The 70,602-nt window shown below is 42.9% G+C and overlaps 1 protein-coding gene, 1 long non-coding RNA gene and 1 other non-coding gene across 4 annotated transcripts in view; all 3 read left to right on the forward strand.

Annotated features, from left to right (window-relative positions):
* Positions 1 to 11,367, forward strand: part of SLC35F2 (solute carrier family 35 member F2) — a 22,623-nt gene extending 11,256 nt beyond the window's left edge. Inside the window, exons 4-8 of the mRNA XM_068933435.1 lie at positions 1,204 to 1,363; positions 3,063 to 3,219; positions 3,999 to 4,051; positions 4,325 to 4,479; positions 10,047 to 11,367. Of these exons, the coding sequence (XP_068789536.1) occupies positions 1,204 to 1,363; positions 3,063 to 3,219; positions 3,999 to 4,051; positions 4,325 to 4,479; positions 10,047 to 10,265 (744 nt within the window). The 3' untranslated portion in view covers positions 10,266 to 11,367. The remainder of the gene's footprint in view (positions 1 to 1,203; positions 1,364 to 3,062; positions 3,220 to 3,998; positions 4,052 to 4,324; positions 4,480 to 10,046) is intronic.
* A 39,511-nt stretch (positions 11,368 to 50,878) lies between these two features.
* Positions 50,879 to 55,355, forward strand: LOC138065610 (uncharacterized). The gene is made up of 3 exons (XR_011138711.1): positions 50,879 to 51,015; positions 53,286 to 54,211; positions 55,306 to 55,355. It is a non-coding gene; the product is annotated as an uncharacterized lncRNA (long non-coding RNA).
* Positions 55,356 to 57,652: 2,297 nt separating this feature from the next.
* Positions 57,653 to 60,454, forward strand: LOC104149907 (uncharacterized). 2 transcript variants are annotated; one of them, XR_011138710.1, is made up of 3 exons: positions 57,653 to 57,852; positions 58,463 to 58,596; positions 59,783 to 60,454. It is a non-coding gene; the product is annotated as an uncharacterized protein (transcript). The 2 variants fall into 2 exon arrangements; XR_011138709.1 differs by having other exon boundaries at positions 57,742 to 57,856.
* The last annotated feature ends 10,148 nt before the right edge of the window (positions 60,455 to 70,602 follow it).

The following is a 70,602-nucleotide window of genomic DNA, read 5'->3' on the forward strand; positions in this document are numbered from 1 at the left end:
AGAAAAATTCAGTTTTATTGAATTAAGTATTAAAACCAGTTATGATTAGCTCAGTGTTCTTTGTGTTATTTGATTATTCTAGAACCTTGTGTCCATTTTTTTACTGCACCCTATTTTTCTTTTATGTATACAGCTGAGACTTGATTTGCTGTAATAAAGGAGAATAGGTAGAACATTTGTGGGTTTAAACAGAAAGGCAAAGATAGTATGGAGATTACATACATAACAGTTTAGCAACGTGCGGAGGTGGGTGATGGAGAAACGGAAGAGAAGCTGATGTCACCTTAGCCGATAAGTCTACTCAGGGCAGTGCCCATAAACATGTCTGAAGTGCTTCTGGATTCAGGCTGTCTTGTGTGTCCTTGCTGCTGTGGCATGGACAAATTACAGGGTAAATTACCCACTTCTGACTAATTTGGAGTCAGCTGTAATAGAGTAGTGGACTGAAAGTGCACTGATGCATTGTGCATGATTTTGTGGGAAGCTGGAACATTGGGAAGGTGACCTTAGGAAAGCTGTTCTCTCCCTCCTGTCTTCCTGCCATCTACTTTGCATGTTTCTTCCATGTACTGGGTTTTTTTTTCAGTAGGACCCATGTGGGGGGAAAGAAAGCCACATACAAAACTTCAGGGTCAGATTATTGTCTCAGTCACTTTATGATGGAGAGTTAGATTAGCTGTATTCTTTAATAGTTCCAGATTTGCACATTGTGTAAACTCAGCCCTAAATTCTAATTACAGTTTTAAAGAGGAGCGAAAGGATGAGCTAGCAGAGAAGCACAGCTGAAATCTGTTAAGAAAGGAAAGACAAAACCTGATGGAAAAAATGAAGTGTCAGTGAACCACCTCCTTGTATTAGTGTCGTGGGGAGCAAGGTGGGCTCCGTGCAACATCCTAGCGCTAGTTCGTGAAGCTGCGCAAATTGATTAGATCCCTCATGAGAAGAGTTTCTAGATCAGTGAGTTTCTAACAGGAGAGAGTGAAGCCCCCCCAACCCGCCCTTCAGTTGCAAAAAGCTTTTCATGGTAAAATGTGGGTCTGACCCTTCTTCTGTTTAAACTAGTCTGTTGGGGTTGTTTTGTGCCTTTCAATAGGCTAACGTCTGACAGCAGTGGAAGGTAAGGTCCCGTATGTTTGCTTTCGGGATAGTGATATGCAGGTTTGGGGTGGTTTTCTAATTAAAATCATTTCTCTGTACACACAGCTGCTGGATTGTTTTGGGATTCCTGTTCTGATGGCTTTATCATGGTTCATTCTCCGGGCAAGATACAAACTGATCCATTTTATTGCCGTTGCTATCTGTTTGCTGGGTGTAGGAACCATGGTGGGCGCAGACATTCTGGCAGGGAGGCAGGACAGTGAAGGTAAGGAAACCTTTCTCACATGGGGGAAATGCAGAGACGTGGTTCCCATGCTGGTCTAACTTTCAAAGGACAAAGAGGAGCAAACGTGAGGGAATGGATATAGTTTTAATTTAAACAGGGAGAGGAGACGATACACTGCTATTTATATCTCCTGGCCAAGAAGATAGTGGCTGAGGAGATGTCGATTTTATAGGGCGCTGTGAAATTGGTTTGCTTATAGATTTGGATTATTTCTTTCATCTTGAAAGAGAAGCACCTGTGTTAAGCTTGAAGTTTGCTGCTGCTTATTAGCCCTGATGAAAGGCCTCAGACCTGATGATAGACCTTTTTCTTGAAAGCTTGCTCGCTTTTACTAATCACATGACGTGGTCTAACAAAAGATGCTACCTCTCCGTGCAAACCGTGTCTTGCTTACACTCTCGGCCTCCTGGCAGCCAGACTTTTTTGATCTGCAATTCCCTGAAGATTTTCCCTGAGCATGAATAGCAAATCAGAAGTTACTTGGTAACAGGCTAACTTCTTTAAGTTATCTTTTGCAGACCCATAAGAAATAGTCTGTGTATCCCCAAGGTCGGTGGGCCACAGCCAGGAAAGCACTGCCCTGGGATGGTAGAGCTGGATGAAGACGTGGGCAGAACGCAGGGACATGCTGGGGCCTCCCAGAGGGAGCCTGGGTGCCTGCACCCAACGGCGCATAGGTTAGGGCTGGCCTCATCTTCTCTTCTCTATGCCAGAAGCCCAAATCAGGCCACATCACGGTGATGTTATTTCGAACCCGAGTGGCTATACGGCGAGGTACACTTCAGCAGGAAGAGGAACGTAGCATTGGCTTCATTGGACAGCATAGGGATAAGCTCGTTTAGCTTTACTGTGGGACGCGTACTGCAGCATGACAAACTGAGGTTTAGCACCAATGCTGAGAGATACAAGTATGTCAGAGTCCTGAGGGAGAAAAATCTTCCCCTGAGATTTTAGGACAGTTGTGGTTTATTCACTGACGTGAGTATCCTTAATATGGCTTTCCCTCGCATTCCAGGCATATCTCCTTCGTGGCTGCCAGCTCACTTAGACAAGGAAATTTTAAATCAATTCAAGGACTTAAACAGCTTGCCTTGCTATTGAGCGGGTGCGTAACAGCATTTTCCTGATGAGTGACTGTGTTACAGGGAGTCCCATTAGCACGATATAAATATATTGCACGATACCTGATACCACACATCTGCAGCACCTGCTTAAGAACTGTTGTAAACGTGAAGCTCAGTCCAGCTCCCACAGAAATCAATACATTGACTTTGGCAAGACTTGAATTAGGCCTTAGTGCCAAAGCAAGAGCGGTGGTCTGAAAGCAGGCTGCACCGCTAACCTGGAATTCCTCTCGAGTTCCCGAAACGCCTGACGGCAGGAGCAGCAGCGAGACCTGGAGCAAACCCAAAAGGAGCGTCTTGGTCAGGATGTGATTTAAATGTGAAGTTTTGCCCATCCCGCGATCTGCAGGGGTGATGCAAGCCGTTAGCAGCGTTAGTGTTCAGGCAGCAAGCAACTGGTCTGCTGTTACTCATACAAGAGATGTTTCCTTTCCCCTTACCCTGAGAGGTGCTAGAAAGATAGAGATGTTTGGGATGAATTTGCTTGTCTTTTTAAGGAAAGTTGAAAAGTGTTTGCAGCATCACCCTTATTGTGGATTAATATTTCTGTACAGGAAGTGACGTGGTGATTGGAGATGTCTTAGTTCTTCTTGGTGCTTCTTTGTATGCCATTTCTAATGTGAGTGAGGAATACATTGTGAAAAATCTGAGCAGAGTGGAGTTTCTAGGAATGGTGGGCTTGTTTGGGACTATTATCAGCGGTCTACAGCTGTAAGGATCTAATATTTATTTTAAAATTAATTAAGAATATTCTGTGGATGATTACTTGTGTACCATGAAATGACATTGTTATTATTAAATTAATTCTTTGCTAACTCTGCATTTGGCTTGTATGGGAGTCCTTTCATTTGAATTCTATTTTTGTTGCTGCGCAGCATCCATTTTATACCTTTTTTATTTGTTCTGCCTTATAACAGCAATTCTAAAGCTCAAATCCAGCAAATTGAATACTTGCCTGTGTTTTTGATTTTATTGACCCTCACAAGGGCACTTAGTAGGCTGAAGATTGTTCGCAGGAATGTGTTTCTTAACGGGCTTTTCTCTGTGGAAAGGTTTTGGACATAATCATTAGCAAGATAACTTCCATATTAAACTTAAGCTTAAAATGAAGCATGTATACTCTTACAAATAACCATGTTAGAGGCCACATGCACTTAAGTCTATCTAAAGAATTTTATGTTTCTCATTTCTCATCATTATAGTTAATCATTTCCTCAAATGATAGTTCAAATAGAACTGAATCTCTGAACAATGAAAAAGCCTGGAAAGAAGGCATAAGAATTAAATAAAAGTGCTCTTGACTTTCCAGCACTTGAATTCTCAAGTCTTTTTTTCATGCTTGTTAGACATTGGAGTTATTATTTAATAAAAATTCAAACAAAAATTTCAGGGATTATAAATCAAAATCTTTCTTATATATTCTAGTAATTACATTATCTGTCTGAATACTTTTTTTTTTTTACTATATGATATCTTTTCTTTAACTCTAGAGCCATTGTGGAACATAAGGACATAATGAAAATTCAATGGAACTGGAAGATTGGTATGTTTATGACAAAATGAGATGTGTTTTTGCCAAACACTGGAAAAACTGATAATCATTTAGACCTAGAATGGTGTTTTTTTTCCACTTTCTTCTGTATATTAAATAACAACGTTCATGTTACATTGTCACAAATGAATGTATTTTCTGCAAACTCTGCAACTTAGTAAAGAGATAAGATGTGCAGGATGCCTGGTTTAGAACATCTGAGGAATATCAATCTTTAAAACCATTGTTTAGTGCCTTTACACTAAAATATCATCTTTTTTACAGCATTACTGTTCGCAGTATTTGCCCTGTGTATGTTTGGACTGTATAGCTTCATGCCAGTAGTGATTAAAGTTACTAGTGCAACCTCAGTCAACTTGGGCATTCTGACTGCAGATCTCTACAGTCTTTTCTTTGGACTTTTCCTGTTTTTCTATAAGGTAAGTAACTTCATTCATTCATTATAGTTTTGGTTAAATTCTAACTCCAAAACTATTAAAACATCATAATGTTCTTATTAGCCCCTCAAAACTGTTTTCAGTTTTAAATTTGTACAGCTTGTATCATTCATCACTGTCAGATGTCAATTAGAAGGACATACTTAATTAATTACATAGCATTGCATCATTAGGTAGTTAGTGATTGTAAAACAAGTCCATCTTTCCTGGAATAAGTTAGAGTTAACATTAGAGACAGTAAATAATTTACTGGGGATTGAAATGATAGATTCTTCTTTTAATCCCTATTTGGAACTCCATAGAGTTTGTATATGTTAGATTTGGTTCATCTCTCCCTTACAAACAGGGGGTTTGAATCCAGCTGTCCTGAAATGATTTTGCTGTCTGAGGGAGTAGTGGCTTGATTTGATTTTCAGAAATTAATATTTTATTTTACAGATTTAATTTGTTTATCACAAATGTCTTGGGAGAAGAATCAAGCTCTCAGTACTGCTTCTGGGAGAAACGAAAGGAACTGAAAAAAATGCAGATAAATATATTATTCTGTATGGTCTGCAAGAGGCAGTTATTTTGATTACTCTCTAAAGTCTTTTCTGAGGTATCTATTGAAGCTAAATGACAGTGCTAAAAAGAGTTCATTCAGACCTACCCTTTTCATCCAGAATCATTTGTGGGAACCGAGCTCATTGTAGCAATTGGAGTAATTGAGTTGTGTAATGACTGGAAGGGCTTAGTGAGAAGCTCGTGAACTTTGCTTAAGATGCTTAATTTGTATTATTCCATGTGATTGCTTTCTCTTCAGCATTATGGAAAGCCAGAAGCTTTTATGTCAGCTTTGTTTCTGAAAGTGAAGGCCAATTTATTTTAGGATCCAATTTTGGGCTGGATTTTCCTTTGCTAGATAGTCCTAGCTATTAACTTTCCTCTCCGTTTTTGGTTCTAAAATTTACTCCAAGCTACCACTCCAAACTACAAAGCGTCTATTAAGAAATGAATATAGGAAACCATAGTTACATTATAAAAATTAAAAAAGTCATTTCTCAGTCCCTTCCAGTAACTCATTTTAGCACCAGCTAGCTCAAATTTTAACTCAAGAAGTGATTAGACAGCTGTATCTGTAACAGTTAATATGAAGAAATAGGCAAGAGCTTTGGAAGGGTTATAGACAAACTTATAATCTGTAGGATTTAAACTTATTTTGGGGAGAGATTTTCCTGGGAGCAGATCATTCCATAATTACTGACTGCAAGGTGTTTTGGTAGCAAAAAGGAAAAATAAGTTAGGGAAGATTTTGGGCCTGCATTATGAAAGAATTTCAGCTTTATATTAAAATATGAGTGACTAAAAAGACCCAGTGAGAAGTGAGAGAAATGGCTAAATGACTTTGATGCAAGTTAATTTAATTCTTTTATTTGAATCTTCACATGACAAGATGGAATGAGGGGTATTTGAAAGTATTGTATGTTTTTCATGGGAGACAGAGGGGATAATGAACTACCACACTAAATATTCAAGAGAAGGCTCTCTGGAGGAGGACAGCTCTCCTAGCATGAACTTGCACCTGCAGTTAGAAACAATCAAGTAACAAAAAAGGGAGCAATAATAATGCAACATCTGTAGTAATCAGGATCTGAGATAACTTAGGAACCAAGAACTCAAGAGAGCCTGAGTCTTGCAGGGCTTCTAGTACTACACTTAGCAGTAAAAAATATTGCCAAGTTACCATATAGTTTCTTTCCTTCTTGGGCAAAAACACCAGGCAGGGCATTTCCTGGATTAGAAAGTGTGCTGGATGCAGGAATCTGCAAACAAAAATGCAAGGATTCGCTCTCTACTCTTCTTCAGTGAGGAAAGATTTACCCATTACCAACTGGTATTTCACAGTAAGCCACTCAAGGCTTGGCTAGGCTGCAGAGTGGAAGGAGCTGAGCTGCGGAGAGCTCTGAGTTGCTATTTGAGCCTGCTCTGAAACAAAAGCAGCACAAACACGTCGTGGTGCTGCAGAGGTTGGGCCCGGGCACGCACGAGCTCTTAGCTTGAGTGCAGTATCTTGTTAATGCATTCAGCTTCACAGTCCCAAATGAGTCTGCTTAAGGTGAAATGTGAATTTGGCATAACTGCCTCAATGAACTTCTTTTCTTCTTTTACTCTGTAGCTGATCTTTGCTATGCTCGCTCCTGGGGAGCTCATATTTAGATGACTGGTGTGAAGAAATATTACATTCCTGTTTTGACAAGGTGCTGCAAGTCCTTAGTTGCCACTGGAGTTGGTAAAATCTTGGGTTCCTAGCCCTTTAGGATGCTTCAGAACGCAAGTTCAACTCATAACTTCATTTGTCCTTATGTGCTGGTTCAGCTATACAAAAACTGTGGGACGTGATGGCACGTGTGCAAGAATAACTAAGAGGAAGAACCCCTCAAGGCATCTTAAAAAAAGGGTCTTCAAGTGTTTCTGTTGCATAAACTCCTAGGGAAAGAATATACTGCAAATACAGACACTAGATGCAGTTACAGTCAGCCTGTCATATTTAAAGTGGTCTTTAGACTTGTTATTGAGTAAAGGGATGTAAGCTGCACAGGTATGACTAAAATCAATGTCTGAAGCAATCAAGTTGCTGCAACATTTGAAACTGAATAAAACTGAGGCAAAGACCACGGCGGCTCCCATGCCTCCTCCTTCCAAAGGACGTAGGCCTGTTTGAGCAGCATGGTTGAGGTATACATGCGTCAATAGCCACTAGCACATAAGCAAGCCTTGTACTGAAGCTACATCGCAACATTTTTGTTGCCTTATCTTGATGACTGTGTCTCTAGTCACAGATGAATTAATTCTGAGAAACCTCTGCCTAACTCCAGAACAAGACAGATTTGTCTCTCTGGACTGATAAGAAAACAGTTTAGTACTACTCTGACTCTGAAATAATGGTGAAGGGAAGCACTCTGGTATTTGAAAGGAAGACATTTTAATGTGATATCATCTGCATGTGTATTGTGATTTCCATAAGCGTATATATAAATATGCTTATAATGCATATGCTCACACACCACTGATATTCTTAATGCATAAATGGATGTCTTAAAACTGATCAACTAAATGTTTAGGGGTAGGAGGATCTCCCCATTCTCCTTCAAAATAAGGCTAAACAATCTAAAAAATGCATGTTCCCAAACTTTTGTCCACATACAGGACAGGAAGAATTAATCAGCCAGTCTGGTCCTTGTTCAAAATCCTGTTTTATTCAATGACTTCAGGTTATGTCTTAACCATGAGGCTTCAGCAGTTGTGCTCTCTAATCTGCCCTTTCTCGTACACCAGGTAGTTTTTCTGCCTAGAAGCGTGACTGGAACAGGGCAGGCCAACTAGTGTAACCTCTAGGTCAGACACTTGTCTTGGTAGCAGACGTAGACAGTGTAAACTTCTAAACTTGGGGGGGGGCCTCGGTCTTGTGACTATATCTTACAGTAGTGAACTGAGCAGGGCTACGGACCATTCTCATCCTTATGGCTAAACCCTCTTGCCCTCTAAAGCAAAGGGCTGCATCCAAGCTCTGTGTTGTCCTTGGCTTATGCTAACTTCCAAATGGTGTCTGGAATTGTCTGGGGAAGTGCAGGTCAGAAGTGTGCCAGAGATGCAGCTAGCAGCTGAACTGGCCTGGCCTAGTGCCTGTGGCCTGGCGCTGCGCACGGTACTAGTAGGGACATTGCCTGCGTCTCCTGCTTCCTGGCTTGGTGATTTAAGTGTGACGATATTCTGTAAAAGATGGGTGTGATAAACGGCTCTTCTTCCAGTGCCTAAGTTTTAAAAGAAAACAGGGAGTCTTCCTGGGTTATGTGAAAGAAAAAAGGCATTTTCCCTTGAGAAGATTGATACTCTTGGTTGGAGGCTTCAACAAAGCATCCGTGATGCTGGAATCAGAGCTCCAGGGGAGCAGGATATCAGAGACATGACTCTGCTTAACATCTCCCTATAGATCCACTCAGCTCTAGACTTTGAGATCAGCATCAGGGAGTCCTATGACCTTGTGCGCACTGTTAGAGCGTATCTAGGGGTTATTCTAACTGTTCAGACTTGCCTACCAGCCACATTTACTTGCATACAAACACATGCTCAGTCATGTCCTTATTTTGCGCTCTGGAGAACTTGTGCAGGTGCCTTGGTACAAACACAAGCTCTGGCCATTTGACGAGACTGGATCTGTCATGGGTAAGACCACTGACGCTGCTGCCACCTCCATCAGGAGGTTTTCAGAGCTTGGCCCTTCCCGAACACAGAGTGAATGCCTTTGAGTCCAAGCCATCTCTAAGGTAGCAGCCAGCAAGGGGAAGAGAGACAGCTGGTGCGTTTCAGCCTGCTCTTCATCTTGCGTGGTGCCTTCCAAGGGGTCGATGTGCTTGCTAAGCCAAGTGACTACCTGCTGGGAATTGCAATGCCTTAACTGCAGATGCCTCAGTCTTTTTTGGATCAGAGTCCTGTGGCTTTCCAGCTCCTGCCTTTCATTTCATCTAGCTCTGCTGCTTAGTAAGCTAGAACAGATTTTTCAAGCAAGTCTAACGAAGCTCAGGGGGTTTTGGGTATATTTTGGAATTTCTCAGGCTCTGTTGAAAATCTTGACCATGACCCAGCCTTCCTGGGAAAAAATACTACTTCCACTGAAGTCCAGAACTTTATACCATCCTGACAAGAGGATGTAAGATATGCTATGTCCATCATCCTGCTGTTTAAGTCAGTGTGGTTTGGCAAAGACAATAAAGAAGATTTTAGCAAACCTCCTGAAAAACTGTTCCTGTCTGTGTATGACTGAAGTACTTTGTATTACTAAATCTGGTGTTAAGAAGTAAACATTTATTTTTCTATTAAAATAGCTGACTATTGCCAGTTGTTAGAATTTCAATAGTTAAGGGCATGATAGTGAATCAAATGCCTGATGTACCTCAGCAGTTCATATTCTTACCTCATACCTCTCTAACTGTTCGCTTTCAGTAAGGAGCACAAATGCCTATCTTGTACAAGGCTCCCTGGTCTCCCTCTCTTCAGGAACTTGCTATGTCTGGAGAGCAAACAGGTTTTTGCCCAGTAATAGCATTTATCTAGCCTTGCAAATAGTTAAAAGTTGTTCAGAGAGCCAGCCACTCTGGTGACTTGCGGTAGGATGGAGAGATTCTTCTCTTACCAGGACCTGAAATATATGGCTGTGTTAAAACAAAGTTCTCTTAGGGATACAGTGTTTCAGCATACATTTCAGTTATATAAATGGCTATCCTTTACCATCAGCACATTTGTTTTATCCCTTAAGATTCTTGTGTGTAGACCTAAGAAAATAGCCTGTACAAGAGTGTTGAGGATGAGATACAGATAAACAGTAAGCAGCTTTATCAGTGCATGGAGCTCTTGGATTTTGGTTTTCAGGCCTGAATATAGATCATGGTGATAATCCTTATTAAAATATTTTTTTAAAAGGAAGCGTAGCTTTCAAATTCTTATACAAGGCAACATTTGTATGTTTTTTCCGTCAGACAAGACTTAACACATTTTATTCTTTCCTCTGACAGTTTTCAGGTCTTTATATCCTGTCCTTCATTGTCATCATGGTGGGCTTCATCTTATATTGCTCCACTCCAACTCGGACTGCAGAACCCACCGCTTTGCCACAGCCTGTCAGCGCTGGCTTGGACAACGCTGCGCTAAAGATTGAGGAAAATGACAGTGAAACTCCTGCTGGAACGGTGCAGTTCACAAGAGGAGAAACTGTAGTGGTCAGCACCAATTAAAAAAAAATGGCAGCATTTCAAAATAGAGCTTCTTTACTGCCAAAAGTTCCCTCAAATATTAATCTGGAGAATTGTTCTGTTGCCAGCGTGGTGCACTGATTTTAATGCACTGGATAGACTTTTAATGCCAGATTCTCAATCAGTGAAACTATTGATTTACCCTGGCAGAAAATCTGGCCGTTAGAAGAAGACAGAGGAGTATTTGTGTTGGGTCTCTGGGAAGCGAGAGACTGTTATTTTTAAATGTTTGATTAACTTAACAGCAAATGCTTCAGGGAAAACTAAGCCAAAGCATGCTCTCAGGTCACTAGCTGGAGCAAATACCTTTTACGTTGCATTAGGGACCTAAATCTGCAAGATGCTGTCTGAGTGCTTCGTTGTTGTTGCCACGCGTCAGTGCTGGGAAGCCACTCAGCTTCTCACCAGATCTGGTTCTGCAAGCCATGTCACATACATACACCTTTCAAGTGCCGATGGACTTTATTCCTCCATTGGAGGCATTTGCTTCTTACATTCCACCCCGATGGCCATCTGTTCCGATCGCTGCAGTCTTTGTTGCAGCTGGGGCTGCTACAGAGAACAAGTAGTTTATTTTCACTTTTGTTAGTAGTGGAAGTTCGAGTATGTATTTTCGTAATCTCTGCTTCATCTCAGTAGCCTGTTGTTTGGTGCATTCCCACTAGGTGGAGGAGACAAAGTCAAGCCCCTCGTCTGTCCATTAAGAATTGGATATATTTTTTTTCTGGATGAGACAGCAGAAGGGTTTCAACTGCTATTCACTGCTCAGTGAAATTGTCCTTGAAATGGGACATGTTTCTGCAGAAAGATTTTAATAAAATTGGCATTTCTTAAAAAAAATAGAAAAGTCTTAGCTAATCCTCATAACAACAATAATGACAGTCTCCAAAATGTTAAGTGCTTTCACTAGATTAATTGGCAGTTTTCCTTCCCCCCACTTTCATACTTAAAGTAAATGATTAAGATTGATGTGGCTGCAGTTTTAACATCAGTAAAACCATTCCTGGATCTTTTTTTTTTCTGGTACAAGTCTTCATGTTTCAGTTGTATGAAGTGACACTGAATAAAATTTTCAATAGCTGAAGAGTTGGCTCTTTCTTTGTTTATTGTTTAAGCTAGAATTTCTTTTATTACTCAATGTTAGTTTATGGATTTTACTGAACAAATGATTCTTTTAGTCACTGAATTTTGCTGTAAGGAGTAAACCTGAAATTTTCTGAAGATACTGGTGATCATATGGCAACAACTAGTTTTGTGCACTTCTGTTGCTAAGTTATGCAGCCAAAACAATTAGGCAAAAATCTTGCCTGATTTTAGTGAGAGATAGCAGAATAAATATGCAGCAGGTACTAAAGCAGTTTACATTGTCTTTTCACTGAGCAGTTCATGCCCAGAAGAGTAAAGAGGTGCTGATGTTTTGTAAAAAGCACTTGGGCCCAATTACCTTCTGCTTTACTACTTGAATTAGATTCAGGACACAAATTAAAACACCTAAATTGAGACTTTTATACAGCTAGAGCTGAAGAGGCAGCTGGAGACCAGGGAGAGTAGGGAAGGTCATCTCTGATGGCACTAGGTGCCTACAAGAGAGCATCCGGATTCTCCATTGACCTTACAGAGAGCTTAGACAGCCAGATCATCATAGCAGCACCTGCATTTAGTTACCTAATTTTAAATGCTACAACCTGGAGTTAAATCCCACCCACCATTACCCGTGTCATTACTTACTGCAGCGTGTAACAGTGCAGTAAGAAAGCAAACAGCAGCCAAAATGAGCCAAATGAGCCAATGAGGGTCTGTGTGAATGGTCCTGAACACTGAACCTATTGATGCAGTGTGAGATTCAGCTCCTAAATACTTCTGTTTTGTGTATGAAACTTGTTGAGGTCCTGCCTAAAGTGCATCTCTCTGTGGGGCATGGTTCAGTTGCCTAAACATAGCTGTTTAGTATGAACTGAAATAACCCTGATGAGTCTGTGGCATCCATAGGGCAGATATGACCCAGGATCTACGGGAGATCTATGAACTGGAGCAGTAAGTGGAGGCCAGATGAGACACCCTGGAACATCTGAAACAGCTCTATGTGCTTACGGTTGAGCCACTGAGTCACTTCCCTAATGACTGTGGGGGGCCATATGTGATTACTTTAGATCCTTAATCTTTATACAGCTACAGCTGGATGAAATGAATCCCACGTGAAACTTGTGGCCCAGCCTAAAGCATTTACTTTGTGTGATCGCTGGGTGGCATTTCAGTATCTCTATGACGTTTGCTAAAACAGCTGTGCATATCCAATGGAGAGGGATGTGCTTCAGTGTGCCTGTGCGTCCTGCGTGCCGCGCAGCAGGAAGGGACGTTTAGACAACCAGCGCCGGGCTGTTTGAGAAGGATACTCATGGCCACATGGCAGGAAGGATGTTAGGGATGATTTTGCAGCTACCTATAGAGAGCTTTCAAGAGCTCTTAACTAACTCAGGAGCATTTTTTAGTGAGATTTCCATATGAGAAGTAGAAATCACGTTTCCCTGTTTGGGATGTTTTTGACTCAACTTACCAGTCTTTTTTGCATTGCTCACCAAATGGAGGGTGAGGTTACTCTCGCTAATGTAAAATGACTGATTATTAAAATGGCGGAGTGCATGCTGGAAAGCATAAGGAGAATTTATGAGCTTTCTTACTCCAAAAAATAAAAGTACACCTGGTTGAAATGTTAATCTGCTGTATTGCTTTTACTGGACAATAATTTTATTAAACTAGATAACCATTAGCTGTTGCATAGTTATTTGGAGCAGAATCTGCTACAGCCGTCCACACTTGGGGAATGGCAGCTATCCTACCTGATGAACCTGAATTAAAGTGAGGATTAAATCTTGATTACGTATTAAGAAATAGTGTATTCTTGACAAAAGTGTCTTCTGAGAATTTCTAGGTATATTAATTAGGAGTTAATTTTTAAGGGATCTTTAAAGGAAATGGAATACCCCACTCAAATCTCTTTGTTGCAGGGGATCATTGCAGAAATGCTTCACCAAAGGCCTTGTGTTGTTTAAACATATCAGCAGCTTGTGCTCAGGCTACGTTTATAGCACGTTAACTCTTCATCACAGCAGAATCAGGGGGAAATGCATACATTTGATTACTGGAATTTGGATTACTTTAAATTCATACTGCAAGCACAAAAATGGTTTAATTAGATGGTTATCTCATACTGTCTCTACTATACGACAAAGATAATGGTTGTGGGATAGTAGCATGTGCTGTTTTTAAACTTGGTATTATTTCCAGATTTGTATTCATTTTAATTTTGATTTTGATACTCTATGCCCTCCCATGTATAATACTCCATTTGGGAGTTGGTGTTTTATTTTCTCTAGATTACTGGTATGATCAGTAGTAACTAAATGTAAGTTTTGTCTGAAAGTGCATAGACGCGTGTATTGACTCAGACTTTGGCTAGTCTTCAAAATGCAGTACCAGCTTGTGGAGTGGTGGGAAGGTATAAGAAGTAACTAGCCTTATACTATACAGAGACCAATTAAATTGTATAAATTACATTTGTGTAAATACATGAGATTACAAGCACAGTTCATCAACTATGGATTTGTTGTTCCAAGGATTTTAAAATATGAATATAATAGCAGATCATAATCTGATTCAAATGAGAGTGATGTAGAATCAGCGTGCTGGTGTGGGGGCCGTGAAGCAGCAGTAGATGTATGGTTATGGCAATTCTCCGTCACTTCCTCTGGGTCTCGGTAGTTCCTTGGCTGGTTATATTCTGAACTGAAATCTTCCAAACTCTGTCAATCATGTCTTCAGTGTTTGCTGTCTCTTTGAACTGCTACCTTGTTTCCAGTTCATTAAAAAATCAAGCATTTGCCAATCATACTGATCACATACAAGTGATTAACTAGCATCTTGCTGCCTTTTTTCTGCTTTGTTCCTGCATTTGTTTGAGGTGTGTTCAAAAATTTCCCTTGCTGTGGGATGGGAGTGGTACCTGCTCTTTCACGTGCTCACTCCTCCTTTCTCTCAGGACACAGTAAAATGATCCTCATGTAGAAAATGTGAAATAAAAGCCCTGTTCCCCTTAATAATTAGGGTTAACCTTTAGGTGACCCTTAACCCTGGGTTCACTATCCAGCTGTTTCATAGGTACGGGCTGAGAGTTCATTTCGTACAGCTCATGGTCAAGGAATTTTCTTGCCATGCTGCTAGTAGCTGACACTGGCATATGAATTAATGCCATGAGGAATGTCTGGAAAGTCTTTAATGCTTTCAGCAAGGAAAAGATTGATTATTTTGTTAATCATTTTGCCAGCGACCCCAGGTCACTGATGTCCCTATCCTCCAAGGCTCTCATCTTACTCCTCGCAAGCCTGCTTGGGTGCTGGGGGCTCCCTGGGAGCGCAAGCCCTTCACGCAGGAGAGTGGCCAGCCCCAACTCCACAGGTCTCCCCTCCTGACTTCTTCCCCTTCTTCACCCTGCTTTCTCTCTCCTGTCCCTGAGTAGGAGCTGCATGGGTGAAGAAGAGCTAAAGCAGAGGGGCTCTGCTTCACAAACAGGTGCCACAGCACAGTTCGAGTGGATCAGGATGAGAAAGTGTGCTACAGACGGGGAAGGCAGATCCCACTCTGTAGCCCTTGTGACGGTGTCCCTCAAGGATAGCCTCGCACATGAGAGGGAAATGGAGATTTCCGAAGACAAAGAAAGTAATTAAACTTGCTCCATTTCCCATGGGAAGCCTATAACAGAGAGCAGGCGCTTGAACCTGCCCTTGTAATGCCTGAAGCACCAGCTGCTCTTCCCTTTTAGCCTGCTCCCAGCGAGATGAAGGGGGTAAATATACCACACACATTCATTGCCTGTCCCACAGATCAAGAGCAACTAGGTCTAGATTCTTTTAAGAAATATACATTGCTTCAGAGCACAAGTGGCACGCATGCATTTATTGCTCCTGGTGAAACAAACGTTCGGTTAATGAATCGCATATGCCAGATCATCTGGTACCTCTGAGAGAAGGTGCATGGAAGATTCTTTAACATGTCTCTTTTTCACATTGGAGTTTTAAGTCAAAAAATAATCCAGCTGTCACATGCATTAAACCCGAGTGTCTAAATAAAAATATGTGACATCCCACCTCCCTCCAAGGTTTGGTTAGAAGGACATCAGAAAATTATCAGGCATCAGAATGTCATGATGTGATTGAAAAAGAAAAAATTAGTGCAGCAGTAATCGAGTGGTGACATTATCTGCTTTAAGTTTGTCAAAGAAGTTACACGATTGGACATCTGCTATTTTAAGATTTTTGACCTTTATTCATAAGTCCCACATACTTAGGCCTATATGATGTGATGCCTGCTACAAGCTTATCAGTTCTTGTCAGCACCATTCACTCACGTATTATGTATTGTAGGATATTTCATGGAGCTGAAAATGACTATCTTGTAAATATTTAAATCAATTTAGGAAGTTTGATAGAGAAAAGCTGCACCAAGCTGCATGATCAATCATGAATAATTTGGAGCAAACAGACACTGACCCCTAAAAGTGTAAAATGAAGAATCCTGGGACTGTCTTGTTCTTTCCCTCAAATGCTGCCTGTATAACCCCTTGGCAACTTAAGCATTTGAGCTAATGAGAAGCTGATGAGCTGTGATGTTGTAACCTTTTATGTTTAACTAACTTTATTATTTTTTCTTGTATCAAGACGGTACCTAAAACTACATTCAAGCAGCAAACCACATCTGAGGTGTCGGGGTCTCACTCTCCTGGCCTTCCTCTACAGTCCTTGGAGGGAGATGGGCACCTGGAGAAGCAATTCAGCTCTTCCTTGGAGAGGCCAGTTTTTCTTTATTGAGAGTTCTTGTTTTGGGAGCTTTAGCTTTACGTGGAATCAACGCAGGTCTGGTGGGTCCAGCCAAGCTCACTGGCCCGTTCTTATAGGCACTGGTGTCTGTAGTAAGGGACTTTCCAAGTATGAAGATTTACAGCTTAGGAGAGAGGTAAAAGATGCACAGAGAGATCTGCTCAGCAGCTAAAGGAAGCCCCTGGCAAGCTCAACAGGATTTGGGTTCAGTGATATCCAAAGTGTGCATCCATCACTCTTCTCTAGACGGAATTTAATTTTTTACTCCTACAAGAGCATTAAAGACTATAAGTTATAGATTTTCGAGAAAAGAGCCAGAAGGAAAAGTCTGATTTCTTGTATATCATGTATCCAAGTATTGTACCCAGTTGCTCTGAATCAAATCTATAGATTTTGGTTAAACTGCAGCATCTTTTTAAAAGTTTGACAGTAAATTCCTAAAGTGATATCAAATTCATCTATTCTGGAAGTAGGAGAACCAATTTTTTTCATGAGCTGACTCCTGCTCATATAAAGAACTAAGACCGAAAGTTGAAATTCTCAGAGCTCTCTCAGATTAAACAGCCTCCAAGAGCAGGTTCCCATGCCCTTCCAGACAAATATATTTTTCTTATGTTACCAGCTGGAAGTGGTTGTGATATTTTCATCTTAAATGAACGGCCTGGGGTCAATGTTACTGAACACAGGCCCATGACATGACTGCATTTAAAATAAACTTTATTTTACTAGCTTGTCTCCAGGCCGTCTCCCTGGCTGGTAGTGCCATGACCAGCACTTGCACCACAAGGCAGGAGGACCGCTGGCAATCCAGCTGCAGACAGACAGACGGAGCCAGTTGCCCAGCTGCTTGCTTGCACTTTCCTGCCTGCGCTCTCAGCTCCTGTGGCACCTTCCCCGCTCAGGTGAAAGGCAGCTGGTCTTGGATGCCGCAGTGTCTCTGTATATACCAGCAGAAAGTTGTGAGGTCATCTCTAATTCTTTTTCTAAAATAAGCTTAAATATTTGTTCTCACAGGGCAATGTGAGCTGTGGGCTGGGATTTTTCTGTAGCTGTTTCACCGCCTTAGAACTAGCTTTTGAAGTGATAGATGCACTTAGCTTTTCTCAGAAGTCAGAAGTTAACAAGTCTGGATATAGCTAAGTGAAAAAGTTGCAACAAAGGTGTCTTTTGGTCTCATGCATCAGTGTCAGAGTGTTCAAATGTCTGGGAGAGCAGATAGTGACTACTGAAATTACATTACAGACAACTTCGAAAGAAGGCATACTTTGCTAAAAATGTATGAAGGTATATTTTTATTGAACAAAATGAAAGGTTTGTGTTTGCTTAAGAATGTTAATATGTTTTTACTGAAATATCAAAGCTTATTTTGTATCTAAGAAGACGAAAGAGTGCACTGACTCCAGAATTGCAGGTCATTAGAAGTTTATGTAAATAGCAGCTAGTAAAAGCCATTGCAGTTCTTAAGGAATATTCTTGATCCTGTAGCAGTCAGGGGCTATGGCATAGCTCTTCAGCTCCATCTATTGAGACTGTATCTAATTATTATATTTAGGAACAGAGCACTGCTAAACAGAAGCGCACATTCCAAAACACAAAATTTAATTCAGCAAACGCATGACCCGTTGGTATGAATGGTATGAAATGGGATAACTTTGACAGGAAGAGGACTGCATAAGAGTATGGATGCGGAAGGAGTGCACCGTCACAAGTAGTCCAGAAGATAGTAGTTTTACTTTAACTGATTATTATTATTTAATAAATAAGATATCTCACCCACACACTGATCTTTGTAATAAAGTGAGAAACATTTTAGGTTTTAGCCTCAAACTATTGAGCCACTGAAACACCTCGTAATTGGAAAATTAGGCCAAAAATTTAAGTGAAAAAAATTCTGAGTAATTGAAAAAGCTTACTCAGAGTGGAAAGAGGCAACCAGCTTCAAACAAGCCACTGTTTCATGTTCTAATGAGCATATCTGTATGTGCATAATGTTTGTGCCCTAGAAAAATCAGTGAGTACTTAAAAAACAGACAGGTGCAGAATGATTCTGGTATTCTTGCTTTGTTGTATTATTCACAGCAGAGCTCCTTCAAATCAGCTGCAAGGAGACTGTGATGCTATGTGAAGCTAAAAAATCTTTAATTTGTCTTCCTCTGCCATTAGTGTAAGGGCCTGTTGGACTTCCCTGAAGAAATTACTTTCATTTAATAAAGTTTATACCGTGCATGTGTTTAAAAAAAAAGAAACCCTACTGGGTAATCCCGGCTCTTGTAGCATCTGCAAATTAATTTGTTTCTTGAGAGCAAGAGTGATTTATAACTCACAGCGAAACTAAAGTAGCATGACTAAATTAAGGGGAGCGTTCAGGCGGTTGGAATGCAATTATAGCATAAATGCGCATGCCGTGTTAATGCAATAGTCAGGCCATGAATTTAGTCAAACAGGAATCAGCAAGCACAAAATTATGATTCCTGTCTACCTTCAGCATTAGTCTAGTTGTAGCTAATATGTCTGCATTATCTTATCTAGTTGCCCTAAAATGTCTGCATTATCTTATCTAGGTGTAATCAGAGGGCTGCCAATGGATTTCATGTGTGCAGACAGGAGATGCCGTCTTATCCCTGACTTGCATCAAGTTGTGAATGGTGGTACATGCTGTGCTCTGTCAGGGACATTTTGCCTTTATTCTGATTGTTTTCCTTAATCTGAATGAGTCACTTGATAGGAAGCGTATGGTTGTTCTTTTTGCACAGAAACATACAGAGCCTCTTCCTCTGAGGCACGGCGGGTGGGTGCTGCTGCTGCGCGGGCCGGTGGCCTTCACCAGGCGCCGAGGGGGTCCTCTCCTCTGGCGACCCTCCCGAGGGCCTGCTGCGCTCCGCATCCCCTCCCCACTTGCCTGTCCCCTCGGGGATGCTCTGTGCTCTGGGCTGGGGTGATTTTCTCAGGATCTCCGTTTCCAGCTGAAAGTTATCTGCCTTAGGCTCAGCGAGGCTAAGCGAGGGAGTATGCCGCAGGGCTGGGTGGTCGTCCTGCATGGCCTCCCCACCAAATTAGTCTGCTAATGAGACTGGCCCAGAGCCGTCTTCGCTGCCCTGTTGTGAAATATGCAGATCTTAGGTTTCACCGGGAGGGACCTGCAGGAAGAGGAGGAGAAAGGAGAAGCAAGCACACACCAGGCCATTGAGACACCTGAGCTCCCTGTCCTGACAGGACCTCCACATAGGACTCATATCCACATAGCTAAAGAGCTTTATGCCCAGCAAGGTGGCTGCACTGAAACTGCCTGTAGCGAACTGTCCTGGTTGGCTTGAGTTGTCCTAGTTGCACTAGTTGGCTTGAGCCAAAATAGCACCAGGAACGAAGCTAACAATTTAGCAGTGTGGATGACAGCAGGACACTGCTTGGGTTTGTGTCTTGGCCCTGTTCAGCTTACTAGCACAGATGTCACCTGCAGGTTCAACCACATCTGGAATTTTACTTCCGCAAAGAGAGAGGGATTTCCAAGCTCATAGCAACCACTATGCAGCGGGCTCTGGCAAACACCAGAAAACCACCAAATTAACCTCCGCCTTGCGTTTTGCTTCTTTTTCTGTTCTGCTTGGTATGAATATATTTCTCTGCTTTTCTTGCGATGTGCAAGAAAATCAATCAGCTTCTTTGGCAGGCTGGTCTAGCAGAAAGGAGAAGGAAGCAGAAACATCTCCACCAAGGTATGTTTCCTCACACAAAACCTTGCCCTGGTTGTTCTTCTGAGGAAGTGTGAAAATATCATGTAATTTGGCTTGTGCTCAACAAGAACAGCACAAAGAGCAGCTCTGTGTAACTGGAGTCCTTCCAAACGCAGGCTGATGGAGGAGGGAACAGCAACATGTCCTAGCAGTTCCCTGAATGTCAACCAAAGCTTGAGAAGTGCAATTCTGTAAACCGGAATTGCGACAGTTAGAGGGCACTCAGCTGTGTGATCCCATTGGTGATATGAGCACAGCTAACTGGTTCCACCCTGGGGAGCGCTCCTGGCCCCAAAACTATATGGCACAGCATGGCTGTGTCCACGCCACTTTGGGCTCACCATGCTTGTGGCAGACCGGCTGTGCCCCCTTGGCGTTGCACCTGGCCCTATTCTTGCCTGGGCTTGATGGAATTCCCTGGTGGCTCTGAGACTTTAAGTATTATTTTGATCTTTTCTTTAGATTAGAGAGTCTGAAAAAATGTGAAGGCTGAGTTGCAGGCCACCAGAAAAATGATTTTATATCTTGAAACTGAGGATGCATTTTACAGGCTCTGGTGTGTGACATGAGGGTCTGTCTGATGGAGTCTTCTAGGATGGTGTTGGGAGACTGCTGAGGGCAGTGGGACCCCAGCCTGGTCCAGGCTTGTCCACACTGTGTATGCAGAGTGGCTCTTGCCAGGAACCATGTGCCAGTTTTGTTTCTGAGGAGGCTAATTGATTCACTCCAGAGAGACAATCTAGGAGTGAAATAACATTTTGTCAGGACAGCAGGACCAAGGAGCCAATGAGGAAACTAAAATAGTCAAAACCAACTGACTGCATTTATACTAGTAAGTAAAATGGGCTCTTGACTGGCCCTGAGGGCAGGTGCATGGCACAGCTCGTGTCCCTACAGCTAAACTCCATTCCCTCCTTAAAACAGAGGCCTTCTGCCTTCTAGGAACAGCTGCTGGTCTGTGCCATCCTCAGATCTGTCTGGGCCCAGGATCTGCCAGACTTTTTCTATTTTCTGTGTTTCATGCAGGGAAACCTGTGCTAGAAGGTAGCTGCACCATCAGGAGGACTCAGTAGTGCTTCCCTTTTCCTGGGTCTGGATGTGCAGCATAATTCTGTTGTGATGCCATATCAGGAGGAGACCTGGGGGAATGCACCTATCCCACCCCACACAGTCTGGATGCCTTTTTAATATCCTTTTCTCCCCTCTGCTCTGTGGTTTCCTCAATGAATCATTTGAGCGCCAGGAATCTGCACATGTTTCATTCAGGGACAAACAGTGACAAGCTTCAGTGCAAACAGAATTAATGCTGATGTGATGACAATCTCTTAAATGTCAAGCCCATGTGCATGCCTGGGCCCCGCTTTCTTTTACCGAGGTCTATTTTTGCCAGAGGGCAGAGAGCAAATTCGCAGCGTACACGCTCTTTATCCATTAATGCTGCTCTGCAAATTCCATATTGTACACCACGATGCACTGCAGTATTTTGTATGAGGAGGAGCCATGTCAATCAGAGGAACTAACAAGTCACATTGAAATCTCTAGTGAGCTGTTATGATTATTACTAATAAAACATTTTTGTAGTATAAAGCTGTATAAAACACCCATGTGGGTTTTCAATAGAGGTTTTCAAAGTTCCTTGTAACTCGAGGGAGTCTGTTGTCTCCCATGTATGCTTCCTTCACGATCTTTATGATAGCATTTGAATGACTGCTGGCAAAAAAGAAGTGCATCAAGAGAAGGGAATGATTTATCCAAAAACGAAAGACGTTTCGAAAGACAAATGTACCAACCCAGGAAGTTAACCCTAAGACTTCTTTACTAGAAGGCAGCAACTGTTTTACAAAGAAAAGGACCTTTCATTTCAGTACTGAAAGAAGAGAATTTGAAGAACAGTTACCATTTCTTTCTGCAAATGAGTATATCAGCCTTTTAGCACTATTTTAAGGCTGCTGGAAGAAAGAACCGAGCAAACTGAATTGTAGCAAACTCAATTAAAATTGTTGTAAAGACGACCTGCATTTTGCTTTTTAATTAGCTATTAGTATTATAAAGTTTTCCACAGAGACGATTTTGATTTGTTCCTGGTCATTTGACTGCCATTCAGTTAACTGTAAGTGATAAATCAATACATCTCAGAATTTTCTTTAAAATGATCAGATATTTAGTCTTGATTATAGTAAGGGGATGCAGCATGTGAAGTTACTCATTACTGACCGACCTGTAACCTCAAGGAAGAGTTCCTCTGGGGCTTGCAACCACGTCCTCCAGATAAAGCTGGTGGATCCGTGTCCCTCAGGTACCGACACATACCTAGACGAAGACTGGTCATAGTCTTGAAGATTAGTGCAGGACAGGTGCTGCTTTGCAACCAAATCCTTCACATTTTTCCCTTAAAAAAAAAGAGAAGAGAGAGGAGCAGATGACAGCAGGCAATCTAATATCTCCCAATAAAGGACTGTCCTATCAATACTTCTACTGGATTAATTGTGTCACGTTCCTGGTAATACTGACTACTGTTGGCTGAAATGGAAATGAGGAACTTGTATGTGTTAGTCTTCCCTCAGCGCGACTGACATAAGCAAGGTTAGTCCTGCCTGATTACGGAAATCTACTGGCCAAGGGCGCAGGAGCCTCTGCAGGGGCTGTGGGCAGTGTGGTCTGCAGCTGCGACCACTGCTGCAGCTGCAGCGGCCCCAGCAGCCCCGCGTCTAGGCTTTCTTCCCACCACCAGCAGGCTGCCTGCCCACCTGCCCTGCTCAGCTGATGAGGGTCACCCGAATGCAAGCTGGTAGGGAGGACTGCATGGTGTAACTGGGCAATAGGTCACCTGAGCAATAGCTAAACAAGCCAGTTTTTGGCAATGTGCTCTGCACAGTGAGACCTGAAGGTTTGTTAACACTGTGTCATTGATCTTGTGCTGTTGAGAACCTGGCCATCCTGTTGCTGAAGTGCAATTCCCTGCCTGTTTCAGGAATGGGACAACCTGATTAAAAAAACCTTATTGAATATAAAGAAAAAGTGCTCCTGTGCAGGCTCTGATGCTTATAAAAAGTAGAGAGCACCATTGTCAGCAATGCCTCGCAACGGCATTCGTGCAAGCTCACGTGGTTATGGGTCTGCCCTGCTAGTGGCAACCTTCAATCTGGCACAACGTCAAGATATAGAGAATTTGTGGGCTTCTCCCCACTCAGTTAGGCTTCTGCGTGATGTGATCTCTGTTTCAGTAGTAAGGTGATCTGGCAGAGTAATCAGTAAGAAATTATTTAGTGGGAGCATAATGTTGTGAATACACACAGTGCTGAGTTTTTATTCTAACAACTTAGTTAATAATTTCACTTTCAAGCAAATTTCAAGCAAAGAGGTAAAGTAGTATGAATTCCAATGCTTTGATCATACAGTGACATTTTTAAGCTAAATTGCTAAGATAGTCTGGACTAATGGCTTTACACAAAAGTAATTTGAAAGTACTTTGGTAGTTTTGAAAGTATCCTTTTTGGAAGGTGGACCAATAGTTCAAGAAAAATCTATGCTCCCTCTGGAAAAGGAACTCAGTCATTTACAAAATGTTAGCTTTGTGGCATTAGCACAAGATAAAGTAGATGCTGACTTCAGATTACTTCATCAGGGTCTGTAGTACTTAAACTGTGCCAGGCCTTGGAGAGACGTGAGCCCGTGGGCGCTGTGTGAGGAAGGAAGGAAGTTGTGCACCTCCTTTCTTTGTGCAGGTAAATGAACCAAGCTGTCAAAACTTCAATTAATCTGTTTAGGCTCTGCCATGAGTAGAGGCTGCTGGGGAATTTCACTGATGTAGGAAGGACTGCGATTCGGTGCAGGACAGGAAAATACTCCCAAGCCCTTCTGGTCTCTCTCATTCCCCACCTTGACAAGCACAGCAATAGCTAGGACAGAGCCGAATGCAGCAAATATGCTTGTGCCCACAGCGGTGCTGGTGTTGCTGCCACCTGAGAGTTACTCTGCCACTCAGGGGAGTGACAGAGATGGGGGACAGAGGATGAGGACGAGAAGTGGCTGTAAGGAACCTAAGGAAGGCAGACCAGACTCCAGGTCGTAAAATGTCTCAGTAGGCCTCTGCTGATATGGGACTGTGAGAATATGGATGATACCTTTCCACAGGGAAATCTGTTGGCTTTCTCACCCAGCTGCTTGCATTTCAGATATTATGTGGAAATATCAGAAATTTACAGATTCAAGCCAAAAAGGGGGAAAAAATGTTCTCCTCAAGAGGCAGGGGGTATAGTGGACGTTCTGTAGAAGAATGTTTACTGAGAAATACTGTTTCCTGCTTTCTCTTGGTACTCTGATCCTCTCTGACAGCAGGGTTCCTTGCTCTATTATTCCTGCTTAGTCAGTACAAAACATGCTCCAGCAAATCACATTCTAAGATCTAGCATCCTTTCAGTCTTTTCTATTTATTCTTTTTATTCATTTTCCCTTAAAATGTATCTAGGCTTTATCTAAATAATACAGTGCTTCACTATATGCCAGTGAGATTCAGCATTATTTTTATTTTGAAATGACCTAAACGAGTATAGGTCACGTTGCAAGGACAGTTCTGCAGCCAAACATTGCTCTAGGTGTCTGACGAGGAAGCCAGTGAAGCTGATTGAAACGCTTCCTTCCAACTTTGAAACTCAAACATGTTTCTTGGAGGGAATAAAGAGCTTGACTATTTATACTAATATTTATGTGTATCCATTTAACATAAACACCATCACACGTAAGCTCCAGAATACCAATGCCCTGCATTTATGTTTGGTGCTGGCGTCTGTGCTCAGCAGATAATAACACAAACAGTAGACTCTGCATTTGGTACAACAGATTAGCAGTGCTCAGCTGCAGGTAGACAGCAATGACAGGGGGCAACTTAATTTTGACGTTTGGTAAATGGCTATTTCACTGTATTGGCACAAAGGCAGGGAGTAGGGGGTGGTTTTCCACATCTGGGACTCTATTTATAAGCCGGCGGTTGCCAGCCTTTAATCCCTAAGGCAGGTAGATATTCTCGATTTTGCACATCTTAATTTTCTCAGTTTCCTTTAATATTAACCTTCCTTTTCTGGAATGACATCTCTAGTGTTCAGTGCAAACTTCTAGGACACTTACTGTCACCGGGCTGCTGTCAACAGACAGTACAGAAATATTAGCAAGGGATCAGTTTGGAGCTGTTGGGAGCAGAGGGCATATGGCTTACAACAAAAGTTGCTCTTGGCCAAGTAGGATCATCCTTAGAAGAGTGAGTTTTGACAGGCATTTAACTATAAAGCCAGCACCAGAGGTACGGCATTTGTGCCCTCGGCTTAGCAGAAGGTCGGGATGGGAACACTCCAGGTTCCTTTCCGCGCCCCATCATCAGCAGACTGGAAAACTTGAATGTTCCTACACAGAAAAATAATTAGAAAAGCTTTGTCACATTCCTCTGAGTTGAAATACATGGTTCTACCTATCTGAAACACAAGGATTGGCTCCAGAAGCAGATAGTACTCATTTGTTAAATGCCATCAGCCTTGATACCCATAAGCTCTTCCTAAAAGAAGGAGAAATATAATTAAGGAAAGTGAGCTATTACAGTTTGTTCTATGATTTCCTAGCACTGAAGTGCCTTGAATAACCACTCTTTATATTTGTTAATTTGAAAATAGTGTCAGCATAACTAAGCAGCAGAGAAAAAGCAAAGTTTTCCGTAGTGTTGGGAAACATTGTTTAACAAATCTGTGAGGTAGCTAGTGTTTGCTTCAGACCATCTCTATCGAGGGTGGCATATTTCTAGTGGTGAGCTTATGAAGTCAAAAATCTATCATTTGCTAGTGGCTGACATGAGCTGGTCAAACACCAACTAGATTTGTTTGCAGTGGCTTTACTGTGCTCTGTTTTGATCTTCAGATCTTTCTCCTTTGGAGCACTGCCTCAGCGGCAGCACGCTTCAGTTAGAAGTTCCTGTCTGGAGAAATACTTTCAGCTGCAATGGTGTTAGATGATTTTCAAAGCTTTTTTTCATCAGAAATAAGATCTATACTTGCCTACAGTCAACATCTTTGAAACACTATAAGTGAAACAGAAGCTGTCAACAAACTGCATTAATATTTTAAAAAGATATTTAATTATTTATGGTGATACTTCAGCATATTCTTTATATAAAACTTCAGCATAAAGGAGTTGCCTTGAGATACGTTTCTCACTGAGCAGTACTGTAGCTCTGGGAACAGTTTATAGGGCTTTTATTTATCAGAGAACATCAGCAATGTTTAGTTAGCTTAGAAGAAGTATATTAAAGGCACTTTTCATATTGGAGTTATGATGCTGTTTGGTTTCTGTTTCTGTTTGCAGAAGTCAAACTGCAACAATTGGGTTACTGCCTACAATAAAGAAACAATTCAGGTGCATCAGGGTGCGTGTTACCTAAAAAGCATGGAAATAAGTTACTTCACTACAGCTTTTCAGATAACACAATGAAATTGCCCTGAGAAATCCTATGGTCTGGATGACCTTGCCCATAGCTGGGACCCTGGAGTTGCAGGCAGGAGATTCAGTATTGCCACAGTGCTGTTAGGTGGCCTGGGAGAGTCATTTGAGCTTTCAAACTCAAATTTTCTCAGGTGTTAAAGGGCATAGGAAGCTTTCTTTGTAAAAGCTTCTGGAATTACAGATTAAAAGTAGCTTTTGAGTAATCTGGTCCTGAACAATATCAGAGGGCTGCGAGTTAGAGCTGTGTTAGAGGGTTAATTTTTACAAGTTAATTTATCTAGTCAGACAAGTATGACATTTCCTCTCCAGTGAATGACATTTCCTTCTTGGTGTCCGTTCAAGGACCCTTTAATCTGCAACATCGATTTTATGTTGTAGCACCGATTACAGCATTATAATTTGCTCTACCAGAACAGGCTGTAATGGCTTGGTCTGCACTGTATACTGCCAGAGATGGCATTAGAGAGTCAGAGACACAGACCCGAACTTGAGCTGCCCTTGTTGATCTGCCCCAGGTTTAAGTTAGAGTGAGAACCAGTGCAGCTGGCATGTGCAAATTGGGGAATGTGGATTTCAGTGGTAATACAGATGTGCAAGAGGTAAGAGCAGTCTCCTCAAAAATACCCCTCTTGCCATCAACATCTCCCTCTAGTACCTGAGTGCTTACGCCGCCTTTCCAGGTTAATTTCCCACCTCTGCGAAAGGATCTTAGCCTTTCCTGCACTTCACAGCACCACATTCAGGCGTATAATTCTGTGGAATATCACAATGAACTTTCCTGGAATCTCAGTTTTAGCAAGACTGCAGATATTAAATGTTCATTGACGCATTGGCAGTAAACCTGGAAGTAGCCTGTCATCTTCATGAGGTCCAAGCCGGTGTCCTCTTCCATAGCCCTGGTGCCCTTCACTTGCTGCAGAAGTGTACAGGTGTGTCATCTCTTGACAGCACATGGGTCACTACATGAAAAGTTTTGTGTCCTCAGTCCTCTTCTCAGGGAAAACGTCATAAATACCAGCATAATTAGGATAAAATGGCAGATTCATGGGCAATTTTATTGCACATTTACTGGTATAGGCAATGGATAGAAAAATGGTTAAGAATAGAGAACACTGTACTTCCGTACAGTAGCTGAACTAGAGGGAGTGAATTTCACAGCTTCTGCTGGGAGTTCATCTTTTCTTTGACTATTGCTAGCCTACACCTGCTGGGCATCACTTTTATCTTTGACTCAAAGGACACTTCTGAAGAAATTTCCTTCCCTGGCAATTTTTTGACTTGAAAAGGTCTCAAAATCTAAGGCATTTCAAAAGGGAAAAATAGACTCTGGACCCACTTGCAAAGATGTTGTCATACCAGTCATACCACCTCTGAAAAAAATCAGTTCTTTCCCTGTACATGAATCTGAAACAAAAGAGCACTGAAAGAAAGAAAAAAGAAAGAAACCCAAACTTACTAAAGTTCCATGTTTCAAAAGTATAAGAGTCACTTAAATGTACTTAGAAAGCAAAATACCGTTTAGAGGTTTTTTTCTAGCATTTAGAGATAAATTTATCTATGCTATTAATTCTTATGATTTTATCAGGCACCTTGGGAGGTCCTGGAGACCTGAGACAGTGTGAGGGTTTTGTCTTTTGTGAAAAATAAGTTTCTTGCCCTTGTAATTGCAGAGGAAATGTGATCCGAAGGAACAGCAAAGGCTTACGTCAAAAGAACCCCATATTTACTGTTATTTAAAGAAAACTGTTTGGATTTTAGGGGATGTGACTCGTGATTTTTCTATGTTTGAAGCTGGTAATAGAAACACAACTCCCTTTTTCTCTACTCAGAACTTTCACGAGCTTTTCTCAAAATATCAAGATTCTGATAACACTCAGGGACTTGCATTTTCCCTATATGTGCATGAATTTATAGTAATTCCACAACTTTGGCCTTTGGTGTTGTGAAATCAGAACAAGAGGAAAAATAAAGCCAAGCTTCAAATGCAATTGTATGTTGTTCCAACTTGTTTGCAGCCCCTCCTGGAGCGCTCAGCAGCAGAGGGAGTGGATCGGGGGTGTCGGTTCCTGTAAGAGCAGAGGACTGGGCTTGGTGATATGAAGGTTTTCTTCATGTTCCAAACTGAGACCCCGCTCTTCTAGCAACAAGCCTACTTTGTAGGTAGGAAATGGGAAGTTTATCATGTTATTATGAGCCCAGGAGAGCAGAAGGAAGGACAACCATTTGCCATTTTGTAAATACCTAATGTTGGTGCTATCAGAAATAGAATTATTACTGCATGAAAAATTGCTAATATCATATTGAGGTATGGCAAAATCCAAGCTTGTTGAGCAGACTTTTGTTTCCCACTTTTGTTCCCCATATGGGCTGGAGAGCGGGGGTGCCATGGAAATCTTGCTTTTAGGTAACTGGAGGAGGTTAGCTCTGGAACACTTTTGTCCTACGTGGCAAACGGACTAGCACTATTCTAGGCAAATAAACTATTCCAGAACAGCACTCCTGTGTCAACTTGATATTCCCTAATAAAAATCACCTTTCCCACACAGACAGGGACAGGGAAGGGCAGCAGCCTTTTTATTCAATGTATACCTTGTGCCCATATGCAGTGATTCTACCGCATGTGTGAATTTGCTCCAGAGAGCCTGACCATGAGGCAGCCAAGTCTACAGGCCAGTCCCGCTACTGTGTAGCTAAAAGAGGTCCATGAACATCCACTTCAGTTCCTGGGGCGTGCACTTGTCCTTACCTTGTGAGAGACTGCCTGGTTAAATTAAAAGAGGGAGCCAGCGCATTAGCACAACCACAGTTCAGCCTTCCAACAAGAAGCTATTGCATCTCTCACTCTCATCAGGCGAGGGCAGAGGAGGGGAGGTTTCTGTGGCTCAGGTGAGCTGCTGCAGATTTTGAGACTGTAAATTAGTTTTAATCTATACTCGCAATTGCGGCATCTCTGCCTTTCCTCCAAACTACAGAAGCAAGAGCAATTAGTGTGATGAAAAACATGAACGTAAAGCAGGCAGTATGGGTTCTAATAAAGCAAGCATACTTTTCCATTAAAACAATTTGCATAATGCAATTCTATGAAGTATTTTCTTCATTGTCAAGCTTCTTTCCACTCTCTGAGCTTCACATTGACTGCTAACAAAAACCAGAGCAAGAGTTTTCATTTTAAGGGCTTCCTTTCTGTCTTTTGAAGGAAGAAGCTCAAAGCAAAATATAGTTATGTAGTTCACGTTCTGATATACTTCAGTGCAGACTAGTTCCCTACCAAAGACAGCTGTTAGCTCAGAGGTCTTTGTCTTTGTGGAGCGCACAAGGGATACCCATTCTGTGCAATATTCCTCTGGTTCCCATCCTGCTAAGTGCTGCAGATAGCTGTCTAAAGATCAGTGGTCCAGTTCTCCATTCCTTTGTCACCCTGAGTCTGTTCTATTTTGTCCTGGAGTCAATGTAGCTTCCAGCCAGGTCAGAATTGATGTGACCTATTGTTTCATTTTCTTGGGTCCCTTCTTGCTGCTCACCTGTAGGTCCTTGGTGCCTTCTGCTCTGAGTGGGCAACACCTCACCCAAGACTTGGAAATGTACCTGTTCTGTATATTCTAACTTCATGTTTTCCCAAAATCATCAAACAGAAGGAGAATCCATGAAACCTTGGTATGCTGGCATTTGAACAACTGTTGTACGAATAAAATACAAGGATGAAATGAAAGTCTTTGGGAGGACACATGTTGAAATTGATTTTTGGGTGTTGTGAAGAACTCTTATATGTCAAATGGTTAAGAGACTTATAAATAAGAGGTACTTGTTAAAAAGCTGAGCTTATCTGCGTGCACTTCTTGAAGAGATAAGGGGATTCATGTTTATGAAATCTACAACGCTCAGTCGGGAAGATGACAATCATGTGTGATTCAAGTGATCTGTGATATGCAAAAATAACAAATCAGGAAGACATAGCAGTTAGTAATAGCAATCAGGTGACAAAGAATGATGCACCAAAATGTGTTTCTGCAAAATATGTCCATTAGGAATGATGAGTATTAATAAATATCACTAGTTTAATGCAAATAAATATCATATTAATAAACATCATATTGTGCTGATGAGCTCTTCATGTTTTAAAATATAGCTTTCCTTCCTTGTCAGTGTTTCAAAGACTAGGAGAATATGAATATCTCAAAAGAGAGCATATAGACCTTAAACCATTTAAGTTTCTCCCTCTCAGTCAGCATTAGTTTTTGGCCACGGCCTACCAGGTTGTCTGCCTGGCCAGATCTAGTCTCCGCAACAGTAGCACAAGGAAGAAGAAAGGCGTGGGAGACCCCAGCTCCAGCTCTTGCCTTCAGGCCCCATTTCCCTCTCCCTGTTATGCCTCTTACTGAGCATCCTGGCAGACCAGGAACATTGTCCCCAGGGAGAGTCGAGGAAGGCCATTTTGTCCTGGACTTCTTGCATGGACGTGGGATTTTCTTCTTTCTGCCCTTCCCAAACCATAGACTATTAGAATCTGTTAATTCCTGGAGTCCTAGAGGGAAAAAGGGACATAAGACATCATGATTAATCACAGGGTCCAGGTAGTTACATGACCTGGGGTAGAATGTCCTTTACAATGAAATGAGACATAACAGAGGTTGTGTCCCTGGCAAAGAGGCACAAGCTAGGAAGGCCTTCCAGCTTCCAGTCCCTCCGAAGTGCAGGGCAGAGTCGGCAATTCTTCCTCAGAAACAGAGTAATCTTGTCACAATGCAAAAAAAAAAAAAAGTTTTAACCATGATCGCAGTGATGCTACCAGTCTTATGGTAATCAGCGTACAGTCAAGAGTACCACAGCCTTGGCAAGGCCCTGCAATTCTGTGGGACCTCTGTTTATCGCAAAGGCATAAATACAGAGAGTTGAGATCCATTTTGCCTAGGCCATTCGTTTGCCCTATTTTAGAGTCCTCTTTAGCCTGAGACACCCTACGCGTGCCTGTATCTCTGCATTGTCTCTGAAGACAACGGAGGGTAACCAGCCAAGGTAATATGATGGTGCTATAGATACCTGGATGGGGTGAGATAAATCTCACCTTCAGCGCCTGAAGGCTTAGGAAATGGAGAGCTTTGCCCTAACTTTCCTTTAGACAGGTAGTTTCCTTAGCTCCACGCTGGGGTAGAGGTCTGGGTGGCCAGGAGGGTGGAGAGCAGCACAACAGCAGCTAAGGGGCAGTGGGAGCTCCACGTCCTGTGGAGTGCCTCAACGATGTGCTCACTGGTGGAAAGTCAGCTGATGGGGAACCAAGCAACATTTGAGCAATTGGGGTCCCAGGTGTAAGTCCCACTTGGTATTGACGCATTTGGTTCAGTTTCTCACACAAATCCTGAGAGCAAACGGCCAGATTGGTGGAGGGACAGACTGCCAGTGGCTGCCTCCTGTTTCCAATGACAGTCTGTGGCAGAGGCCTCGCAGCTGAGGTGGATGACCACTGGCCCAGGGGCAGCTCCTAGCCTGGCGCAGGGCCAAGGAGAGATGGCTCCACTTGGTCATGCAGGTGGTGTCTATATGCTCTGGTCTAATGCACCACAAGGTATTTTTTCCCAGGATGAGAGGCACGGGCATGTGTGCAGCAAAGGGCCAACATAGGCATTCTTGTACTATTTCCTTTGTGCTATATCCCAATAGTCCTTGGGAAAAGAGACCATCAGGATCTTCAGTAGCTGGGCTGAAATACCCATTTTCTACCCAGCATCTGCCACTTTCTCTTGTGTGAAGGGATTTATGAAATAATTTATGCAATAATTAGCATTCGGCATCTAGGAAGTACCAAAGGGCAGCTGTTAGCAGTGGCTCTGGGGTGGGATGTGACCCCAAGGCTTCCTGCAGAAGGAGGCCGGTGCATGATGGGCGAGTGAGAATGTTTATTGCCGCGGTCTTGCCTTCGCTTGGGCTCATAACCTCGCTGCAAACCATTGCAGCTTAGCACTTGCACGTGGGCTGTCTGCACCTTGCAAACCCTGATGATAAATCCTCTGGGGGGATTAGTCTCCAACAGCCCCAGCTGGTGCCGCTTCTGCTCAGCTTTCTGCACAGAGCCGCCCCCGCACGGAGCTGGGGCGCCCTCGGGGGATCACTCTGCTGCTGGCATTGCCTGCCTTGAGGCTGGCGTCAGCTGTGCCCCTCGTGCCTGGATCAGGACCCCCATCCCTAGGCACTGCTCTCCCCCCACGGAGAGCCAGGCTGACCCACACCAGCAGGACCTCAGGTGAGGGGCTGAACCGGCAGTGCTTGCCCCTGCTGAGAGTCTGCAGGTCACTTGTGGGGGGTGTCAGCCCCCAAACCCAAAACCAATTATGGAAAGACGGGTGTAAAATTAAGGTCTTATGCAACCTGCAATGACAGCAGCCAAAACTGAGTTACAAGTGTTTATATACTGGTGAAATGGTGGATTAAGAGTTTCCGAGTGGTGCTCTGAGGAGAGCGTGGACACGAGAGGGAAGCCCGAGCTCCTGCCAGCCAGAGAGCAGATGAGCATGTTCCTCCAGAGCAACAATGCTGGTGCAAAGCATTTCCATATCAGCCTCTGATGAATTTTCTATGCAGCACGCATTGCTGCAATGGCAGTGCTGGCGCTGCACTGCTGAGAGAGGTGGCCAGGAGCTGTACCGTGGGGAGGCGACCTGCCTCCAGTTGCACTGGGGCTTGTGCCTGCACACGAGCCCCATCCTGCCCTTCTGGACCAACTAGGAGGGTCGGCTGCCCCTCGCAGGGCTTCCTGCAAATGGGGCAGGGGTAAGCAGGAGGGAAGGCATGAGCTGAGGGTCACATGGCTGCTCATTAGAAATATCCCATATTTTACCAGTGTTGTGTGCATGGCATGAATTTAGGGTAGGAGAAAAGTATGAAAGACCAGATACAAACGTGCCTGGGCATGGCCCCAGATTCACACACACGATCACTTTTGCCTTTCCGAGTAGGCGGGTCAGCATTCAACAGAGGAGCCAGAAGAAGGGAATGGGGCAGAGTCAGCCATCTGAAGAGATGTCCAAAATAATGGATCTCTTAGAAGAGTCCCTAGAAACTGAAAATGAGGAAGGAACAGACATAAAATTCTCCTCCTTTGCTGTCTCTCTTTCTTACTTTGCTTTACTAACCCCTCTGGATTTTTTTACAAAGCCATTTTTAGGTCACAATTACTTTTAAATTAATATTTTTTTCCGCCAATACATGAAACCTAAAAAAGGAAAAAGGCATCTTGTAGATCTCCTTAAGTGGAAAACACCCTTTAAAGTATGTCTGATAGTGATCTCATAAACAGCTGCCAGTCCTGGCAAGCATCGAGCAGCCTAGAATGTGCTATTCTTAGATCAAGACAGCCTAAGTAGGTCAAATTACAATTGGTTCTTGTAAACACCATCGCCACGAAAATCAGAAATGGATACAAAATCAGAAATTTGCAATATGCTGAATCAGATGGAAAAAATGGCCAAGGGCAATTTAGTCCTGAAATACCTGTTCTTTTGGTTAATCTCAATTTTTACCAGGTTTGTTTTGCTCCATATGCTGTCAGCAGCCTGAGACTTCTCTTTGGCGGGAGAGATATCATGGAGCCCTTCTTAAGGTCCAACAGAAATAAACCAGCAATACAGTTTAATCATGACTTTTTATTTAAGCATCCCAAGGTAAAGCTAAATAACTAATGAGGCTAATAAGGAAGTTGCAACTTGATAAGTCCTTAATGTTTGCTAATAAAATATACTGCGTTCATGAGTACAGCAACTCCAGTCGCAGTGCCACAGTCTTATTTTTCAGAACTGAAACAAACGCTTAGGTTGTGCTGGTCCACCCAGATGCATGTCTCTTGGAAATGTAATCTCTTAGCTCATTGCTGTTACTGGCTTGCAAGCCCTGGAAGCAGGTACGAGTTGCCACCTCCAGGTTACATAGGCAGAACATGAATTTCTTCAATTGCACCAAATCTTTCCCATGGAGTAGGGCATTTCTGAATGTCAGTGCTGCACTGGGATGCGGTGCCTGGAGTGGGACACCCTCGTGGCGCCCCTCTCCCCCAGGTAGCGAGAGCCAGTCCAGGCTGGGACATCCCTTCCCTGGCCCCTGGTCAGGGCTGCCCAAGACTGCCAGGGAGGAGGCAGAAGTCTTGGGCGGGTGTGTGGGTGCTGTGGCAGCAATCCCACCTCCCCTCCTTGGCAGCTGCTTGCAGGCACTGGCAGGTTTCACCCTGCCCCTACTTCAGGTCTGCTCAGCGCAAGCAAAAATGATGAAAATCTGACCTCCTTTGGCAGGCCAGATGGTAAGTTCATGTCATTTTTCTGAAGAAACTTACTGCTTTCCCTCCAGTTTCTAAATATCAACTAATTCCTCAATACAACTTCTTACCTGTCTGCACAGCCACAGGTTTGCCTGATGTTCACCACAGCAGCATCTAAAAACTTAACTCATCTTAATTAATTAATTAGTTAATTCCAGGTCTCCTATTAACCCCTTCATGAATTCTGGAGCTGCCCACATCTAGTCAAAATGACAGAGGGTAGCAGTGGGCTGCCTCTGTATTGCTGCCTGTTGAAAGCAGTTTTCCTAGCAAGGAGGGCTGCGGGACCGCAAGAGGCAGCTGAGGCTGGGCAGCTGAGCTGGCTGGCTGCACAGTGCTGCTGCTCTTGGAGGGCTGGAAAAAACTCCTGTGTCCTCCGTCCTCTCAAAGGTCCTCATGTCTCTCAGACAGAATGTCCCCTAATGCTCCAGGTCACTTCAACTTGGTCTGGCCTTCCACAAAGCCAATTTAGTCTCAGCTGTCTTCATTCTCCCCTCTCTTCCATTCTAAGATGCAAATATTAAATACAGAGGATGTTCATCGATAGGCTAAAAACCTGGTTTGGAGTAAAACTGGGGTAGTAAATCAGGTGCAGATTTTGATCCCATGGGCTTTATTTATTTATTTTTATTGCCAGATTTTATTCTATATTTTATCTGCTCTTTGGACTGGTATTATGATTTCATTTCTACTCTTATTGCACGGAGATATTACGTTACACTTCAGGGATCTCCGCCCCTGCAGTTGGGCACTACCTAATTATAGCTTGTACTTACCTTTAAATAGGCATAGCATCTTTTCCCAGCTAATGTTCTACTCTGTCAGGTTTTCCTCACAAATACAAAAGATGTGTTGCGGATGTTTAGAGTCCTTGAAAGAGGAATGGAGCCCAAAACACTCTTTAGCAACATTGAGGATATTCTGATCACAAGACAAAACTTCTGCACTTAATTGCAAAGGAAGAGAAGAAAAGATTAATCTAGAGAGAGTTTCCCAAACAATCCTGATAGGCAGGGCAACATAAAGAGAAATATCAGTAAGCTCTCTGTAAAAAGACTGAAGCTTAGCTGAGTCTGAAATGAGAGAGAGTTGTCTTAATTGCGAATCTGAGCCCTTTCCTTGAGACTATAACAGAGTCAGCGGGCAGATTTAATTCCTTGCCCTTGTTAACGCAAAATGGAAAATTGTAACGTGGCTGGGATCCAATTGTCAATCAAAAGCCAAATTAAATGTTTAAGAATTCAGTTTTTTAATTATGATGGACTTGCCAACTCTTGTGATTGATAATGATTTTTGCAGTATGTTTCAATTTCTTCTTGCAGCACCTGGAATCATTTTAACAAATAGATGAATATAAATGATTATGAGATTCCACTTTAAGTGAAAAGCAAATGTGTGTCTGTTGTGGTTAGAAGAGCTTGAAAATGGGACTCCTAAGGCTCAAAAGCATCAGGCAAATGACCTCTTGCCCCAGCAATTTGTGTTTCAGCTTTCAAAAAAATATTCTACTTTTCAGATCCTGAATCTCTTAAGCATCTTGAGGTGCTTGAACTCTTAAGCAGCAATAATATCACTGTTAAGTTCATAGGTAGCTTTTGGTTATACTGCAGCTTTTATTAGGGGAATAAAGTTATTCATAACTGGATACAGTTGGACACAAGATATAGTTATAGCTTAGGTAGGTCCTACTTTTCCTTGACACTGGTGCGACAGCATCTCTCTCCATCATTCAGAGATTTAGAGATCACCATGATGGGAACATTTAAAAGACGGAGAAATCAGGCTAGCTTTGAACTTTACAACTAAGTTTACTAAATTCTTTCAGTAGCAGCACACTTGTAACTAGAGGGCAAATCTTACACCATATTAATCGTCATTGCTACATAGGCAAAACTCTTGGTGTTTAACAATCATGTTTTAAATTAGCTCTGCGTATACAATGCCACAGAGCTGATAGTTTGTGTGGTTGGCTGTGGCCCCTGGTCATTCACAGTCACCGAGGTCCAGGCGATCAGACCTGAGTTTGTCAGTAAGAGAAGTCGGAGCCAAAGTGGGTTTGTCTTCTATTTGCTCTGATTTTCCTTGTTTATGCCTAACGTTTTTATGCTACTGCCCTCCTCTCCCAAAGTAGGGGGGTCTCCTCTGCTCCTGGTACTGCTCATGCTGTTTTCCTTTGACTTGCCATTCAGTCTTCCTCTCCTGCCTATTTGTAGGCCCTTAGGCTTATCCTGTCCTCTGCCCGGCAACTTTTGTTACCTGAATGCCTCCTATGTGCAATTACACTTATCTTTATTTGCCCCTTTGGTGACTGCATTGCTCATTAACTTATGAAAAATTGTGTCTGGCTATGCTATCACAGTGTTACAAAATATTTATGTACTGCTGTTATTTCCACTATTTTAGTGTTGGGGTTGAAGGCAAGCTAATATTATTCATATCTTGTTCAGTGCACTTTTGCTTTAAAGGTATCACAGGCCCCTGTTTTGGCTACACTGTGCAGATACGACGGTGATCTAATCTAAACGCTCATTTATCAAGGGACAACCACAACCAACAGTCCATCTGCAAGAATATGTAATTCTGTAACTGTTTGAGATATCAGAGAAGACGACACTGAAATAGATATCACAGTAAATGAAAGAAACAGAACTCAGAGAGCCAAATTATCACCTCTCCCCCAAAAAACAAAAAAAAAAGACCGAGGGTTAAATCAAATCAAGACCAAACAATCAGATTATTTGGTAGCAAATTCAGCCTCCTCTTGTATCTGTCAAGGTCAGCCTGCCCACAGTACTGGCTGCTTTTCGGGTTTAATGGGGACTCCTGGGAGCCTGTTGCCGGTGTCGCTTTCTGGAGCACTTTGCCCTCAGAAGGAAAGCCCTTTCCTCCATGTCTTACATCTTCCTGGGGAGGGGGGGGAGGTACAAGTGCTACGGCAGGCAAAGCAGTGATCCTAATGGCAACCTTTGATCCTTTGCTGACCCACCACCAGAGCAAGGATCTCTGAACAGAGAAAGACACTGAAGCCCTGCGGAAAAAAACAGTTCATAATGCTGAAATTAAAACCTTCAGACTACAGCTAGAACAAGCATAGGGATCTGGAGAGGGGCTGAGACAGAACTGAATCACCTCAGCCAAAATGGAGACCCAAGACATGTCCCTGAACGAGCCAAGCTGTACAACGGTGAGCACTTGAGGGCTCCTGTGTTCGTTGGACACAGTGTGTGGCCCACTGTGATGTGCCTCCTCGTGCCACAGCTGCTTGCTAGGTGCCAGCTCTCCCATCCTGCTGCCGCAGGGGCCCTGGCATCACTCTTTGAGCCTAAGTCTTACACGGATGGGAGCAGGGCCAACTGCAACTACATGTAGTTGCAGTTCCTTTCCTTCAGGCACTGGTGATGGTTGTACAGCCATCCTCCTCGAGTGCAGCAAGAGAAGAGTCCAGCGCTTGCCCTGGAGACGAGAGACCTGGAGCCAGTTCCCTCAGCCTGAAGATGTTCAGCCGGAAGGATGTTCAACCTTCCAGTGCTGGTTTGGGGGGGATATTTTTCACTCTGCACTGTAAAACAAGACATTTGAGGCTCACAGGACTAGAGGGGCTGGGAAAAGGTTAGGACAGTAATCTAGGAATGAAGCATCATTAAGCTGGCCTGGATAAAATATCCGTTAGAGCGTGGGACAGCTCTAACACCCAGTGGGCTGCTGGGTGGCAAAGTCATGATGTTCCTCTTCGGCTCTGGGGAACAAGGTATGTGGTAACAGATCTTAAACAGAGAGCAACAGCATCTCCAATCTGTAGAGGAATTTTAATTCAGGCTCTAAGCTGGCCAAAGACTGTGGTAGACCTTAATGCTTATCTTCAGAAATGCAAAGCTGAGACGTATCTTACCCCATTTGAAAGGGCTGGGATGGGTTGAGTGTAGCGCATAAATTACCAGGTATAATTTTCCGTTTGTCTTGATACCTTTCCTAGGTAACTCACCTGATTGCACATTTATAGAAGTAGAAATGCAACTCTAAACACATCACATCTGCAGTGTTTTTTTGATAGAGCGGTCACCTACCTGCTGAGATCTTCAGCATTTTCTCATGGTGTCCTGTGGGGAGCCCGAGGATGAGATGGCAGCAGGGAGTTTGTGTGGGCTCAGAGCTACAATTCCTCAGCAGAGAAAGTGGTAATGCACAATCCTACAGTCCAGGGAAGTGAAGGTGGTGCCTTGACAACACCTTTCACCTCTTGGAGCAAGTCTGCTCCTTCAGCCATCCATAGACACAATGGGATCTGGCCTTACGGAGATGTTGTTGTTGTTAGCAATAAAAATAGATGAGAGTATTTGAGCCATGAATCCAATTGGTTTCCGCTTTTTCACCTAACAGGCACAAAACCCAGTGACTGTGCTGTGACATACGTCCCACACTCATGGGCTGCTGCATTATTTCTTCTCTTGGCCACTTTTCCTGCTGCCTTGTTTCTAAAATTAAGCACCCTGGTACATCTGAGGAATCCACAGTCCTTTTGCAAAAGGAAATTTACTGACTCCACTTCAGACCATCTGTGTTTCCCTTCAACAAATGACAAAGCTTTTGGATGAGCAGCATGAGAAGTTCAGACAAGGCAGAGTTATTTACTCTTCATTACTATTTCACATAGTGCATGTACATGCAGCCTCTGGCTAAAGAAATGGAAACGGATTTTAAAATATTGAAACTGATTAACTCTTTCGCATTTCCTTGACATTTCTTGGACTGCAGAGAGCCCCTCTAGTGGTCAGTGGCAAAACTGTAAGTGCCTAAAACAAGACTAGATCCACCTCTTTGTCAAGAAGGTCATTAGTTGAATTTAATGTGTCAGTATGACAGTTTCCCTGGGGCCTAATTTGGCAAAAGCCCTCAAATACATTCAACTTTGTATGTGAGAAGAGTATTCTGAAATCAGCTGCTGACCCATATAGAGCTAAATATGTGTTTAGTTATAGGATGCTACAGAGTAGCTCCTTGCCTCTGGGTAGCTCAGCACGCAGTCAGGCTTTGGGTGGTGGGAAAGCACACCCTTGAGACTTCTGCTTTTATTTTATTTGTTATTTATCTTGCCACTAGACAGAAAAGTTGTTGGTGTCTAAAATCCACTGACACTGTCGAACTTTCCTTCTCTTCCCCTAGCTCCTCTAACTTCCAATTGTTCTGCAGCCCTCAGAAGACACTTAAATAAAAGTGTGCCTTTCTACTGATTTAAATGCTGCCTGTAGTGTCTATGCTTGTCTGTAAGCACCCAGCAAGCTGCACTATGGATCCAGGTTTTTTCCGTCGAATAATTTAAGCATATTTTAACTGTCTTCTGACGCTTTTGCCACTGTGAGAAGAAATGGTTTTTAGGCCCAGACCATTTATAGAGTCATTTTTTGTTGTTGTTTAGACCCATTTCATCACCTGCATACATTTTGGGGTTGACTCTTCATAGTCAGATCATAACAGACAAGGACTTTTTCCACCTGAATGTGACAGCGGATTGCTTAACCAGTCTTCTCGGTGGAAGGTCATTGAATCCTTCTAATGCCTCTTGGCATATTCTGTCACTTTCCATGCTTGAAAGAGCAAGGACACCAAACTTGAGCTGTGACATTATCCTATAGGATCCTCACTGTAGAAATAATTCATCTAAACAAGTCCTTCTGCAGTCAGATAATGTCCAACTGTTTCTTAATGAGATTTTGAAGCAAGAGCTGACAGGCATCCTGTGACAGTGAAGAACATACACATACCATGGATGGCTGCTGCAAAAACTTAAGAGTGCAAAAACCTGCAGTAGTGCTGGCACAATGCTGCCTCAGCTGTGTTGCCTACAACGAGCATTGGCTGTAACTTGTACTTCTGTTGTTTGAGACTTATGGAGCACAATAGTCTGGGAAATGTGCCAAGCCTCAAGCATATATTGGAACAGGGTTGGTGTGAATATATAACAGCAAGTTGTAGAGAATACTTTACATGCTGATCTAGCAAGGACTAACAATTGAAAAACCAAACTCTCTCTGTGTGTATAAAGATTAGCCTTCCTTCTTCAATAAATCACGGTCTCCTGTCCTTTACATATCTGTAAACAACAGGGCTTCAGAATATCTTCCCACAGCCTACGAGAAACTCAGGAGCTCTAGTAGAAGACTGAAATCCACAGACACAAAAAAATCCACAATATTAATGCTATAGAGAAATCAAAGTTGCTACCTAATGCAAGAGCTGGGAATTTGCGGACAATATCTGATTCTTTTTTATTATTATTTTGAAATAGAATTTTTAGAAAAAGCTTTATTAGATTATTGCAGAAGAAGAAGATATTTACAGTACAGAAAATATAAGCACAGTACCAATACTTTTTAACACAGAACTTTGAAGAGCGAGACTCAACCCCACCATCTTTGGATTGCAATTATCATTTCAGTCATTTCAGTTACTGCAAACGGTTGGAGGTAAATCCCCTATGGACCCACATGCTTCATATTTAGACCTCCTTCCTTCCTTGCTAGGAGCATCTTCCTCCATGGCTATGATCTTTCTGCACTCAGGAAGCAAGTTCTTATTGGAATAAAAGTTCCTGTTTATAGCAGGCAGCTGCAGCGTCCTTACCGGTGCCCAGTGCATGAAAATATTCGTTCTGGTTCTTCTCCATCTCCAAGAACAGCAAGGAAAGCTACCTGTTTGCTCCTCTGGGCTTAGGCAACCAGAAATGTCAATGTCTTTGCCTGCCCAAGGCAGCTGCCCTTTTATATTCAGCTCCACCCAAGACTGAAGCGGATGGACAGTGAAAGTTGGATATCTCAAGTCATGTTAAAGAAAAGTTGCCTCAGCCCCTCAGCACACTCAGGAATTTCTTCTTGTCTCTTCTGGCGTCTTGCAGACTTCACAAAAGCTTTCCAAATCCTTTGTACAACTGAACTGCAGCATGATTTTTAGTTCCTTGGAAATGCTGGACATTTGGGGGGCCTGGTGGCCCTGCGGAAGGGCTCAACCAGGTGCCCGAGCTGGCAGGCACCCCAAGAAGCCCCCTCCCAGTTGTCTGGGGCCTGTAGGTGAGACACTCTCCAGCTCCGGGGGTGGTTCTCACTGAGGCCACCAGCCGCAGCCACCTTGCTAGCTACAGTGACTTGCAACAGCTGAGACTCCCTGGAGAGGGATCCAAAAGGGCTAAATTAGAGCTCTCTCTCCGGGGACCTGAGGGTTTGGCCTCGCTAGGCTGAAGATGAGCTTCTGTTGTATACCCCTAAGTTTTAGTCGTACAGAGAAGTGAGCAAAGAAATTATCACGCTGCTTTCTATACACGTCTTTTTTATCTTTTTTCTCCCTCCTTCCTGGAAGTATCTAGGAAGAAATGAGACCCACTGCAACAGTTTCATTGTCTTTGAAGTATTTACAGCAAATAGCTTTCCAATGTACCATTTATCAAATGGAAAAATTGTAGCTTGGTCTTCAGTGATGCTCAGAAGCTTTGAAATTCCAATAAAGAACTTTGTTGTATATAAAGTAAATAAATGAGTTTGAATGGGAAAAAAAATCCTTTTTCTCATAGAAGCAATCTTTCTAAGCTTTCTTCTTTCTGTTTCTTTGTAATAAAAAAATCCAATACCCTATTTCAAAGACTTTCATCCAAATGAGATTAGTAAACCTGAAAATGCTTTCCATTTTTTTTGTGATCTCTTGGCCTGAAGGTCCCTCCAGCTTTTACAAGAGTATGTGAGGTACAAGAGGTGAACAGAATAAGTAGTGCTTGAGCTGAAGAGCATGATGGAAAAGTCTCACTGGCTTTCCTGAGGTCTGAATCAGGTGCTAGAGGGAGGTTATTTTGCCAGCTATTCTGTTCCTCCCTGAGCACACTGCAAGTGCAGTTTGCAGTAAACACTAACTACTTCGCTACTGAAATTTTCACATTTCCCCAGGCTGTATTATAAGAAAAATAAGATGTGGTACAATACTTACAGAATAGCTGAATCTATGTAAGTGTTTATAACCTCAACGAGCAGTTCTCATGAAAGGTAGTGAGAAATAAACTGTGAGCAATTCCTCCCCAGTCCTAACAGAAGGGAGACAGGAGAAGAGACATTTTAAAATCTCACTTCAGTTGCTGGGGATTTTCTCTGGGCATTTCTTAATCCTAATGGTTTATAAGGAAAATAAAACAGTATCAAAAAAAATAGTGTTTACCAAAAGTTTGAAGAAAATATTCCTAATGGATAATGGTGCTTCCCAGCCCCTGTGTAGCCAATTTAGTGTTCCTGACATAGCCAGGTAGCTGAGATGATACAGAATGAGGCAATCTCTGATATAACATAGTCAAGCAAGCCAGTGCAAAACGCTTTTGGGGCTCTGCCTCCTCTTACGGCTTTCCTCCCACCAAGCTCATTTTAGGCTGTAGTGTATTAACTGCTTTGTACGGCTGCCGGGAATTGGCTTTTGGATGACAACATGAGGACCGTCACTTTGCTTGCATTGAAGTTCTGTGGTGGAAGTCAGGCTGGTCCTGAGGTGCAGTATCTGTGCGTCTTCCACTACAAATATACATCTGTAGGACATTGCTCTCGTTTATAAACACTTGAAATTAGGAGAGGAGCTATGAATGATCTGTCTCCTTGGATATCCATTTATTAGTATAGCTACACTGCAGACTGTGGAGTACCACAGGATTCCCATAGATTGACTACCTGAAGTTGCCTTGCTAGATTTTTACCTTTTATACCACCGTGAAATCATAATGCAGTCTCTTTAGGCACTGTACAAATCCCCATATCCTTTGGCAGCCTTGGTTTGTCACAGCTCATGCTGTTCCTATAGGAAGGCACCACACTCTCGTCAATCCCATGTTGGTCCTGAGCATCATGTGCTGCAAAAACCTGGGCTAAGGTTTATGCAGAATGCAGAAAAAAATTATGTGGAAAACCTTCCTCTTAAGAAGACAACTGTTTTATATTTGAAGCCATGTTCACTGTGTTACTGACCTTTGGGGAACAGCTGTGTCACTCTTCACCAGTGCTGAAGAGGCACCATTTACGCTGCTCCTCCCCTTTCCTAGTGCACTACTACTTCTGTGCCCTTTTTGGATCGCTTCACTGACCAGTCCCTAGTGGTATGAAGAGTGAATGCTCAGGACCAATGTTTATCTCCTGCTGGTTTCAGTGAAACAGAGTTTGTTCACTCTTACGTACACCAAACAGGTGAGCACTATTTTAAAATTTGCCATTGCAGTGTGAGGGACTGTGATACCTTGCAGGGTCCCATTTGCAGTCTGGCTCTGAGGGGCATGGCGACAACAGCTGAATTACTGAGCAGCTTCTTCTCTTACAGTGATGTCTCCATGGTTTGAGCACTAGCATCCACGTGATGCTACTGTCTGTTCTCAGCTCAGCTGTGCTGTTTGTCTGTTGTGCTCCATACTGATTCTTAGGAGGATCTGCCTCATTGCGGTCGCTGTGGAGACCCTGTGGAGAATTATGTGGTGGAAAAGGTGCCTAGGTATTCCTATGCCAATGCCAGATAGCACTGAGAAAATGTTGAAAATTAGGAAGAAAAAGGAACTGTTGCACTTGTCAGCTGATGTGGGTTGATGGAGGACTTCTGACTGCAGTGAAGCACAGTAACTTGCACCAGACTGATTAGATGTGTGTGTAAATGGTGCAGTGGGGCTCAAAGAAGTTGGGCTTTGCTGCCTGCAGCCCTGGCTGGTGGCAGTGCAGGGGCCCCTTCCTGGGGCAGCTTCCACCAGCGGGCAGAGCGCCCTGATGTGCAGCAGTGGCTGCAAGGATGCCAGAGCCATGAGGCACTCTGGTGTATGCTGCTCTGGCTGCCTGGGGCTAGGCCATGAGTCTCTCTTCTGCCTGCTCTGGGAAGCAGATTTCAAGCATCAACGTGGGCAGCTTGAGGGATTGCAGCCCACCTTGGGAAGAGGGACTACTCTCCTTACCTGGGTGGATGTATGAAGTTTCACCCAAACCAGCAGGAGATAAATTTTGGTCCTGAGCGTTCACTCTTCACACTACTAGGGACAGGTCAGGTCTCAAGACTCAAGGGAGTGATCCAAGAAGGGCACAGAAGTAATAGTGCACTACAAAGGGGAGGAGCAGGGTAGCTGGTACCTCTTCAACACAGGTCTGTGACACAGCTGTTCCCATTAGGGTTCTGAACCTATTGCTCAGGGTCTGCGCATGCAGCTGGTGCTAGTTCTGCGTTTGAAGAGCGCTTGGCACAAAGGGCTTCTTGGCTACGTGCCCAAGCGCTACAAATCACAACAGCAGAAGAATGCAGCGTTCTTTCCTTCATAGTCATCCTTTGCCACAGGATTAGGACTTTACACTTCTTCTAGTGCTTCATTAATCCCAGGAGGTGACATCCTATTAAACGTCCTTATCACGTTCCCGAAGTTTATTTTGCAAATATTTCATGGACAGTAAATTGAACAGCTGTTCCCTTGAGACACTGTTAATAGCTTAGACCCACTCTGCTGGGATTCCCATTTTTCCACTCCAGTTCTGTGACTGTCTTAACTCTGCCCATCTTCTGAATTATCGATGAGCAGAAGGTGCTGCTTTCTCTCAAGTACAATTTTATACCTTGTTTTGTATCTCAGTCCTCAGGTGCACGAATAAAGGTCTCCTACTACATGGAGGAGATTTAGGGTGCTGGGCAGAGAATAGGAATACTCCAGAAACAGGTGGCAATATATCCCGTGTGGTACAGTTCTTTTCTTGTCAACTTTAGACACAGTGGGGGAGCTCAGTGTTTACCTCTGAGGTAGGGAAAGGGGAAGGATATCATGTTCTCACAGAACAAGAGCTCTTCTTCCATGGCTGAGCAAAACAAAGAGGGAGGGAATGGCTGCCTATGGGGATGTTTACCTCTGTTCTCCCTGCTTCTTGGACATGGTCCCTGAGCGCTGTTGACCTCTTTGCAAGTACTTTGGGCCAAACATCACTTTCTTAGACACTGTGACTTGCTGGTCACCAGCTTCCCTGAACCTGAATAAACCACTGCTTATTTCTTTGCAACCAGGCTTAGTGCATTTTCTCTGTCAGGTCACTGTCAGGACAAGACCTTTTTCTTCTAAGTCAAATGCCTTAGGAGAGAGTAGGCAGGTGAAGGCATGTCGATTCATGCTGCTGGGGGGACCAAGCAGGCTAGTTTGCTCAGAGTATCCCTCACACCCTGTTCCCTCCGCCCCCACTCTTCTCCATTGCTCCTTGGCTGACATTTCTCTTGTACCTCCCCTTCTCGCAGGCAGGTCATACCCAAGCCATGTGCTGGCAAACCTCGGGAAATAATTGGCACAGAACCAATTTCTTATTACAAGGAGAACAGCACGTAGGAAATGGCATGACCTAGCAAGGTTCATGAGTCCTTATTCCCAGGTAATCATTAAACAAGCACCAACCCCTGCTAGCGCATCAGGGGTTATAAAACTGAACTTTAGCTCAAGATAATGAAGCGATATGCCCCTAATTTTTTCTGGGATAACAAGTTTCTTGTCTGACACAGCACAGGTTGCTGCTTCTATCCAAGAGAATAGTGGGCCCCACAGGAACTATGCAGAAGATCAAAGCATGCTTCACCAACAGCACCTTCTGGATTAAAAGATGCTTTTGCTAGCCAAGACTGGCACAGGTCAATGTCATGTCATCCAGCATTACCGGTTTACTAGGTGTAAGGTGGTTACTAGGTCCTATGGGCAAAGTACTACTTTGGTTAGTAGGATCAGGAGTGTGTCAACCTGCTTGCATGACTATCAGGGAAGAGTTATGATGGAGAAGGAATTCATGCTTGCTGCCAGTACAGCCAGAGCCGATATCAGGAAAGTGTCTCCTCTGACTCACGGTGGAAGGTGCCAGGTAAAACTTCTTCCAGTTAATGAAGAACTAGAAGAGACTTCAGAGAGGGGGCAGATGCCAGACAGATGCATTCAGCCACTGTTTGCAACACAGCTCTTGCAAGCAGAGCATCTTATAACCATGCATGCATTCATCTCTCCCAGGCGGTATAGGTTAATTGCCTTCCTGATAACTGCTGTCACTAGGTGTTCACTACCAGGTTCCCAAGGTCCAAGTAGTTTAAAGTGAAATGATGGAAATAAATAATGGTCATCTTCAAAGGACCATGCTTCCATCTTCCAACACTCGATGGCTCATTCATTTTTTCTATAGGTTCATCACAGAGCTCCAGGACCTTCCCTCTCCCATTCTGAAACTACTGCTCCACTAGTGAGCTCCCTACATGAGCGGCCTGACCTGCCACCAGTCCTGTGACTGGTCTCCTCAGTCACACCTGAGGAGATCTGTGCACACCCTACCACAGTAAAAGGACACAACAACCCTCCATCCTCCTTTAACTTGGTTTGTGAGCATACATGTGAGCAGTGTGGCCAATTTTATCTAGAGTATCTGTTCCACCAATTGGAAGCGCGATGCCCTGTACAGGGAACCAGCATATACCAACTGCTGGTGGGAATGGACCTCTGTCAGCACCCCTGCCATGCACAGGTCATGCTGCTGCCAGCCTCGGTCTGCACATAGCACCTTGGACATGGAGATATCATTTTGGAACGTGCCCTGACAAAGTCACACAGTTCTTTCCGGGTGTAGGTAATATGCTGAAAGGCTGAGCTTGGAAATCCAAAGCTACTCTTAAGGAAGGCAGCTGCAACCACTGACGCAGCGTGATAAGGCTAGCACCTCACAGACTACTGAAGGGTGGAGAGAAGGCCCCAGGGGGCTGGGGACCTGGCCCCAGCTGCCACAGACACTGAATCTGCGCACTGGTGATTCAGCTGTGCACTGCAGCAGATTTGGTCTTAGTGGTTGTTGCCTAATGAAGCCCTTGGAGGGTAAAAACAAACAATTTCCTATTTCAGAAATAGGAAATTGCTCACTTGCTGTTATCTGTCTGCTGTTACATACCCTCAGGTAATGAAGCCCCCATCTGCTCATACTGAGATGTATTAATTGATTTTGTAAGAAGAAAATAGTGGATTTAATTGTTTATCAGTGATGTACAAAGTATGGTTACTGCGATGAGAAGAGGGCAAGGAATATTTATCAAAAGAGAAAGCTTAACCTTATGGCTCTTGCTATCTAGTGTTAAAAGACTTTGCTCCCTTCCTATATGTTACCGGCCAGTAGTCCTGTTAAAAATTATTGTTTATTTTTAACACTCATCTAGCAAAGAGTTCAGCCTAGTAAAACAGATCAGGAGGGCAACCTCTAAATTGCTAATTATAACTTATGTGGATTTTGACCAGGTAGAAGGAAAAAAAACCATGGCAGGGGCCCAGACTAAGCATTCTGGTTTGGGCTGTTCCATGATTTGGCAGTTCAAAACTCTTTTTTTCTGGGGTTAGATCCTGACAGTCCCTAAAGCTCACCTGCATTAGCGATAGTTTGAAGCAGGAGTCATGGCCCTGGAGAGTGAGTAATTTACTGGATTGTATAGAATATCTATGTCTGAATTCTTTTCTTTTATTCTATAATAGTAGTAGTGTGCACAAAGAAAGAAGGAATAACAGTTTAGTTTCAATAGTTACATACAAAACTCCAACTTGCGTTGTTTTAAGCCAAGTTTCTTGTCAAAGTTGTTTCCAGTCACTCAGACTTAATGACTGATTTGATTAGAAAGTCACTGGAGACCTCCTGACTCTCTTTGAATATTTATACGTACTTCAAAGATGGAAGGGTGAATCACTGCTGAATGGAGATCTGTTCCTGCCTTCCCTTCCCGTCAAATCACTCCAGCCCATATTAGCTTTCTTTGTCCTAAAAAACATGAATGAGTGCCACCATATATTTAGGGCTCAGTCCCGCCCCAGTTAAAAGCTGTAATAAGATTCCTAGGTATTCAATGAGAGAAGGCTGAGACCCTTTATGGGCCAAGCAAACCTAACTAGAAGGAAAGTTGATTAGAAGATGGCTACTTAAGTTAAGGTCATATTCGCTATTGTTCTTCATATTTTCTCCACTTAATCAACCACTTATTTGGGTTGCTATGGTTACTTGTTACTGTTATGTAAAGAGAAATCCAATTCAGCCTGTCACTGGGATGCTGGATATGAGCAATGTAAAAGATAAATACCACAAATGCCACATTAATCATGTCAAAGCTCCTCTGATGTCCTCAAAATTATAAAGACAATACTGTTTATTATTGAGGGGTGCCTCTCAACTTGGTTTTGGTTCACAGAATAATTTATTTTAAGATGAGGATGCTGACTACTCCCATTGGAACGACACTAATACACACCAGCCTTGTATTTGGCTCAATAAATAAAACAGAAATTTAACTATCAGCATGTCTCTGCTGAAGTTCTTTATGAGCGTGGTGAGCCCGCAGGGACATAGTTCAGGCACCATTTAGTGACGCCCTGACCTATTCATTACTTCCATTTACGTTTGTAGAGAATGCCTGAGTCTTGCAGAAGCATCAGGCCTTCCTGCCCTATTAGGTTCCCCCCAGCCCCAGCATGTTCTGCATAACTGGGGGTTTTGCCTATGGTACCCAGAAACTCAAACTACTGTAAAAAATTGCTAAATCATACTTCACACTCATGTTATGAAGCATTTATAGAGATAAACTTCCTTTTTGTTTAAATTCTACCGTATTCCTGGTTCTGATACTGATATTCAGCCCGGTGTGGTTCCCTTTCTACCAGTCATGGGCTGGGCGCAGCACTTCTGCCCCCACATGCTGTTTGCAGACCACCGTGTGGCCTTGTGGTGGTCCCTAGCTAGTAATAGTCTGCTCCTTACCCAGCTCTGAGCTTTCAGTTGCAGAAACAGGACAAGCACTTGTTATATGGTCTTTTCTTTTTTCTTATATTATTATTTTTTCCCCAGACGGGTTCCAAGCTGTGGTTTCCAGCAAGCTGATTCTGTTACGTGCTGCTCTGACTGTCCCTAAAGCAAGGCACTGCTTCCTTCCCACGGTCTCAGGGTTAGAGCCTATGTCTTCTATAGAGTGCATGTTGGACTGTGTAAACTGCCCACTGCTGGCTAGATACTTTCTGATGGTCTTCTAGCTGAGGGGAGATGTCCCACTACGGAACTGTTTGCTTGTCTGTTTGTTTTTAATTTACGCTGCCTGCACCATTCTGCCAGAGTTCTTGCTTTATGTGTGCGAAGTGCTGGGAATGGAAGCTAAATTTAGGAAACTAAAACTAATGCTAACAGGCAGAGCATCCCCTAGACCTTGTTATTTATTTGGCTGCCCAAAGAGATTTGAGGACCCGATTTGGCCAGGGTTTAGCCAGAATTTCAGACTTTCTGCTTTCTTTGGCTCAGGTGGGGGATCTCAGAGGATGCAAGTTTCCCAAGGAAGTACAGAGAGAGTGGCCAGACCCTCAGTCCTTTTCGGACAGTGTACGCACAGCCCTGTTCCACTGCAGCACTTTGTCTTCAGCTGTCCCTGTCCTCCAGGACCCTCCATCTCTCTGCCAAAGCATGCCCCGTCTGGGTCTTTCTAGCGAGCTGTGCCACTGGGAATGGCTATCATGTCTCTGCTGCCACCACAGCTTTGTGGGGAGGACATGGGCAGGTGAATGAACTGAAGAGAGATAATGCTGCAAATAAAGTCTCTTGAAATGCATCACTGACTCCATGGCATCTGTGTTTGTTCAAATACAAAGTAGCTTTTCTCACAGTGGAGGAAGGAGTCCTACCTTGCATACATTGCACTGCATCTGGGGGTACAGGTATGCCCACAGACAGTTACTGCAGAGTAGCATATAACCACATGGACAGTGTAGACTGAATGTACCAGAGTATATTGGCCCAGCAGCTGGTGGCTATCTAGTAACCCAAGATAAACCTTCCAAGCAGCGAGCATTTACAGGCTGCCTTATAAATGACTCTGGAGATTTAAGAACTCACATGACAGCTGTATGAGTTAGAGCTGAAAGCTTTTCACATGGCAGTAGTGCTGCTATGTTTGTTCATGGAGATAAAAATTGTATTTCTACATGGTGCCAGGATATAGTTTATTAAAGACTCACCTCTTTTCATGTAAAAGAACTAAGTCTGCTCTCAGGCTACAGGCACACAGGTGCCTCATGCAAGGTAAAGATAGGGGAGAAGCTGCTGGACACCAGTGGCTTCTCATGTCCAAACGCCTACTCAGAAATAAGTTAATGGTAACTCATCACTTTTTCACAGAAGTAACCACCCCTTTATTTGTTTATACAGCCCGTTACTCGGATGCAGCCATCAGGCTGTAAGCTGGCAGCCTCCCTTGTTTCAGGTTGCTTTGCGTCCTCTCCTGTTGCGGGACGGCTGGAACTGTTGCTGGAAACTGTTGACACACTGATAGCTGCAATGGCATTGAGCAGTCTTCAGGTAAGAGCACTGAACAGTTTCACATGAAGCATTTCTTTAATGCTATGCAATAAGCAGACATCAGTCGTAGGGAAGACCAATTTACTTTCTCAGCATATCAAGCACAGCAAACTCAAACTTGTTTTGAGGAAGCACCCTGGTGTAGAGGTCTAATACAAAGCCCACTGAAAAGAAAGGACAGACTTTTGTCTCGAAGAGCTTTTGTTGAAGACAAATTCTAAAAAGATGACGGCTACCAGACCACTAGCATATGTGTTAAACCTCAGACTGTGTCAGGGATAGGAAGGGCTGACATTAAGGGTGTCCTTGCAGTCTCACCTTCCGCTAGCAACACTATAAATCCCCCACTCCAAACACTAGAAGTTGTCCCACTGGGAAGACCTACTGGATCTCCAGCCTGACACTGTCCTTGCCTGCTTCGCAAGCTTTCTCTCTGCCAGGCACACGAAACTCACCCAGGCATTGATGTCTGAAGACAGACAGCTACACTTCCCAGCCTCAGCCTCTGACCCTGCTATACCAGTGTGCCCTCTCCACCACCTGCAAGCGGAGTTCAGTTCAGGAAACAAGAATGCATTTCAAACTTCAATGCCTTTTCCTTCCACCTCAGCTTTACTCTCAGTCCTGCTTACATATTTCTCTGTTAGATTGCAGAGTTGAAATTCCAGTTTTTTTGTTCAACAAACGCCGACTAGATTTTTTTCCCCTTGTTCCATTAGCACCTTGTATTTGTGGGTGGAAGTCTGCTGGTTTAAGCACAAAGTCCAGGGATGGCATCCATTGCTATAAGGAACTGACATAGCAAAGGCCGTAACTGCTCTGCCTCTGAAGAGGTGGCCATCACAGGGGCCCACAGTCTCAGGTAATTATCATGCACCTGACTGCCCTGGCTGTCTAAACTGCAGCTCTTGCCAAAAGTGCATTTTAAGCTCTCACAGTGTGGAAGAGTGTGGCCACAATAATCTACATCTCTGTGACCTTGACCCTGATTGCTGCAATTAGCTTTACATAAGGTTAAGCTCAAAAGCCTCTCCATGGCTTCAGCCAGTACTGTCTGGACAAGGGAGCGCAGCGAGAGCGTATCACAGAGTGTAGCCCTGAATCCTCTATTAGCCTGTAGTTATCTTCCAGGAGAAATCCACTAAATTCAAGGTCTGATGTTTAGCATCATGGGGATAAGTTGCCTTTCAATGCCTTTCTTTAAAGTGCGATGAAAGGCAAACGCTGTGTCCTAGACTTCAGCTCTATTCAGAACAAGCTAGAGCATATTCAAGCTGAAATATAAAATATAGCCATTTTGACTAAGCTTTCTACAGCATTTCTACATTATTTCTCCTAATTACATTCAATCCCCTAAATGCTATTCACTGGCTTGATTTTTTTGAGGTGACTGGGTCACTGCTGTTGCAGCTGAATCGATGTTTTCTTCAGTCTTGACCTGACATTTAAATTAGATTGAAGATAGTCAGCAATAAAAGACTAAAACTGAGGTCTCTGTCTGCTCTATCCCTCTTGCCCTACCTCTCATATGCAGTGCCTTAGAAACAATTTTAAGGTGTCCTCTTTCCCCATAGTGTTAAAGGTTGCATGTAATCTTTTCTGGGTCAGGAATACTTAACCGATGTGACTGAATTAACATGCTAGTTTGTAGTCTGGCTTATAATACTGCAGCTTTTGTCCAGCTGGAAATGGTGGATAGAAATAATGGAGGACTATTTTCTGTCTCTGGGCTTGCTGTGAAAAGAAATCTAAAACCCAAAAAGCTAAACATAAAAACAATAAAATAATCATAATAAAAATATAATAAAATAGTCTAAAAATAAATGAAATTGACAGAGAACAAGGGTCAAAAAATCTTGCAACAATTATGAATGTTTATGTGATGTGGCTATTGTACTTCTCTGAAACATTTTACAATATTATCCTGGACTTCTCTGGTCAGATTCCTTCTCACCTGACTGCAAAGATATAAAAGAGAAATACCTTCTAGAGAACTGCGAATGTCTACTTTAGGTCAAATTAAACTGCTTGTTGGTGGAGTGTTTCTCTCCATTAACTATGATGTTTGAAGTTGGAGATTAATCCCACACCTCAGACACCAAAAAGTAGTGATGATCGCCTGCCTCCCACCTGTTTCCTATTGTGTTCCCATGAGGACTTGCCTCACTAACATTAGTGAGTGAGAAGCAGAGCTAAACGTGAATGAAAGATTGTAAGAGAGAGCACTGTGGTCATTAAAATTTGAAAGTTTTATTCATTAATATTTTCAGTGATCTCTGGAAGGAGAGGATCAGTAAGCAGCAAACATCAACAGTATGGGGCAAGATGTTCTACTTTCGATGTCCACACCCAAAATGTAGATCCTTAATATCCTCATTCTACTGGCATCTCAACCTGGAGATACTCAGCACTGAAGTTCCCAATCAGCTCTACCTTGTGCCTGTGCTGCTATGCCATCCTTTGCCCATCTGGCCTGCGGGACTCCCTTTGCTGAGGACAGAACTGAGTACAGATCTTCACCTCCCTTGTGTGGCTATTGCTGCCGACCTGCTGAGTAAATGGAGGTATAGTTTGCTGTTGTTTGAAGAAACAATGGCTGTGATTTCTGAAGATTTCTTCAAAGCAGTTGGTTTTTGAGAGCCTAAGATCCGTGGAGATGTAACTAACTGGTAACTCCTTTTGTGACTGGGTAGTCTGATTATCTAATGAGTTCTCCTTTGCTTCTGTTGGTCTGATGCCCTTGCCCACTTTGGGATCTGTTTTATACTTCAGTAAGCCCAAAAGGAGATACTGATGCTAATGTAAATGCCATGCAGACATGATAATATCTGTCAAGCTCTCCTGATCTGCTGTGTTGGCAACTTTATATAGAAACAATACATGACATTTCCAGACTGAGATACAGTGCACTGGGCTTTGGAGGATGAAAAGCCCTACTCCTTGCATTGAGGAAGGAAATCAACAGAGCACTTAGCTTTTAAAATAAAAGTTTAAAAGACTTAACACAAAGAGTTACACCTACCACCTACATCTAATTAGACTGAGCTGTCTCTCTGCAGCTTCAAGAAAGGTACCAGCTTCCCAAACAGCGGTAACATTTAAGACTTCTTCTACCTGCAGTATTTTCTGTTGGCTAACTTAAACAGCTGCCTCCTCAGTCCATGGCTGGTATGGATCCCATTCCTGAGTAACTCAGGTAGGTTAATCTGCCTAAGTATGCTTCATCTGCCGTTTAACCAGGTCCATCCCTCTTAGGCACGCCAAACTCCCTTCACAGTTGATCAGTACAATCCATAGAGTTTAGTTCATCTAAAACGGGTAGATGACATGCATGTTCCAAGTGCCTGATCTTCCTTCATGAACTCTTTCAAGGGAGCCTGTGCTGACTCTTGCTGAGGGTGGCTTTACGCTGTAGGCTGTGTAGCTACCCATGGAGATGTGGGTCTCATACCTTCCCGTGCACTGTGATGGGAGCCTGCTGTCAGTGTTGTAAGTTTGGTTAGGAGCCTAAAAACGAGATGATGCGATGTTCAGGCTCCTTCACACGTCTCCTCCCAGTAGCTTTTCCCTGAGTGGTGGTTTCAGTTTGCTACTGTAAATCGGCAGATAAAAGATCTGTGGCCTATCTGCTGAGCAGTCTTAACCAATAGGTGTTTTCTTTTCTCATACTAAGACGTCATAGTAACATATGAAATACATACTGTGATTGCAAGTACAGTACATTGCAGCAAAGTTGGTTGTTTCCTATAGAATAAGATATCAGTGTTTTAAGTGGGTCTTCTGAAAATGTATTCATCATTACACTAGAGAGTAGGGGTGAACCAATTATTAATTAATTTAAAAAAAATTACTGCACTTAGTAAGAATGGTAATAACGAGAGCAAGAGTGGACACAATCTACTCTGATTATGTAAAAAAGGCTTTGAAAGACTGTGTGCTACTTGATTAGTAGGCTAAGAAGAACTTGAGTAGTCACAGCAACTTTAAATATAGACTAGAGCCTTAAGTTTGAGTATGTGAGGCACGAAGAGGGAGCTTTGGCATAGGGCATGTGAAAACTGAGAACATCCAGATCTATTAGAAAAAGAAATAAAAATTGAAGTCCCAACAAGAAAAATATTGAGCACAGTATCTAAGCCTCTGGGCTAGCATTTAAAGTAAAACTGTTCAGTTCATCCTCCTCTTTCTCTTCTTTCTGCTTTCCTAACCAATATTAAATCACTTGGTTAAATAAACCATCATTTTAAAGATTCTGTCTTTATGGTATTTGGTCTCTCTGTTCGTAAACAGCCCAGGTACAGTTTGTTGAAACGGTCCAGAAGTTGCAGTCTCTGGCAATTGCAGCCTCCTGTCTATGGAAGTTAAATGTTCCAAACATGGATTGGATTTCCAGGTAAAATCTAGGCACTTTCCACAGCTCAAATATCTTTACTGGTAGCCCCTGTTTAATGTAATGTCTTTTTTTCCAAGACTTTATGTACATATATGGGAACATCTTGTCAGGTAGCATCACAAGTACATGTAACATAGTAGTCTGCCTCTTCTAAAGTTACTGTGAACTAGCTCTGTCAATCAGAAAGTGTTTCTAAGCTAGCTGGGTCTCAGTTCTAGCAAATGAGCTGCCTTCAGATTACTAGGTTGAGGGAAATTAAGTTCTCTGCTATATAGAATATTTGAATTTGCTATTTCATTTTTTCAATGCTAAAAATATGCAGGGTATTGTGTAGAGAAGTCCAGCTATGGACAAGTCCGGTGGTGCAGAACTGTTCATAATACAAGCTATTACAGCTGCAGGAATAGACCTTTCCATTTAATTTGAAGGAACAGCCTGTTAGTAGGAGCAGTGAAGGAGCCATAAGACCAGCCTTATCTGTAGTCCCAACCCACTTGTTTCAATAGGTTGAATCCTAGAAGCTGGAGAATATGCAGGGAAGGAGAGCAGGGAAGGATCATATATATATTTGCTCTGTTTCTACATGCTTTCTCCAGGTTTCCCTACCAGCCAGGGTGAGATGACTGGGTGAGACGAACCTTTCATCTGGTCCATTTATAATCCTACATACCCTTCTGTGATCTCCTGTAATATCCTCCGTTCAAATAACCATAGAAGGGTCTGAGCCTGTAGAGACAGAGGAAGGATAAGCAGAAGTTAGTGTATTTATTATATGTGTGGGTTAATGACATTTATAGTGCTCTTTCAGGAGTACTTTGAAGAAGAGAAGTTTTCTAGCTGTTGTGGGTGAGGTCCAAGAAGGTGAAAGTGTGCTGCTCCTGCACAGGAAGGGCTCGCTGCCAATGTGGAAGCACAAACACCTGCCTGGTGGCCAGAGCTGAGGGGTTCCAGCTAAAGAAAGACATTTCTGTTTGTCTGTCAGTCTGATTTCTTTTTTTTTTTTTTTTTTGAGTTTTCTGTTGGCAGAAAGTAAAATAAACCCCAAGATCTCCAAGCCTCATAGCCCAAGGGAAACATGTGGGCACTGATGTGTAACATTTAATAATTAGGATCAACGGCACCCAAATATTTTACCTTTATCCTGGTGGCTAGTCATGTGATTCAGGGTGAAATGAAATAGCCATTGCCTGAAAATTCAAGAGATTTCTGCTTCAGAGCATGTGACACGGAAGAGCATAGGGCAGGTTCATGTCAGATACTCACCCAGCTTCCCTCAGGATGAGGGGGAGTGTTTTGTATCTGGGTTTCCCAAACCCTCAGTAAATGTTGTAACCACTGGGATATCCACTAAAAGGGAACACGAGGTCGGCCAATGTTCTCCGTATGAGAACGAGCTGCGGTGCCTCGGCCTGGCAAGGTGTGCATGGCTGCAGGACCCTGCAACTTGCTTAGGCATCTAACTCCCTGGATGAGGTGGCGGTCAAGCCTTTGCTCTTTCCTCTGTATTTTTCAGTAGAGAACTCCTAGTCAGCTTGTTAGCTTTTGTGAACCTGCTGCTTGGGCATCTAAGAGTGCAGTTGCAAGGCAGTTAAGCCAATGAAAGTGAAGATTTCTGGTCCTCCTCCTACCTCTAGTGATTATGTGAGAAGGCTATTTATGGAGATCATTCAGCAAAACCCAGGCAACCCTTCCCTCCACCCCCTTGGTAACCCACGCAGCTATTTGTTTTGTTTTGTTTTTCATTGGGTTGGTTTTCAGCCAGCCAGGATCCCTCACCAGGGGCATGGCACAGTTACGGGGGTCTCTGTGCTGGTGCAAAGGGAAGGCCGAAATTGGGGACCTCATGGAGGCTTGGATATTGTGAAGCTACACTGTGTCACAGCATGCCCGAATGTGAATATACGAAAGGCATCAGAATGAGTAAATAGTTTGCATGCTATATATCATGGCGGGGTTTGGGGGTGAGAATAAGGACCAGTTCTGTGGAGAGCTTTATGCACTTAAACCTCATCAGGATCCTCACGCTTATGCACTGTGCTCCAGAAGTGACTTCTCTGACTTCAGTGGAAATATAGAAGTTATTCCTTTGAAGCGAAGGCTACGAGCCCCCATCTGAGGGGATGACCCTGCGAGCGGTGCTTCTGCAGCACAGGGCTGGCAGTATATGGTCCTGGTTCAATCTAGCCTGCTCTGCTCATGTCCTCTTTCAGATGTATTTGTTCAAAGGAAAGCAAGCAGCAAATTCCTTTTGTCTGAGCGTATAATGAGTTTTAGCAGTGTCTTGGGCAAAGATAAGATTATGTGGGGATTATGGCAGTTTGGGCCTCAGAGTAGTGTGCTTTCTGGGAAGAAACGCTTCAGGGTGGCAGAAGTAATTTCTCTGCTCAGGCGTTTGGAGCATTGATACCAGAGACATTGAAAATCAATGAAGGAAGAGAGTGGAGGTAGGTAAGTGTCTCTTTAATGCAATGGACTATGATTTCCAAAATCCCTAGCCCCAGACCTTTCCATCTCGCAAATGTTCCTGTATTGCATTAGTCTGTATATAAATGCAAAAAATAGCTTACTCCTGTTCATTTTCTTTTAAAAGTATACGAACATGAGAGGCTGCGGAGACTGCAATAAGTATGTAGGACAGCAACAGCTGTGCTGTTCTTACAAAGCTAACTCTGCAGTCAGGGCTCCAGCCGCACGAACCGGTCTTCAGGGACCTTGAAATCTGCACACACATGCTGCTTCTCTCTTCTTCCCTTTTCTTTTGTTTTTTCTTTCCTTTTATTTTCTTTTTGTCGCATTAGGGAAATGAAATTAGGGCATGAAGACACCAACTTGCCAAAATAAATTAACTTTAAAATCCCGTTGACTCCCAAGGGTCTGCCCTTAGTACAGCACACCATAAGAAGTAATAAAATTACAGTAAGTAAATGATCCCTTAGACTCCCATGCATAAACAACCTTAGCTGAATCCTGCAGCCCAGATTAGCCCTTTTAAAATATTTGGGGTGTGATGTCAGCATCTCGGATGCCAATACATTTGTTCCTCTCCTCCCTCAGACTACTTTAGTTCCCACATAGCGACAAGGCATCCAAACTGAGCGGGACAGAGCAAGAAGCTGAGAAGGAAATAATATCTGCATTGCCCCAAAGTCCTGGAGGCAGAACCACTGTGCTCCATTTAACTTCTTAAGGTAAAAAACTTGTTTTACTTATTAAGTCAGATTTTCTCTTGCTCATGGAGATAGGAGTCTGACAAAACAGCATGGGAATGCAGGAATTTTCTTAAGTGTAGGTACCAGCCTTTTAATATTTAATCTGCAGACTAAAGCCGTTTCTATTTAAACCCTCTGTCTTCAATCTAGTACAGTCCCAAGGCTTCTCGATGTTATAGACTAATCCGGCTTCTCCTTTAAGATTTAGTTTGTGTGGCTGAAATTTTTTGTTTGCCTAGAGCTTATTCTTCATTTGTTTAAAGGTTTTTGTTTTATTTACACCACGTTCAGATAGCATTAGAGCTATGTTATGCATGATAAAGTATTCTCTGCATGAATTCCAAGAACATACAAAAATCTAAACTTGTGACAAAGTAAATAAATAATAACAATAGCCAACAGAAAACTTTTTGAATTTAACTTGAATGGGATTTCTGAAGTGAGGAAACTAGGGCAGCTTGAAAGTATAAGGAAGTCAGAAGGTGTTTGGGAAAAGTCTATCTATCTCATCTGTAGGATTAACTCACAGAATTTATGAAGCTTTTCAGAAATGAAAACGTTGCACCTTAGGTTCTCCCTGTACTTTTAGCAGGAACATGAATTCACTATTTTCTCTGCTAAGCTTTACAAGGGAGGCTGAAATTTGAATTCTTTTAAGCTGTAGTATTTCAGTACAAAATTTTATAAATACTAATCCTTTAAGAAAAAGCGGAAAAGTGAGTGAGATAAAAATTGTAGAAATCACTACTTCTTTGTAAGAAAACAGTTTTCACCTACTTTATTTAGAAAATGAGACTACACAAACGAATATGAGAATATTAGGAACTCTGAACCGCAATATATTTGTGATGTATATCAGTTCAAAGTAATAAATGAGGTTTGGGCGGTCTTTATTTTAAAAAGCTTGTGCAAAGCAGAGCTAATTTCCAAGGACTGCTCACCTTGTGAGATGTATTTTGGGGTGATACTGAGAAGGCTTCTTGTCAGGGGGTGGAAATCAAAGAAGGTGATAAGCTGCTGGAGATAGCTTTTGCTTTTAGTGTCCGTAGTGCCTACTAAGTTTTATCCACAGAAAAAGCATTTATTTATACCTGTATAAATGGCTCTGTTGAACTTCTCTCCTTCACTTATCTGTTCTTCACATATTTTTCTTTTTCCTTAAAAGAGCCTGTGAGCTGAAGGCTGATCTCAAGGACGCTCCCAGATAAGCCACTGAAGTTTTCCCTTTGCTTTACCTGTTGACCTCTGCTCTCCTCTGATTATTCCCCCAAATGGAGCGATCTACACAAGAACTCTTCCTGAACTTCATGATTGTCCTGATTACTGTACTGCTCATGTGGCTCCTCGTGAAGTCTTATCAGGAGTAAAAGACAATCAGAAACTCTTGGAGTTGATTTAAGTACGTGTCTCTGCAGACATGAGTAACATCCTCAGCACACCTCTGTGATTAGTTTTCAATCAATTGAGGATGTCATGAATTTTTTTACTCTTGCATTTCTGTTGCCTGTGCTAACGTTTATAAAGGGTCTGTGATGGTGTAATTATTTTATTCTGCAGTGATCCAGCTGTAAAATGTAAAATGCAAGATCCTTAGACACTGTTACGTGTGGCTGCCTCCTCCAGCAGTTTCTGGGATTGTTGTAACCCCTTTGTCCGGAACACCCGCTTATTGGGCATCGGTGTTAGATTTTCTAGTGTATAAAACTGCAATATGCAATGTATTTGTCTTTATTAACCAGCATAAAAGGCACAGACTTGCTAAGCAGAAGGAAATGTGAAGCCTTTACTTTCTCTTGCTTTTGTTTCACTTAAATAAAGAAGAACATGTGAAACCCTGCTTCGTAGTGTTCCTTATCCCTCTTTTGATCCCATCACTGCTCTCTAAAAGCCCTGGCGATAACTGCAGTAGAGCGGGTCATGCAAGTCTGGCCTTTTTATTTGTACCTGGATTTTTATTTGTACTGTAAAAAAAAATTGCTACAGAGTAAGAGTGGAAATCCTGCGGGTTTATTAACGTGTATCCACAGGAACGAGCAGATTCCAGCTGTTCCTGTGACCTTTATGGCCTGAGTTAGTTACACTGCTAGTGCTATGAATGTCATCGTCACAGAGAACCTCTGTCGCACAACTGGAATTGTCATATAATTGCATTTCTAAAGTTGGATTTTGGACTTGGATTCCCAGGGTCCTATTTCTGGCAACGCTATGCTTGGAGCAGTGCTGGGCAGAGGTGGCCAGGGGCAGTCACAGGCACTACCGCCCTGCTGAGGTCAGTCAAGGCAGCGGTCCTGCAGCATCCACGCACAGACTGACCCACAGCAAAGCTGTCCCAGACAGGCCGCCCGCACGGTATGACGAGTTTCCGGGGAGGTGCATGTCCGGGCTAATGCTGCAGAGCTGTGACCTGCTAACGAAGTCTTCAGCCAATGCAAGGAGCACAACACATTGCAGTCCCTGGGGCTGCGAAATCAGGAATTATGCTCCTCCTAGGAATTCCTCATGTGTTATTTTCATGGCTTCAGAGGATCAGTATCTTTTATAAAAAGCAGCTTCTTTAAGAAGACAGTTATATGTGTAGCCCCACTGTTAATGCAGGTCTCCTTTCCCTCCAGACCTCTGTAAGGAATGCGTGAAATTACAGGGCATTATCCAAATTTGCATGTACGTTACTCAAGGCAGTTCTAGGTGGGGGCTGTATGTGGGATTGTACCAGCACTGACAGCCTGGACTCAGGACTGTGCCTTAAGGACAGACAGAAAATGTTGCGGTAGCACCATCTGTTGAATATCCGTTGCTTAAACGTTGTTGGTAAATGATCCACTGTCCTGTTTCATTTGTATTTCCCCTCCTGGTTTGTAATCACCCCCATTCTCTGCTTCAAATGCTTTTCTCAAAGGGAAAAGGACAGTTACCACTGACACATTCTCCCAGTCAGGAAAAACTGACTTCAGTGCAACGCTTGATAAAAATTAACTCTTTTTCCCTTAGCTATGGCTGACCAAACCTCCTTCCAGCATTTCCAAGGAAGACAAATTTTCTCTGAGAAAAGTGAGACCTTGAAATGAATTTTGCCAACAGCCTTCCTCTGTGATCCACCTTGCACCAGGTGCTGCTGTAATTTCATTAATTTACACCGTCAGTTTGTGTTCATAGGGCTTGACTCAGGTGTGCAGCAGAGACTGGAGAAGGACATGGAAAAAGCTATTTTTAAATATGGTGAATACTTGATAATTCAGTATGAAAGATTCTCATCTTTCACAAGCTGTGACTCCCTATCCCAGCTGAACACTGTGTCTTCATCCAGTATTATCAGATCCTCACTGTGGCTTAAAAATAGATTTTTCAGACTCTCAGGTGCGTCACGGCTTTCCCCAGGCACCGCGCCGCCACACGCCTGCCCTGCCGCTTCCATCACAGAGCAGCTCGCTGCGCCCCTGGCAGGGAGGGGTGAGGCTTTTGTGCCGTCCACAGAGAGTATGGCCCATCTCCAGCGAGAACAACGTAACAAGCAAACCAACACATTTGGGCTCACCACAGGCTGGCAATGAAAAGAGGAGAGGTGTGGGCTGTACTGTCTAAAACAGCAGTGGTGTGAACAGTCACAGTTCAAGGTGATCCTAGCAATTTTTGGGTACAAAGATAAACTGTCATTGAGAGTCTGGGGCATCCAAGACTATGAACCACCTCGCTCTTTGAGAATAGGCGCATGCCTAACTTTAGCACAATGTAATTAAGGTTGAGCATCCCAACAAGTTGTTGTAAATGGGACTACCAGTCTAAGTCATCTCTTCTCAGGTATTCACAATTTTTAGCAGATTTTGAATGAGAAAAGTTAGGCTGATCCAGAACTGAGGTGCTTTTCTCTTTCTTTTAGGTCAAACCATGTAATTTGCGTAAGACTGAAAAAAAGGCAATTCAGTTGTCAGCATTAATGCCAGATGCCCTGACGGGACAGCACTGTGCTGGTAGACAGGCACACTGGCATCAAAGAGCACCAGCCAAATACATGGAGGCAGGCCACTTGCCCCAGTCTCAGGGTCCCAGATGTAGGTGCTTGGTGTGACCCTTGAGTCTCAGCTCTTTCTGTCATTTTCCTGCTTGTCAAAGAGGCCCCGGAGGAGAGGTGGCTCTCTGTGACCTGAGGACTGGTATTTCCAGCTTGTGCCAGCCCTTTGCAGAGAGTTGCAGATGGAGCACCAGAGGACTTCTATGCTAACACTGATTTGTCTTTAGTTTATCGGTAGAATTATCTTAGGCAAAAATTTTACTAAAATTATACTTAAGAGTAAGTAGCTGCATTAGCACCTCCCGCAGCCCCATGGGCTGCAGAGCTGGTTGCTCAGGCACTGCAGCCTGTCTGAGCTGGAGCACCCTGCAGATTTCCAGGCACTTCATCTCACCAGCTCCTGCTGCCTAAGGCTGCCTATCGGAGCCATCCAGGGCAACTGCTGTAGCAGATCTGCTCCTTCTCTAGCCAAAGATCTTTTCTTTCTTCTGACTTTTCTGACTGATCTGCTGGTCTTTCCAGAGGACTGGGTACCACGGCATCACAGGTTATCTGGAGGATAAGGTTTTTCTTTCTCACCTTAAAGTCTCTTAGTTAAAATGTTGTCAATATTTTAATTAACCCATACATCTTTTAAGCTGCAGACTTCTTTCCCATGTTTATGGCCCTTATCACTTTTTGAATGACGCACTACAGGAAATATTTATTAGGCAAGCTTTCTTTTATGTATATGCAAGCTTTTTTGTTCTATGTATACACACACACACACACACACACACACACAAACACCAATGTTTGTATCAACATATAAATGTTGATATATACATATAAACACATACATTCCATTATATATAAACTTCTTATAAATGTTCATGTATAAACATTAGGCCTTGCTATATGTTTTACATGTGGTGTGCCCCTGACATGAGTGCAGTACCATACCTGCTTATGGAGAAGGTGACACTGTAGCTTAACCTGTTTCCACTCCTTTCCCATCTGCTTTGTTAGAGGGGTGCTCTGTATAGTACTTACACAGGAATCACCAAAGACAAGCAAAACTGGTTGCTCAGAACCTTGAATTTACCTGAACAAGGCTATTTTTATTCTGGTGTCTAAATGTAGATGAATTAGCCTCACACAGAACCAGCAGTTCAATGGGGACCTTTCCATTCAATTTATTAGGCTTTGGATAAGACCTTAGCTACCCGATTTTAGATATTCAGATTTCAAAAGCGTGGCTCTAGGCCTGATGATTCAGAATTACTAAGCCCTCAGTACGTCACTCAATGCAAAGTAGAGACATAGGACATTCAATGGGCTTCTGCAGAAAAAACTGACCACTAGTTTGGGTGCCTAGATGTGGACCTAGAAATCAAATTTTAGGCACCAAGATTGAAACTTTGGCCAAGTATTAGAACATTGTTTAAAGAGGTATATGAAAATATTTTAATCAAAAAATAGTTTTAGTGGGAAAAGGTTTCTATCTGTTTTGCAAGAAAAGTGTATTTCTCAAGGAACATTAAAAGTTGCCATAGACAAAGGTCACACTTGAAATCAAATTGTAGCCATTTGGTTATGCTTTTGAGTTATGTCACGGCTGTTGTAGATCGTATGCCTTGTGCCCCCTTTCTCCTTTATAGACTAGCTTCCAGGTCAGCCTGGTTCTTTATCATGTGCAACATAACCATTGGCTCTCATGATGCATCACTACCAAGCTCTGGGATAGGAAACTGTGATGCAATGAGAGATAAAGAAGAGAATGGAAAAGAAGATGGTTGATGCTGATGAGTCACATGTGCTGTATTTCTAAGAGTTTTGACTGCACACAAACTTTTCTTGTTGACACTTCTTTAGTTTGCAAATTTTTCACTCAAAATTCAGATCTCCGTGGAAAATTTGCGCACTAAGCAGTATGTGTGTGTGTTTGCATATGTGTGTTCAGCAGATGACATGGGAAGATGTAGGAAAGGCAAAATCAAGTTTCTTAGCCATATCAACATCACAATCCTATGTATGCAAATAGTTTTTCTCTGGACCAGCCCAAGAAAGAGTTAAGCATAAAGAACTTCCTCGCCACATAGCAAGTCCAGCATGGTTCTATTTATACACTGCATTTGGAAGTGTCCCAAAGGCAGTAGATGCCCTTGCATTTCAAGAAGAACTTTGCACAATAATTATCTATATTTTACTGGCGCAGTGAGCTAGGAAAGATCAAGAAGACTGACAGCTGCTGGCACTTTTGGCTTCAATTACAGAGGCTACTAAATCATTCTTCATGTACACAACTGACCTAGCTTGCCCCTTGTGCATAGGGCTTACCCACAGATTAGCTTCTCACAGGTCTGAGCTGGAAAAGCTTTTCATGTATTTCCCAAGGCCATATACAGCTGGTGCTCAAGCCAATCAGCTCTGACCTCTTAGCCTAACAGTTCAGCTGTCAGCTTCTAAAGAGAGATGGCTGTATTTTCAGGCAGGCTCCATTATGCTCATTAGATAACTCTATTCTCTACTTACACTGGGCCAATCCGTGACTGAGCATAAAGAAGTATAAAGTCATGCAAAATGAATGCAGCTAGCCAGTTAATGCTGGTGTACTTTTTGTGTTGCACCAGTACTTGATAGTTCTTCACTTCAACAGGTACGTGAGGGAGAAGAGAAATAATTCGGTGCTGGCAGCAGTGTTAGCTAAATGCAGTACTCATATGCTTCCTTTTAGTATGGATTGTGGGATCCAGAAGGGTCTTTATTTGGTGTATGAATGTGCCTTGGTCTATTGACTTGGTATATATGCATCTTTGTGTACTCAGAACAGCAATTAGAGCTGAGGCTCTGTTCCAAATGATTGTTTTCCTTGTTCCACTTCCCCACTCTTGGGAAGCGGTCAGTGGCTTTTAGTATCTCTGCCTCAAAGGAAGGAGTCCGGAATACATGGCGAGAGCGGTACACAATCTACCTCCAAAATATCACACCCCTTCACATCTGCTCTGTACTGCTGTCCCTGCTGGTAGCTACGGAGGCCTAGAGGGTGTCACTCAGACAACTTCAAGGTCAAGTTGAGAGGTCAGAGGGGTCACATTGACCCAGATATACAATTTTACTCTCACTTTCTTAGGAGGGACTTAATCCTTTGCGGAGATGTGCCTTGGGAGATGGAGTGAGTCCTGCCTTGTGCTTTTTGCAGTCTCTGCATTCCTGCGTGCACTTGGCATAACTCTGGACTTGCACATTACTGTGACCGACCAGCTTAGATGCACACTGCAGGAGTGGCCTAGTTCTTTAGTCAAAACTGTGGAGCATACTAAGCAATAAGAAGGCTAGAACGGTTTTTGCATGTACCTCTTTTCCCTGCTGTATTTAACCGTTTTGCTATTCAGCTTCCTGTCCACAGAAATCTGTCTGCATGTCTGAAAGCAGGGGCATAATTTTTTAAATACCTGCAGTGCAGTTTAATTGGTGACTGCCAGTTTCAGTAGGATTACCTGAGCCTTTCAAGCAAGATAGGAAAGATCTGCTTCTGCTTGCTCCAGGCCATAGCTTCAGTGGATTTCAGTGGAACTAGGCCTGTTTATATCAGACAGGGATCAGCTCCTTTGTGTTTCCCTAGCTCTGACCTGTTCATATGAAAGTCTGTTTCAGCAGCACCTGAAAGAGATAAACTAGAAGCAATTGTTTTGCTTTTGCTCAAATACAGTTTTGAATAGGTGGCATTCACTATAAAAAATCTTTTATCCTGTATTTATTCAATTAAAATAATTAACATTTGAATGAAAATAAGATTTGAAACAAGTCACATTTCAAATCCATGGATGCATTTTAAACTATGTATTTGATCTGCTGGGTTCTAAAACTTATTAGGCTATAAACAAAATAAGTAATAACAATTAAAACAGGGTTCAATATATTTTATTTTGTAATAAATAAAATTCTGTAGTCTCAGTAGAACTTTAAATCTAGTCCAGTTTTTTGAATGATTTGAAACTAAGTGAACTCTGAAGCGAAGTTAATCTAATCAATTTTCTTAATTGGTACTGAAAACACTAAACCTTAAGCTTTTCTTTAGAGCCTAGGATTCTTCCCTACTTAACTATACCTCTGGGTACTTCAGCTACGTTTTCACTTGTGCGCCAACAGAAAGATTAAACCAAAACTTTTCAAGAAGGTATAGTCAACTCTGTGTCATAATGAAGCTAAACTAAGTTTCCAGTGAGAACAATAGGTAGGAACTCTTACCTGTTGCTGCTACAGTCAAAGTCTTCTTCATCTTCTTGGCTGTGAATTTTGGCTCATTCTCTGCTGAGTCTGTACTCACTTGAGTACTTAAGACTCACTCACAATCTTGCGGAAAGCTTGTCTGCATAAAAAAGCAGCCACAAAGCTATAGGAATCGTTTCTTAGATGTGAAGTCATGTAATATTGTGTTCCCTGGTAAAGGGCAGGGTGGAAATTGATGAAAATCATGTGGGAAACAAAAATAAATGGTAATTTCAACAAATAAAGGCCCACTTAATAAGGCACAGAACGAGACCAAGCCCAAAGGTGAAAAAGATTTTTCTGGAATAATTAACAAGTACCAAATGAAGCTGGGCAGGCTGGAACATACGTTTTTAATGAGAGCAGGCCTATTAGAAGCTTAGTGATTGGAAGATAACCAGGAGGACGGTGTGATATTCTAGTGCAAATAACTTCAGAAGGACAAAGAAGATGATATCAATAAGGAAGTAGCAACATATATTAAATAAAGCTTTAGATAAGTGAATTAACTACTACAACAGGTAATGCAGTATAGCTCTAGCCTGACATCTCAAACATAAATAGGATAAGGGTAATATTAGGGCTAAATTGTCAGCCAGAATCTGCCATGCTGAAGGGCAGCAGAGAGGCTGTAAGGGCAGAAAGCAAAGCAGCCACAGTGAACCTCACTTACCTTCTACAAAGTGGGTACAAGTCACACGGGGCTCTGATACAGGCTACATTTCTTATCATTATAAATTATTTTTTCTTGAGCAGTCAGATGTCACGGAAGGAGAAGCAATGAAGTCGTGAAAAACACACAGGGCCAGGATTAAAATATTATATTTGAAATATGATGGTGTGATAGTGACCTCAATGTCCTGGAGTGAAACATCTTTATGGGAATGCGAAAGCCAGAAGAAGAATCAACAGGTTACAGGAAGTAATTGTAAATAAAACATTGACATTCATAACACAGAAGGTGCATCCAAATGGGGAAAACAGAAAAGAACTCAGACAAATAAATTCAAAATCATAAAGCAGGCAAAAAAAATGCTGAGTAACAACAGGCCAGAAGCATTAAAAGTTAATAATAAAACACATCAGAGTAGGAAACCTGCCATAGAGACTACAGGGTCTGCAGATGATAGATGCAGAAGAGATGTGCTCAGGGAAGAAAAGTTTAATACAGGAAAGATGTATTAATTATTTGCAGCCATGCTCAAGGTGGAATTGATTGAAATGATTTCCACACTAGAATTTATCTGCAAGTGATGAGTTACAGAAATGGTTTCAACTGCAGGACCAGAAGTTGATGGAAAGAACAGCAATATATCACCGGCACCAGATGATGTTCACCCAGTGATTTTAAAGGAACTGAGATATGAAATTGCCTAGGTAGTTACTGTGGAGTGTAACTTATTGCTTATGTCAGATGTAGTACCAAAGGAATAGAAGGTAGCAGGTGTGATATCAGTATTTAAAAAGGCTGCAGATGACAGCTAGAGAGTTACAGACCAGGCACATACGTGGAAAAAAACAGCAAAGATTTTGCAGAGGGAAATCATGCTTCCTAAATCCATTAACTCTTTGGAAGAGCCAGTGAACATGTTGGTAAAAGTGAGCTGGTCAGTACACTCGAAAAATCCTAAACAGTCACGGGATAGAAAGGGAAGTTCTTCCTATAACTGACTGAAAGTTAGAAAGAGGGAGGCAATGAACAGTGAAATTATAATTAGAAGGAGTACCCAGAGACTCTGCATTGTTTGACATATTTACAGGAAAAAGGAATAAACAGGATGCTTGCAAAATTTTCTGGTGGTACAAATGTCACATATGAAGAGTTGCAGGGTGTTATCTCAATACCAAATGTCAGAATGATAAAATGATAGGTAACATTCATATAAGAAGAAAAAGCACTTCAACATGCAAAATGATGAGGACATCAGATACCAGAACACAGCAAAAAGATCTAGGAATCACTGAACTCATCACCTCTGTACTCTGTCTTGGAAATATTAGCAAAGGAGTAGAAAACAAAATAGAACATATTTTGTCTCTCTACAGAAATCTGTGTAGTGCCTACGTCTTGAATATGACATACATCTCATCTCTTCTTCTTTCAAAAATGATGCAACTGAATAACAAAAATTGCAGAGAAGGTCAATAAACATGATAAAAAAATTGGCAACAACTTCCGTGTGAGAAGATATTAAGTAGATTAGGCCTTTTTTCCTTGGAAAAAAAGATGACTGAAGAAAGGATATGAATAGTGACAAATAAGGGGCATATGGACTGATTATTCAGATTTTCTCAGTATATCAAGCAAATAGTAAGCAAAATAGGGACATGTAAAACAAATAAAGGTATTTCACAGTACAAAGCTAAACTGTAAAACTCATAACTAAAAGATATTATCAGAGAAAACAGTACAGATGTGTTTAAAAGTGTTTAGATAAACCTATGGAAGAAAAGCTCATCAGGACTTGTTAAATATGAGGATAGAGTTCCTGGCTCCAGAGAAAACTTAAGCCACTCATACACATAAAACTGAGGAGATATGCTTAAGAATTATTGCTGCTTGGTTCACCTATTGGCATGGTGCTGTGGGGACTGGCAGCTCCTGGAGGCCAGTACTGCTGTCGGCTCCTGGTGGCAGTAGGGCCAGGTCTCACCTCCAGGGCCTGTCTCACTGCCCGCAATGGAGCAGGTCCCCAGGAGCAGCTGGAAATGTCCCAGCCCTGGCACTGGCCACTGCTGCAGGAATGGGGATGGGCCTAGGCTGGGCAGGACAGGAACCCATGGGTCAGGGTTGGAAAGGCGGTTGGGAGGCCTGTGACTGGGCAAGGGTAGGCCTGTGGTGGGGCTGGAGCCTGCACAGCTTTGGCATCATGGGGTAGGGACTGACAGCCCCAGGCTAGGCTGAGATTTTTAAGAATGAGTCGACCAAACATCCATCAGAAATAGCTTTAACAGAACTGTCCTACCTTGGAGAGGGTTATCATCAGCTGCTACCACAGCAAGTAGCAGGGACTACCCTTCTTATGGATGCTTAAGAGGCCACACCCCTCAGCTGGCTCACTGAAGAGGGGATATTTTGCAATGCATAAAAGTGGTAAAAGAAAGCTGCTGTGCTGTGTTTACATGAGGTAACAGCGAGTATGTGAACAGGCTGATCGGCACTTTTCTTAATAGTTTTTATTGAGTATTTATGAGACTGAGAACAGCGTTTTCCAAAATGGAAAAGGGGAACAACCTCAGCATGATTGCCATTCTCTGATTTCCACCAGAAACCCAACTGTAATTAACCTAATTTGATAAGCAAAGCTTTCTTGGAGACGGTGAAGAAGTGTCCCCACTTTTACTGTTCCAACAGTCAACTGCCAGCAAGGGGCTAAAATCCATGGTAGTTCCCAGAGCAGGAGAGAGCTATCAGATATTGTTAACTTTTTCCTTACAGGCCCAGTGGACCCGGCCGGACTGAGCGCTGTGTGTCCCAGCACACAGGTGGGTCGCTCGGGATTGCTGCCCGGCCCGGCCCGGCCCGGCCCGGCCCGGCTGTGCCCACGCTGCCGGCTTCGCCGGGCGCTGTCCGCGGTGCTGAAGCGGTCGGGTCTGTCGGGCGCTGTCCGCGGTGCTGAAGCGGCAGCGCGGCAACACCAACCGCCCGCGGCCCGCCTGCCGCGCGGTCTGCAGCCGCGCCGGGCGGAGAGAGGTGCAGAGGCGTTTGCAGGCCTTGGCACAGAAGG

Source organism: Struthio camelus, chromosome 1 (assembly GCF_040807025.1).
Source record: "Struthio camelus isolate bStrCam1 chromosome 1, bStrCam1.hap1, whole genome shotgun sequence".
In the NCBI taxonomy this organism is placed as follows: domain Eukaryota; kingdom Metazoa; phylum Chordata; class Aves; order Struthioniformes; family Struthionidae; genus Struthio; species Struthio camelus.